General features: G+C 45.5%; 1 protein-coding gene across 2 annotated transcripts; it reads left to right on the top strand.

Moving 5' to 3' along the window:
- Positions 1-16,831: 16,831 nt before the first annotated feature.
- LOC143859630 (uncharacterized) lies at positions 16,832-57,314 on the top strand. 2 transcript variants are annotated; one of them, XM_077370288.1, is made up of 4 exons: positions 16,832-17,285; positions 17,943-18,090; positions 56,594-56,806; positions 56,901-57,020. In XM_077370288.1, exons 1-4 carry the CDS (start codon positions 16,920-16,922, stop codon positions 56,933-56,935), a joined length of 762 nt encoding a protein of 253 aa, XP_077226403.1. In that variant the 5' UTR covers positions 16,832-16,919; the 3' UTR covers positions 56,936-57,020. The 2 variants fall into 2 exon arrangements, with proteins under 2 accessions (XP_077226403.1, XP_077226404.1); XM_077370289.1 differs by lacking the exon at positions 56,901-57,020 and adding an exon at positions 57,298-57,314 and having other exon boundaries at positions 16,834-17,285.
- The last annotated feature ends 14,775 nt before the right edge of the window (positions 57,315-72,089 follow it).

The following is a 72,089-nucleotide window of genomic DNA, read 5'->3' on the forward strand; positions in this document are numbered from 1 at the left end:
GTTGGATCTAGACGATTGTGGATCGGTCTAGTGGGTGGGCCGAATAGTTCAAAGGCCCATCAAGCCCAAGCCCAGTGTCGAATAGTTCGATTGGGTTGGGCTTTGATTCGAGCACAACGGTCGGCCCAGCGGGCCCAGTGCTCCAACGGTCAGTGGGTGCGATCCATTGGGTTGTGTCCCTTCCCAACGGTCAAGGATCTAAGGGGTGCGATCTGTACCATAGATGGATCATCTAACGATTAGATGGGAGGACGGGAATTTAAATATCCCAACAGACTCTCTAGGATTGATCTGGTTCGTTGAATCGCGTATGGGCACGATCTAACGGCCAAAATTCAAACCGATCTGGAAAGACTCTATACAGGGGTGCTTTTCACACTGAAAAGACACCAGAGGCTCTATAAAAGTTGCAGAACCCAACCATTTCAAAGTACAATCGAATTTACCCATTTCTGGATAAATTCTTAAGACTTCTAGTGCATTATACTCTCTTTCTTGCTCCCACCAAAATTCGTTTTACTAAACTATTTTCTTATTGTTTATCTAGTTACTGTTATACTGCAGTAACAGAAATTAGACTGATTCTCTCAGGCTTGTAAGATTCTAAGGGCATTTCGGATTTGACTCCGCTTGTGCATAGCGTCGTCAAATTAGTAGGACATTCCTACTGGCTTCATTGTATCTTAGAGGCAGTTCGCGGATCCCCTTTGCACACTTCTAGTGGGGGCGAAATCTATCTTAAGGAAAGCGATTTCGCGCCTTGAAGCAAACTGGTTACTGCTTTTTCTTTCCAACAGATACAGAATTATTTCTCTAACAAGGAAGTCTGTTCTCCATGGAAGTTAAGACCACACCCAAGTCCGGCTACCCTCCCTTTTTGTTATCTTGACCAGCGCCGATTAGCGGCTCCATTCGCGAAGAATTCTTCCTTTCCTGAGTATTTACACCATCTACAGCTTGCCGTCCATTTGAAATTTAGAAACCCACAATTTGCGCATCTCCAATCCTTCTTATCACTCCACCCCGTGTTAATCGTTTCCCTTCCCTCCCCTGATTAAAACACCTCCCTCCACCAAGAGGCACCACCCTATTCGATCCTCTATTAACCATCAATCTCCTTATCTTAATTGAAATCACCCTGATTGAACAAACCTAACCATTCAATCAGAGATTTTGAATGAGGGCAATTTTTTCCAAGCCGTCTATTTGCAGGCCCTAATGGAATTATTAGGATATTTTTCTTATTCGATCAGAGTAATTTTAGGCTATAAAATTTAAACAGATGCCCCATGAGATAAAGTGCTGAATCATGTTGACTTCATTTTATTCTTACTCGGAGCTTTACTATTGCTTCTCAACAAGTGCCTCTAATATCAGAATTCTAAAATATATTGTATTTATGCCAATGTCTGGAGTCCTATGCTAATCTTCAAACAATGGGTAACATGTAGTTTTGTGGTAATTGTTGTTTAAGGAAGCATGGATGTATAAGCATTGTTTTCATTGCCAATTAATCATTTGCACTCTAGGATTATCAAGCTTATGTATTCCTTTGAAAAGTCATGTTTGAACTGGAAGGTGTCTTTGTTCATCCTTTTCCATGCAGGATGTTTTATGGTCCAGGTGGTCCTGATGCTCTATTTGCAGGAAGGGATGCAAGCCGAGCATTGGCTCTTTTGTCATTTGTGTTAAAGTGTTAAAGTATAAAAGATAAATAACGCCTTGCTGTTGGAGAAGTTGGTTAGTTAACATGGTATCAAAGCCAAAGGTCTCGAGTTCAAACCTCCCAGATAGCAAAAATCCACATGTGATGGTCGGCCCAAAGTGGGACCACATGTGCCACGTGTTTGCCGAGTCGGCCACACGTGCGAGGGAGTGTTAAAATATAAAAGATAAATAACGCCTTTCTCCAACAACATAAGCTATTGGAGAAGTTGGTAAGTTAACATGGTTTCAGAGCCAAAGGTCTCGAGTTCAAACCTCCCGATAGCAAAAGTCCACATGCGATGGTCGGCCCAAAGTGGGACCACATGTGCCACGTGTTTGCCAAGTGGGCCACACGTGCGGGGGAGTGTTAAAGTATAAAAGATAAATAACGCCTTTCTCCAACAGCTTAAGCTATTTGAGAAGTTGGTTAGTTAACAATTTGAACCCAAACACCTTACAGGCTATTTGAGAAGTTGGTTAGTTAACAATTTGAACCCAAAGACCTTACAGGAAGCATTGAAGGTTTGAGTCCCTATGAGCTTGAAACTTTACAGGACTGGGAACTTAAATTTGTGGAGAAGTATGTCAAGGTTGGACAACTTGTTTCTGAAGAAGCAAGGTGTGAAGATACTGTTTGTGGAGAGAAAGCACAAAATACTGATGAACCCAAGGAAGAAACAGAGGATATCATCAAAGACTCTAAAAACCATGAAGTTGCAGCAACAGAAGTTGGGAAGACATGATATGCCTGAATGATTGCAGGGAAGTAGAGCACTTGTATGAATTTCCAGTGGCAAGATTCCTTAAAATTGACTCCGATCGAAAGCAGTGGCATATCTATGTGTATATGGCTGCTACTTTGCTGGTCAACTGTCTATCTATTGATACATGTGGAAAATGCAAAAACAAGCTGTGGAATTGACCAAATCGTTTGTCAATTCCACTTTAGTCTTTATTTTCCAAATGAAATCCCGTTTTTGTAATGTGCAAAATCTTTTTATATTAGTTTTCTTGGAGTTCAATTGCATATTAGTTCCTGCAATCGATAGAACATATTTTTCTATAAATAAATGGGGATTTTAGATACAAATCTCTTTTACTTTGGAGATTCATCGAAGTCCATGTCCTTAAGTTTTTCTATTGACAAGTTTGAGATTAACTAGCTACCTGACATTTCCTGAGTAGTCCTAAGCTCTTCAAGCTGCAACATACCAAACACAAATGATGAATATATATACAAAAAAAAGAAAAAAAGAAGGGTCCAAACACGTCAAGTTCAACGTATCGAATTTTAGGATGACTGAGACTTTAAGAAAATACATTTTCTACTATTCAAGAAGTTCATATATACAAATAAGGCTGGCAACGGGCGGGTCGGGGCCGGATGTTGGGGTCCCCTACTCCTTCCCCTCTGCGGGGAATTTCCCCCCTCCCCTTCCCCTCCCCACTGCGGGGATGGTGGGGAATCCCCATCCCCTCCCCACGGGGAATATCTAATCCCCATCCCCTCCCCTTCCCCACCCCGCATCCTTTGGGGACAATCACTTTACTTTCTCATTTTACTTTGTCAAATGTTAGGTTTAAAACTAAAGATTTGCTAGGGACAATCACTTCAGGCATGTTGCGGCTTGGCTATTGCATGTGAGAGTAGCCACACAACCCACATAGCCTAAGATTTTGTCTTATTCATTTTATTAACTTGGGGACAAAGGTGGTTGCTCTCAGATTCATTTAATTGATCACTAGTCCCTAGCAGATCCCTAATTCGCAATCCCACTTGCCAAAAAGTATTGTACCTGCCACACCATAGGAAGATCCAAACCGTCCATTTGATGGGCACACCATACTACGATAGGCATAGGATGATCCAAACCTTCCACTTGATGGGCACATTGTAGGATGATCCAAACTGTCCATTTGATGGGCCACAACGTAAATAGGTTGTGGCCCAAAAATCATTTCCATAGGATAATCCCAACCCTCTGATCTATAGAGGAATTGCATATTATGGTACCTTCTATAGATCGGAGGGTTGCAATCATCCTATGGAAATGATTTTTGGGCCGCAATCTATTTACGTTATGGCCCTTCAAATGGACGGTTTGGATGATCTATGGTGTGGCCTGTAAAGTACTTTTAAATTATAGCCTATCAAATGGACGGTTTGGACCATCTTATGGCGTATCCCATACATTACTTTTTGAAAAATAATGGACTATACGAGCGCACACCATATAAAATCTCATCACTCATCAGAGAGATGCTGCCTTTATTTGGGGGAGGGAGATTTTCAAAGAATTTAATGTTGCCTTACAGTGATGGTTCGAGGGAGAGATTTTAGGGATTTCTAAGGGTAATATACTAATATAATGAGGGACAATGCCCAATGGATTATGGGTAAAAGAAAACATAAAAAGCTATGTCAGGGACAAAACTGTACTAATGGAAATTATGAAAATTTTGGAAGAATCTTGTAGATATGTTTTGATCCAAGGGGTTTCTAGTAGTTTTCCCCAAAAAAAAAAAAACTTAAAAAAATACAAGAAAAAAATGGCATTAATGCGGGGCGGGGCCAACTCCATCCCCTTCTCCTCCCCTTCCCCGCACCGGGGAATTTTTTAAATCCCCTTCCCCTTCCCCCACTCAAATCGGGGAATCCCCTCCCCAAGCGGGGCGGGGCGGGGCGGATCCCCGCTTTTCCGGGTGAAATTGCCAGCCCTATATACAAAGGGCTTGTGCCTCTGATAATCCACTAGTCCTCGAACACATATTGCAACAATTCACTAGTCTCGGTAAAGTCCTGTTGTGAAAAGGTTTAGCTGAAAAGTAGAGACCTTTTACAATAGGATACCGGGGGTGAATCAGAGCTTCGGCAGCCCTCGGGACGAGTTAATGCATAGTATAGCTTCATTGTGGAGTGTCACGGTTTCTTACAGTAGTAGAAGCTCATCCGATCGAAGGGAAGCTAAACCACTCATTCCAATGCCCAATAACGGATGGAAGGCGATACACCAGTCGGATCCAAGAGACTGAAGCATAGGTGATTCTCCGTCGAGGGGACCCATAGCACCAGGACCGGATTGAATAGAGAATCAGCGAGTTCCGTGGCAATCAAGTCCGTTGAATCCTTCCAAGGTGAAGTACATCAGCCGCTCTGCAGTCAGTCTCATAGAATCACTATAAAATGAGAAAGAAGACATTCTTTTCCACTTTTAGAAGAAAAAATTAAGGGTTTTCTGTCTTATCCTATTACAATGGTAATTTTTTCTTTTATCTTTTTTTCTTATGAAAAAGAGTACAACTTGTGAATTAAATGAAAAATACGAATTCGGCTGTGAGAAAGAGCCCTCGTAAAAACAACTTTGTACTAAATTGCCTAAACATTCTAAGAGGAATGTTAAACTGAGGGGCGCCCTTGCGAAAATGGGCCGAAGGGACCCCCTCATTGGTTTCACTTCACACAAAAATGTGCTAAAGGGCCACTCTTATTGGTTGTACGTCACCATTGTTGCTTGAGTTTAGCATTCCTTACGTTCCGACCTCTGGGTGGAAGAACACAGCCTTGGCCATTGAGCTGGAGGCATGGTTTTAAAATTTGACCGAAATTTTGGATTTCGGCCAACATCGAAACCGAAACTGCTAATGCTCGAAATGGCACCGGATCTAAGTCGAAACTTTGTGTTTTTATAATTTCGTCCGAAATTTTGAGAAATTCAACCCAAAAATCTCAATTTTTTTTAATTATATAGCCATTTTGAAGAAATTTCAACCGTAATTTCGTATTAAATAAAATATTATTGTTAGGCCCAAAATCGGTTAACAGATATGACAGTGACGTAAGAGCCGAGCTGGAGGGCCCGAGGAGCTGAAGTGAAGGAAATAGCGTCCGGATGAGCTGTGTTCTGCACAGAAGCAAACGGGGTCAGAATGACCGACCCGGAGTGTACTCCGGACAGGCCCTTTGACACTCAAGTCAGTATGAGCCGGAGTGAAGAGGGAGTTTTAAGAGTGGTGGGTGAGAATTCAATACCCTGATTTATGAGCTTTGGAAGCCCTTTTATAGAGAAAAATTAAGGTAGTTGGGGAGTTAATGCTCCAAGATAGGTGTCGACCATCTATAGGTCCAAGCTCACCTACTCTGTGGTAATTACCAAACTACCCCTGCTGACGCGGGGTCTGCGGTGGGCCCCCTTCAAGACACGTGTCGGCAGCTAATAGGCTGCTGTTTTTACACCCCATCAGTTGCCCCCAGTTCTCCAAGTTATTATGGTGAATTGGGGAAATGTGGTTGAGTACATCTCTGATTGGTGGTGGTCGAAGCCCGGCCTGTGAGGCGGTCCAGAATTTGGAGCTGTCCAGAAGTTTGGAGCAGTCCGAAATCCGGAGCAGTCCGGAAGTTTGGAGCAGTCCGGAAATTATCAGTCCGGAATTTGGAGCAGTCCGGAAATTTGGGGCAGTCCGGAAATTTGGGGCAGTCCGGAAATTGAAGCAGTCCGAAAATTTGGGGCAGTCCGGAAATTGGAGCAGTCCGGAAACTTGGGGCAGTCCGGAAATTGGAGCAGTCCGGAATTTGAAGCAGTCCGGAATTTGAGGCAGTCAGGAGATTGGAGCAGTCCGGAAACTACCAGTCCGGAGATTGGAGCAGTCTGGAAGTTATCAGGCCGGATTTTCCTAGTCCGGCTTGGGCCAGACTGTTTTTTATCGTTTAGTCATCCAGTCCGGCTTGGGCCGGACTGCTTTTTATCGTTTAGCGAGACGCGTCATATCCAGTCCGGCTAAGCCGGACTATTTTTTGTCGTTTAGCTATCCAGTCCGGCTTTGGCCGGACTGATTTTTGTCGTTTAGCGAGACGCGTCATATCCAGTCCGGCTTGGGCCAGATTGTTTTTTGTCGTTTAGCGAGACGCGTCATATCCAGCCTGGCTTGGGCAGGACTGTTTTTTGTCGTTTTGTGAGACGCGTCATATCCAGTCCGGCCTAGGCCGGACTGCCTTCCTCCGAACGAGCACTTGTACGAATGTCCTTGGTCTTTTAGAGGTACGCGCGTATTTTCGCTTACGCCCTTGCCTCGAAGTTTGTGCCCGCCATTAATAAAAGACACGCGGCACCACTCGGGCGTCCTCGAAATGTGTGCCCTTCATTTAATGCACACCACCTTAGAAAAATCTATAAAGAGGGGGTTTTTACCTTTTCATTTTTCACATTTCACTTCTCCTTCTCCTTCTCCTCCTCTTCTTTTCTTTGCAAGTTCGGCGAAGGCCAGTTCGGCTCGTGTAGTTTTGTGGTTGTGAACGGCGTTGGATTCGGGAGCTTTCAGTGCGATCCGGTAATTTTTCTTGAGCGCGTCTCATTCGTTTCTTTTTCTGCTTTCATGTCTAGTAGCTCTAGTTCTGAGTCCGGTTTGGGAGAATCGTCTTCTAGTAGTTCAGGGTCTAGATCGTCGATTAGGACCGAGGATAGGCCTACCTGGTCACCGGCCCCGAAAATGGCAAGTCCCAACATAAGTGTGAATATTATAAGTAGTGATGAGGAGGTGGAGGACGAAGTAATATTGGACTTGAACACCGTTCCACTTCTGACGGATAGCTACGTCCCACTAGAGGGGAGTGTTGGTAGTGACGTCGGCTAGGCGTCCACAACGTTTCTCCCTGACCGGTCCGTTGAGGTCGTGGCGAGAGCCCGGATGGATGCCAATCCCAAATACAACATACAGGCTCTCAACGAGGAGAATTACCTGGATGAGTCCGCCATGGCAGTGATTAGGGATAAATACTATATTCCATCCAGGTTTGGACTGAGGGAGGCGAAGGAGGGAGATAGGGCCTGTAACGAAAGCTCTGATATTTGGATATATGATGAGTCACTGAGGGCCGGACTCAGATTTCCTCTGCACCTGTTCTTCGCCTCGGTGCTTCAGCACTACGGGCTGGCTCCGGCCCAGGTGGCGCCGAACTCGTGGAGGCTACTGACGGGGTTCGTGTACCTCATTCAGGGCCGGCTTCAGAGGAACTTGTCAGTACCGTTGTTCCGCGCGTGTGTGCAATTGAAGAGGCACAAGGGTGGGGGTTGGATTTACATTAGCCAGCGTCCTGAGGTAAAAATGATCACTGGCATTCCCTCCTCGATACACTTGTGGAGGAACAGGTTCTTCTATGTCGAGGACAGGGAGTCCAGCGAGCCCTGGCCGGTCCCTTTGAAATGGGGAACCCCGGATACAGTCGCGATGAGTCGCAAGCCGTTCCTTGAGGGTGAAGATGCGAGGACGCTTGCTTTACTTCGGGAGGTGCTGGACCGTGAGGGACCTACTGATTGTTCAGACTTCCAAGGGGAAGAGGTTCTGGTTGGGCTGGGACTTAGTACTGCGACCCCGGCACGTACGTGGCTAGTCTTGTTTAAAACTTATCTTTCCTCTTTTCCTTGTTTCTGACTGGTTTTGTTTTCGTCTATCTTTCAGAGATGCAGAAGCAGTCTTTAGTTGATAAAATGAGGAAGGGGGCCTTTGGGACGGTCCGTCAGGGTCAGAAAAGAAAGGCCCTGGAGACAGCGAGTCCGGCCCCAACCCAGGACGCGCCGCCGCCACCCAAACCCAAGAGTTCGGTGAAATTGGTGAGTTCCTCGGGCCGGGGTGCAAGGTCCTCGAAGATGGTGGGAACATCTGCTGGGACCCTTCCTCCCCCGGCGAGGTCCGGAGATAATGTTTTTCGGCCCAATTGGGCCATTCAGAAAAATGACACCGGCCTCGGTGAGAGCCGGGTAGCTGTTGAGATCCAGAGCAAGTGTATTCTCAACAAAGATAAGGAACAGGTTCTCCACGAGCCGCCAGCTACGGCCAAAGAGGCTGTATTTTCTTCACTTTATCAGGTAAGATGGCCAACGAGTACGCTCACTCTCTGTCCGTCTTTTACTTCGTTTACCTGTATTAACACTTGCTCATTTGTATCTTGTAGATTGGAGTGTACTTCAATGATCTTCGGGGGAAGAGTAAGAAGTTCTCTGACGCAATTACGAAGTCGGAGGCGGAGAATGGGAAGTTGATCAAGGAGGCAAAGGACCTTCAGAAAATCATTGAAAAGTCGGCCGAGGAGAACAAGAAGCTTAAAGAAGACTTCGCCGCTCAACTGACCGCACAGAAGGAGAAAGCCACAGAGGCCCTCACCGCTCAGAGAGAGAGAGCCCGAGAGAGGCAGCTTGTGGCCGTTCAGGAAAAGGAGGACGAACTCCTTCTGCTATCCAGTGAGGCCTATAAGGTAGGGTTTTTTGACTGCCTGGGGCAGGTCAAGGACTCCGACCCGGGTATTGATTTGTCCAAGATGGTTCTACCTGACCCACCGACAATTACTGGTGATGAGCCGGCCACAGCGGACGCACTCTTGGCCCCAAGGGCAGATCCAGCGCCGGATGGCGGCAACGAGGGGTCTTGAGCTCTCCTGCTCCCCTTTTTGGTGATTTCTTGATTCCTTTTTGTAATGGCCCCCTGGAGGCCCAACTTTTTGTAACAGCCCGTTGAGGCGTTGTTTTTGTAATGGTCCTCTGAGGCCCCAACATATGAATGGAAAGCAACCTTTTATTGTCTACCTCTGCTCAGCTTTTGTCTCTAGTTTATACTGTTTGGCCATATACCGTGTAGCTATTGCTCCAGGCAGGCGTCATGGGCTTAGGTTAATCCTAATGTGCACGGTTTCTCAGGAGCTTAGTTCTTGCATCTGGGCTGGTTCCGGACCAGGAGTGGGCTCCCAATCTTTGCGGAGACGAGCCGTGGCGAACCAAGCGTCGAGTACCGTAGTTTTAGTGAACTGGGTTTCCGATTTGATGAGTACCCAAGTTTTAACGAACTGGGTTTCCGAAGAGCTTTGGTTTTTGCATCCGGGCTGGTTCCGAACCAGGAGTGGCCTCTCGGTCTTTGCGGAGACGAGCCGTGGCGAACCAAGCGTCGATTACCCTAGTTTTAGTGAACCGGGTTTCCAAGGAGCTTTGGTTTTTGCATCCGGGATGGTTCCGAACCAGGAGTGGGCTCCCGGTCTTTGCGGAGACGAGCCGTGGCGAACCAAGCGTCGAGTACCCTAGTTTTAGTGAACTGGGTTTCCAATTTGATGAGTACCCAAGTTTTAGCGAACTGGGTTTCCGAAGAGCTTCGGTTTTTGCATCCGGGCTGGTTCCGGACCAGGAGTGGGCTCCCAGTCTTTGCGGAGATGAGCCGTGGAGAACCAAGCATCGATTACCCTAGTTTTAGTGAACCGGGTTTCCAAGGAGCTTTGGTTTTTGCATCCGGGCTGCTTCCGGACCAGAAGTGGGCTCCCGCTCTTTGCGGAGACGAGCCGTGGCGAACCAAGCGTCGAGTACCCTAGTTTTAGTGAACTGGGTTTCCGATTTGATGAGTACCCAAGTTTTAGCGAACTGGGTTTCCGAAGAGCTTCGGTTTTTGCATCAGGGCTGGTTCTGGACCAGGAGTGGGCTCCCGATCTTTGCGGAGACGAGCCGTGGCGAACCAAGCGTCGAGTACCCTAGTTTTAGTGAACTTGGTTTCCAATTTGACGAATACGAAGAGATTTGTAAAAGAGCTTCTTTCATTCACATTCAGAATATATTTACAAAGTCATTCTTGTGCCGGTTAGCTCGCTACTAATGGTATTTGCGAAGGTTCTTTGAGTTCCAGGCATGGGGTATTAGCTGTTCCTCGAGTGTTTCCAGCCTATAACTTCCCGGACGAATCACCTCTTTTACTCGGTAGGGCCCCTCCCAGGTTGGGGAGAGTTTCCCGACCTTCTGAGGTTGGGAGACAGCAGCTTCCCTTAAGACCAGATCCCCAACTTGAAACTCTCTGAGACGCATCTTGGAGTCATGATAGCGAGATACTTTCTGCTTGTAGGCGACTCTTATTTGGGATTCTTCTCTCGCCTCCTCCAATAAGTCGAGATTCGCGCGGAGCCCGTCACCGTTGAGCTGTTCGTTGAAGTTGGTGATTCTAGCGGACGGGGTGCCTACATCGACAGGTATTACCGTCTCTGTTCCGAAGGACAGGTTGAATGGTGACTCACCCGTTGGTGTGCGCAGGGTGGTGCGATACGCCCATAGGACGTGATAGAGCTCATCTGCCCATCGGCCAGCTTTTTCGTCCAGTCTTTTCTTTATCCCCTGCAGTAGGATTCGGTTTGTGACTTCTGTCTGCCCGTTGGTCTGTGGGTACGCTACTGAGGTGAACCTCTGCTCAATTTTCAGGTCGGAGCAAAACTTCCGAAAGTTTCGGCAGTCGAACTGTTTACCGTTATCTGTTATCAAGGCGCGAGGAATCCCGAATCTGCAGACCACTGATTTCCAGAAGAAGTTCTGTACATTCTGCTCGGTGATCTGGGCTAGAGGTTCGGCCTCCACCCATTTGGTAAAATAATCAATGGCCACTACTACGAAGGTGCGCTTTCCGGAGGCTGGTGGAAAGGGGCCCAAGATATCCATCCCCCAAATCGCGAAGGGTAGCGGGCTGATGATTGGAGCCATAGATACAGCGGGCTGATGGATGGTGGGGGAGAACTTTTGGCATCTCTCGCACCTCTTGACCAGGGTCAATGCATCTTGTCTCAAGGTCGTCCAGTACAGACCTCTCAGCAAAACTTTGATCGCCAGGGCCTTGCCCCCCAGGTGCTCTCCGCAAATACCTTCGTGTGTCTCTTGCAAGGTGTACGCGGCGTCGCTGGGCCGGAGACACTTTAAGTATGGGAGGGTGTAGGACCTTTTGAACAGGTTCTCGCCATCGAGTGAAAACTGGGCTGCCCTTTGGATAACCTTGCGGGCTTCTTTCTTCGCCTCGGGTAGTTTCCCACTACGCAGGTAGTCGACGATCTCGTCCATCCAGCAGGACTCATGCTCTACCTCCATGACTTCAGCAGCCTTTCTTTCGATACTGGATCTCTGTAGGAACTCCATACATATATTTCCGAGAGTCGTGTATCCGGACGGGGCTAGCTTAGATAGTACATCTGCTTTTGTGTTCTCTGTTCTGGGGATTCTGACGACCTCGAAACTTTTGAACTTGGTGGATAACTGTCGGACCTAGGAGAGGTACTTGATCATACGCTCGTCGCGGGCTTCGTACGTTCCTTGAATATGATTTGTAACCAACTGGGAATCACAGTAGGCTTTCAGCCTTTGGGCCTTGACTTCAACGGCGAGATTCATCCCGGCGAGGAAGGCTTCGTATTCTGCCTCATTATTAGATGCGCGGAATCCGAACCTTAGGGCATAATCTGCGGTGAAGCTGTTTGGTCCGGTGAGAATCAGGCCGGCACCACAGCCACCCTTGTTCGAAGACCCGTCCACGTACACTTCCCAGATGGGCTTAGCAGCTGATAGATCCTGTTCTGCTGGCGTGGGGACGATTTCTGCTTCAGCCTCATCTGCTGCTCGCTCCTCATGAGTGACTGACTTTTCCAGAACTGGGGTTTGAACAACTTCAAACTCGGCAGCCTGTTGGGGGATGGAGCATTCAGCTACGAAATCTGCCAATACCTGAGCCTTGATTGCGGGCCTGGGCATGTACCGGATGTCAAATTCACTCAGTTCCACGGCCCATTTAACGAGTCGCCCCGAGGTATCCGGTTTATGGAGAACTTGCCTAAGCGGCTGGTTAGTTAGGACCTTTATCGTGTGAGCTTGAAAATACGGTTTCAACTTTCTGGCCGACATTACCAGCGCATAAGCCAATTTCTCGACCCGCTGGTACCTTGTTTCAGCATCGTGCAAGACTTTGCTAACGTAGTAGACCGGCTTTTGTTGGCTGTGCTCCTCACGAATTAGGACTGCTGCCAGAGCCAGGGGCTTATAGATAGATACAAGAGTAGCTCCTCACCAGGCTCCAGTTTTGTCAATAGCGGTGGAGAGGACAAATATTGTTTTAACTCCTCGAAGGCGGCCTGGCATTCCTCTGTCCAGGGCACGGTCTTGAGTCCTTTAACTACGTTGAAGAAAGGGAGACACCTCTCTGCAGATTTCGAAACGAAGCGCCCCAGCACGGCTATCATCCCTGTCAATCGCTGCACTTCTCTGATGGTTTTGGGCGGAGTGAGCTCCACCACGGCCTTGATTTTTTCTGGATTGGCCTCTATGCCTCTTTGGCTGACCATAAACCCTAGGAATTTTCCCGAGCTAACGCCGAAGGTGCACTTGGTGGGATTGAGCTTCATCCTGTGCTCTCTCAGGACTTGGAACGTTTCTTCCAGGTCGGAGACATGATCTTGCGTACTCCGGCTTTTGACCAGCATGTCGTCGACATAGACTTCCATGTTGCGGCCGATCTGACTCCGGAAAAGCTTGTTTACAAGCCTCTGGTATGTGGCCCCGGCGTTTTTCAGGCCGAAGGGCATAACACGGTAGCAGTAGGTCCCCTGGTCTGTTACAAAGGAGGTCTTCGGTATATCGGACTCATACATTCTGATCTGATTATATCCGGAGAAGGCGTCCATGAAGCTCAATAACTCGTGACCCGCGGTGGCGTCGATGAGCTGATCGATCTTTGGGAGAGGGTAGCTGTCCTTGGGGCAGGCTTTATTTAGATCGGTGAAGTCGACGCAGGTTCTCCATTTCCCATTTGCCTGTTTCACCAGGACTACATTTGCCAACCAGTCCGGATATTGGATTTCTCGAATGAAGTCAGCTTTTAGGAGCCTCTCTACTTCTTCTTTGATCGCCTGCCGCCTTTCCAGGGCGAAGTGTCTTCTTTTCTGCTTTACCGGCCTGTAGGTTGGGTCAACACCTAGTCTCTGCGTACTGACCTCCGGGTTAATACCGGGCATGTCCGCGGGGGTCCATGCAAAGACATCTGCGTTGTCCTGAAGAAATTGGGTGAGGCAGCGCCGGGTGCCGTCGTCTAGAGAGGAGCCGATCTGAACGACCTTCTCATCATCATCCTCGCATAGGGGGATGGAGATAAGGTCTTCGGCGGGTTGATTTCCCCGAGCTTCGTCCCTCAGGTCGAGTAGCTCAATTGGCAATGACTCCGTCGCATTTTTGCCCTTGAGTGCCATTGCATAACACTCCCTAGATTGCGGCTGGTCCCCCCTTACTTCTCCAACGCCGTTGGGCGTAATAAACTTCATCTTCTGGTGATAAGCAGACGCGACAGCGCGGATCAGGTTCTGGCCAGGCTGTCCTAAAATAGCGTTATAGACCGAAGTGGCCCTCACTACTAGGAAGTTGACCATGGTGAAGGCTTGGCAGGGCACTCTCCGACGAGGACAGGAAGCTCGATTTGTCCCTCAACCTTGACTACCTCTCCCGAGAAGTCGAAGAGATCTGAGTTTGCCGGCCTTAAGCGGTCGTCACCTATCATCATTCTTTCGAAGGCGTGATAGTACAGAATGTCGGCTGAACTCCCATTGTCTACCAGGATTTTCTTCAACTCCCAGTTTGCGACGAGCATGGTTAAGACTAGGGCGTCGTCATGTGGTAATATCAGGCCGTCGAGGTCTGCATCTGAGAAGGAGATCTCATTCTCCGTCTTCATCTTCTTGCCGCATGCGTGCATGACGTTGACTCGGCGTGCGTATGCTTTTCGAGCAGCAGACGAGGTGCCTCCAGCTGCCGGACCGCCCATGATTGTGCCAATGACTCCCCTTGGTTGGGAGTGGGGTACCTCTGGTTGTGGACTAGGCGGTGGAGGAGATTGTCTTCGAGCTGGGGGTGGTTGAGACCGCCGAGGACTTCGGCCCTGGGGACCTTTCTCCTTGGGCTCGTTCCTGTGGGTGTCACCTCGGACATATTTTTTCAAATAGCCCCGGCTGATCAATTGCTCGATCTCCTTCTTCAGCTGCCAGCAGTAGTCCGTGTCGTGGTCGTGGTCCCTGTGGAACCGGCAGATTTTGACTTGTCTCTCCTGTTCCCCTTGGAGATCATTGGGGTCGGCCACTTTATGAACTCTTCTCCGCTGATAGCAGCTAGTATGTGCCTTCGGGAGGTGTTGAGAGGGGTGAAGTTTTCCTCCGTTCTTTGGGGGGACTTGTCTCTTCTAACAACCTTGTCATCCCTACGCGGCTTAGCAGAGTGCTTGTCTTGGTTCATGTCATCAGAGGTTCTCCTCCGATTCGAGTCCAGAGCCGGCAGAGTCTCTTCTACTGAAATATATTCCTCCGCCCCAGCCATTAGGTCTGCTAGGGAGTGTGGATTCCGGCGAGTCACTGCTCGGCGGAAATCATTAGATCTAGCACCTGCGAGAAGTGCGTTTGTAGCGGCCGAGGGGTCTAGATTTGTCACTTGAAGCGCCTCCCTGTTGAATCGGCTGATGAAGGCTTTGGGAGGTTCATTATCCTCCTGCCGCAAGGCCATTAAGGATGCTGTTGTCTTCCTTGGCCTGCGGCTGCTCATGAAATGGCGGACCGAGTCTTCCCCAAAGTCATCGAAGTTGCTGATGGAGTTCGGTCTGATCCTTGAGTACCAGTCCCTTGCTGCACCTGTCAGGGTCGTCGGGAATGCTCTGCAAAGGAAGCCATCTGCGCACCATGGATGAGCATCATTGTTCGGAACGTCTCCAAGTGGTCCACGGGGTCAGTGGTTCCATCATACTGCGGGATAGTTGGCATTTTAAATCCCCTGGGTGCTGGGGCACCCATGACGTCGTCGGTGAATGACGTTCTGCTTGTGAACGCCCTAGAAACGGGCCGGCTTTGATCTTTAGCCAGCTCTTCAATTCTGTGGTCCATCTCTTCTATTCTCTGTAGCATCGGGTCAGCTCTATGGTCTGGGGACCTGTTTCTTTCCACAAATGGGCTCGCCGCGGAGCCGGAGTGGCTTTCCGGACTCATATGACGGGACCGGGATTTCGCCTGTGGTGTGCGCTCTTCGTGAGCTCGGCGCCTTTGCGCGGAGCGGGACCGCGACCTCCGACGGCGGTGCGGCTCAGTCTGTGCATGCCTGGCTGGTGGATGGCGGACTTGTCTGGTGGAGTGGTGAGTTCGGTCCTCATCATGGCGCGACGACTCTCCCCTGTGGATGTCTGACCTTTCTTGCACAGGTCGTGGAGCTTCTGGGGGAGGTTGGGGAGGCGCCTGGAGTAGCTGCTGGTAATGCCCGACGAGAGCTATCATCTGTTGGAAAAGGGCTTGAACTTGATCCGGAGTGGGCATGGAGTTGAGGTGTACCACACGAGGCTGGCTCTGTTCAGCCGTAGCAGAAGCTGCCACCACCAGCGAGGCGAGTTGCTCGCTCCGAGTCCTGCCGGGTAGCACGGCTCGGGTAGTCCGTGCGGTTGGCACCCGCGCACTCTTGCACCCTGCCATTTTTTGTAAAGTGATTGGAACAGCCTTTAGTTCAGGGTCCCACGGATGGCGCCAATCTGTTAGGCCCGAAATCGGTTAACAGATATGACAGTGACGTAAGAGCCAAGCTGGAGGGCCCGAGGAGCTGAAGTGAAGGAAATAGCGTCCGGATGAGCTGTGTTCTGCACAGAAGCAAACGGGGATAGAATGACCGACCCAGAGTGTACTCCGGACAGGCCCTTCGACACTCAAGTCAGTATGAGCCGGAGTGAAGAGGGAGTTTTAAGAGTGGTGGGTGAGAATTCAATACCCTGATTTATGAGCTTTGGAAGCCCTTTTATAGAGAAAAATTGGGGTAGTTGGGGAGTTAATGCTCCAAGACAGGTGTCGACCAGCTATAGGTCCAAGCTCACCTACTCTGTGGTAATTACCAAACTACCCCTGCTGATGCGGGGTCTGCGGTGGGCCCCCTCAAGACACGTGTCGGCAGCTAATAGGCTGCTGTTTTTACACCTCATAAATTATTTTTTTAATGGTCTACCCATTTTGGCCGAAATTTCAGTTTCGGTGAGTTCCAAAAGGCATTTGGAAACCGAAATTTATAACCATGGCTGGAGGCCCAATGCCGGACAAAATTACTCTCTCTCTCTCTCTCTCACTAACTATTGATCTTCCGAATCTTGAACACGTCCTTAATTTTCCGTAAAAAAAAAACTCATTATTTTCTCTTTCTAAGTGAGTAAAATACTCCCTTTTTAACCGATCCGGTACCGGTTCGTGCAATTGACAAGAGTGGACATTCCGCGTAATACCTCATCTTTCAAACTCACCCACGATAACATGCCCCGGATGTGTGATGCGCACACTCGTCTTGATAAGTGACAACGACTAACAAGAGAGTTTCGAAATCTAGACCACCACCACCCCCCACACGAAAAATGGCCCAAGTTGCAGACAACATTTTCCCTCTTCAATGTATTGTTTCACGACTCTCCCTTTCCTTTTAATTCCTCTCCAACCTCCCTCTTATCTCTCTCGATCCTTCTCTCTCTTCCCCATTTCCTCGACCTTCCCTTTTCGATCTCAAAATTTCGTAAACTCCAATCAAACATCATTCAGATTCCTTCTCCGGTATCGTAATTCGAGCGACTATTTCTTTGAAGAATCCTCCGATGAAGATTGCAGATTTGATCGAGCAGTCTCGCTCTTCAACAGTAGAGATTTTTACAAATGCCATGATTTCCTCGAAGCTCTTTGGAACAGAGCGGAAGAGCCGAGGCGAACCCTAATTCACGGGATTTTACAGTGCGCGGTCGGATTACATCATCTCTTTAATCAGGTAGGTTTTTGGACTCCCGAACTCTTACATGCTTTCTCTCGAGATTAGGGTTAGGGTTTTGATCTTGAACAATAATAGAACTCGTTGACTCACTTAGGGTCTTGAAAACCCCTAATTTGATAGAACACCCTTCTATCAGAAGCGAAATAATGAGTTAATTCGAGGAAACTCAGGCCTCCAATTAGTTAATTTGAGGAAACTCGGCCTCCAATATGCTAATTGCACTAAATTTGATTATTCCTTGTTCAAAAGCCATAAGGCATCTACATTATATAGAAATTAGGAAAAACAAACTATGAAAACAGAAATCAGCAGAATAGAAAAAAGGAAATAAGGAAACCCTACTCTAATATGGAAATAACTTAAATAAAGAAGACAATCGAAATTAGGAAAACTAATTCTAACATAATTTCTTTATTGTCTCTATTAGGGTTAGGGATATTTGGTTTTAATTTTTTTTTTCTTTTGTGCTTGGAATCCCTGCTTTCTATCGTTCTTTTATTAAGATAAGGGTTAGGGCTTTGATGTTGGTTTTGAGTCTTTTTAGAACCATGGAGGAGTAATCAGTTGGGTAGGAGCTTGGAAACTTCAAATTTTTCTGTCTTTTATTGAGAGTAGAGGTTTAGGGTTTTGATTTTTGAATTTGAACATTTCTAGAACCACCGAGGAGCAATGATGGAATTGGGAGAGGGCGTCTGTAAGATCCGGAAGATGAATTTCACGGCCGGGCCATTTCATCAATTCGAGCAAGAAATCTCTGCTGCCCTGGATTTTATTTATCAGACTCAACTAGAGCTCGCTGCCTGTAAGTTGAATTCATTTGCAAATTGATGCATTTTTGTGATCATAACTGTTGGTGTACCAGCTTCATTTTTTTTCCATTGTTCATTATGAAACTCTTAAAATATGCAAAAGATACTACAACATTGAATTTGCCACTTCTCGGGCCAAATCTTCTGATACTTGATTTCAAAATTTCTTTCGCGATTACTTTCTCAGTTTCTCCATAAAATTCTTTCATTTCCTGTGGTTTATTCTATTGAACGTTATCAAATGTACCCTAGACAATACATTCCAAATTAAGAAATAATAAAATCTATTCTTGATATGCCCAAAATATTTTTTAACCATTAAAAGAAGATTAAAAACAGAAAAACAAAAAACAATTTTCCCGTAGCATAGATTGTTTCACATATAATGATTCTCTCCTTATATCACCCTTAGCGAGACGCTCAACAATCTTGTTTGCTCTTCGGAGGATGTGAGTAAAGGCCAAGGAATAAGAACAGTACAAATAAAAAATCTCATTTATTCTTGTAGCTAATCTCCACGGCCCAGGGGAGAGGTGCTTCACCTCAAGAGATTACGTTCGACGAGGCCCTTTCCACAAATAGTCTTTAATAGATGTAAGCAGGTAAGGAGGGGCCCAGCTTCCACCCAGTGATTTGAAATGCGGCCAAAGCAAATCCTATTCAACTCGGCATGATGTGGTCGAGTACTCGGTTGACACAACTATGCACTTAGTTGATGTGGTCAAAATCTTGTTGTGTCAAAGGAGTTTTAAATGACTTTGAAGTGCAAAACACGTACGTTTGGACAAGAATATGGCTAAGGTAAAAAAAAAAAGAGTCGACTCGGAGGAGTCCATGATGATGCAGGGGAGTTTTGAAACTATGCTTCCATCTCATTCTAGTCCATTATCCCGATCGTGTTGTCCAAATTAGCACCATCAAAGTTGAACTTGATAGTGCTACGAGGAGAAAGGGTCCATTTCACTTTCTTCTTTTAATGTGCCAGTATCTCAGTAACTTAATCTCATTTCTATTGAACATCCAAAGTGGGGTAGCAAAAGAAATTGTTGGGGTGCGGATGAGTCTCCCAACCACTTTGGCCAGCGGTCTGCATGTGGATGCGTGCCAAAACCGATTGTTGATGGGGCACAAATACGGCTACGCTCCCAGATATCACCACGTGTCATCCATGCACGAGCAGAGCCCAACCATCATGAAGAAGGGTGTTGGAAAACGGCAAAGACCACACATTCATGACACATGTCGCCCTCTCACCACCCAGGCCTCATCATCACAAATTAGGGAAGGAAATGGCCGCCAAAGCCACGCGCGCCGGCGAGGCAGAGGGACGGCCCAATCCTGCAAAGGAAGTTTTTCCCTCCATAATGATGAAAAGGGCCGCACACCTCCCTTTAAAAGGGGAGGGAAAGGAAGAAGAGAGGGACCTTTTTTCTTTTTGCCCCTGAAAGCAGGGAATTCACCCATCCTCCACCCCGCAATACCGGAAAAAGAGGCGAGGCAACAACAGAGGAGGCCAGGAATCCCATCCTGCCCTCCCTGCTAGTCCCCTCCGACTCACTCATTTATGCACCCAGAAATGTCCCCGCGCACCGGCCCTGGTAACCCTGATCAAAACCCCCTCCCTTTCTAGCTGTTCTTTATATTGACTGGTCGAAGGATCTGACTTGGGTGTCGAAGTGGTCGTCCGGGACCCACCCCGGACCCCCCTGACCCCCTTTTGTTTGTGATTGCAGACCCCGCGGAGGCCCTCTACCGACCGCGCGATCGCAGACCCGGATCCAGACGCTATCATATTGGCGCCATCCGTGGGACTCGTCGAGTAACTGAACGCCTTATGGCGATGAGAAACCACACCCAACAGCCAGAAACAGGGGTAATAACCAGGAGTCAGGCCCAGCGCGCACAAGCCAGCTCCTCAAGCTCCCAAGAGCGAAACTCACCGCCTTCGGACCGACCCCGACCCTCCTCTAGCACGCCACAGATGGTCCCCACCATGGAGATGTTCAACGAACTTCGCAACGAACTACTCCAGCGTTTGCCTCTTCCGGCTTCGGAAAGGCCCTGGACGACACAGGACCGGACAGAAGCCTACGACGAAGGCAACGAGGAACAGTCAGGGGAACGACATCCCCGGTGAAAGCGAGCGCCGACTCGCAGAACGCCGTCCCCATCAACAAATAGCCCCTTGCCCCACGCAGCCGGGGGACACCAGCGAGGCAGCGGGAGACAGGTTACTAACAGCCGCGCCCCCCCTGTCCAAGATACCCGTCTCCGGGAACCGCCCTTGGCTCGGGCAGAAGAAGTTGCAACCTCGGCACAACCGCCCAGCTTGGATCCAATAGCGGACCTGCAAAGGCAAATCCGAGAGGTAAAACTAGAAATGAAAAAACCCTACGCCCACGGCATCCTCGATGAGTGGGAAAGGGAAACGGCATCCCCGTTCACCTCAGAGGTCTTAAAGACCCCCGCAGAAGCAGACATAGACCTCTCCCGCTTCGGTCTATATGACGGGAGCACGGACCCCCTCGAGTTCCTCCAGACATTCAAGAGAGTAATGACGCTTCGAGGCGCGTCGGATGGATTCATGTGCAGAGCCTTTGCATCCCTACTAAGAAAAACCGCCAACGACTGGTACATGAGATTGGAGCCCGACTCCATCGCATCCTTCCACGAATTCGGGCGAAAGTTCAGCACAAGGTTCGCCAACAACCGCCTCCGCCATGATCCTGCGGACGCCCTCCTAGCCCTCCGCCAAGGTTGAAACGAGACCCTAAGAGACTTCATGTTGAAGTTCAACGCCGAATTGGCCCAACTCTCCAACATGGACGTCCAGATAGCGGTCGCCACACTAAAGCATGCCACCACCGATCCGAATCTTAAGCTGCACCTCACCCTCAAGCCCCCGCGGGACCTACAGGAGCTTGAATCAAAGGCTGATAAGTTCGTCCGAGCAGAAGAAGCCTGCGCTCGAGAACAGAATCGGCCCGGCCCCGACGAGAGAAAAAGCGACGGCCGAAGGGCCATAAGGCCACGAACCGATGAAAGACAGACGGGCCGTAACCCTGTCCCCGTCTTCGAAAGGCTGGGAACTGCCCCGCTAAAGTTCCCCCTCTCCCACGTTCTATCAGCTATTAGGGATCAGGGTCTCCTGACCCCCCCCAAGAAAATGGCCACAGATCCAAAGAAGAGGTCCGCCAGGAAATTCTGCGAATTCCACGGGGACCACGGCCACGAAACTGACCACTGCTTCCACCTCCGCCTCCAGCTGGAAAGGCTGGCCGAAGAAGGACACCTAAACCAGTACCTCAGGAGTCCCGACAAAAGCCCATGCGAGGCCCAGCGCCCGCTCGACGAACCCAGAGGTAGGCATCGGTCACCAAACCGCCGCCGGTCCATAAGCCGACACCGATCCCCCAGTAGGCATCACTCACGAAGCCGACGCCGATCCCGCAGCAGACACGACACGAGCCGCCACCAGCGCCCCCGAAAAGGCGAGCCCCCCGAACAGCCACAGGCTCGCGAGCAACCGCCTACCATCATAGGAAAAATCAATATCATGGCAGGCGGGCCCGCGGCGGGAGGGCCGACAACAGCCGGTCGGCGGGCATACGCGGAACGGGTATTCTCCATGGATATACCTTCCAAGAAGGCCCGAACAAATCCGCCCCATGAAAACCAGATCATCACTTTTTCCAACAGACCTCGACGGGCTACAAGTCCCGCATGACGATGCACTGGTCATCAGGCTAGTCGTCGCCAACTTCGATATAGGAAAAATCTTGGTGGACACAGGAAGCTCCGTCAATGTGCTACACCTCGAAACTTTCGAAGAAATGAAACTGGGCAGGGAAAGGCTGGGACCCGCGGAATACTCCATCTACGGTTTCTCCGGGGCATCCGTACAGGTAGACGGCAAGATCGACTTGCCCGTGACTTTCGGGGCGTACCCCTTGCAGAAAACCATCCTGACCACCTTCCTGGTCGTAGACATACCGTTCACCTACAGCGCCATTATTGGGCGCCCTGCTCTCAGAGACTTGGGAGCCGTAGTCTCCACCCCCCATCTCAAGATGAAATTCCCCACTCCGGACGGAGTAGGAGAGGTCAGGGGACAGCATATGATAGCACGCCAGTGCTACGCGGCAAGCCTGAGAGGAACCAACGCCCCAGCCGAAAACTTCACAATCGGCAGTGAAGACCCTCGGCAGCGGGCTCGCGCAATCAGAGGAGAGCCCGCCGAGGAGCTAGACTCCATCCCCCTGACCAAAGATCAGCCGGAGAGACAAGTCCGGATAAGTTCCATGTTAACAGGTCCCCTGCGAGACCAGATGATCAACTTCCTCAGAATAAACAAAGACATGTTCGCATGGTCCGCCAAGGACATGCCCGGGATACCCAAGGAAATGGCCGTCCACAAGTTGAATGTGAACCCCGCCCTTAAACCCGTCCGGTAGAAAAAGAGGAACTTCGCAGTAGAGCGCCAAACTCACATAAAGGCCGAAGTGGAAAAACTGCTACAAGCCGGATTCGTCAGGGAAATCCGGTATCCCGAGTGGCTGTCAAACGTCGTGATGGTCAAGAAAGCTGGCGGAGGATGGCGGGCCTGTATAGACTTCACCGACCTCAACCGGGCCTGCCCAAAAGACCCCTATCCCCTCCCGCGCATAGACCAACTCATCGACGCCACCTCCGGACACGAACTTCTCACCTTCTTAGACGCGTTCTCAGGCTACAATCAGGTCAAAATGCACGAGCCAGACATCCCGAAAACAGCGTTTATCACCGATCAGGGCGTCTACTGCTACACTGTCATGCCCTTCGGGCTAAAAAACGCAGGCGCCACCTACCAGCGGCTCGTGAATAAGCTATTCCAAACGCAAATTGGAAGGAGCGTAGAGGTGTATGTCGACGATATGCTGGTAAAAAGCCTGGAATCCGCCAGACACATCTCCGACCTTCAGGAAACTTTCGACACCTTACGACGAGCCCGAATGAAGCTGAACCTTGCGAAATGCGCCTTTGGGGTAACTTCCGGAAAGTTCTTGGGGTTCATGGTCAGCCAAAGAGGAATCGAGGCCAACCCAGAAAAAATCCAGGCCATCCTAGACATGGAACCCCCGACGACAGCAGTAGAAGTACAGAGGCTCGCAGGACGGATCACGGCCCTCGGCCGATTCATGCCCAAATCAGCAGAGAAGTGCCAACCCTTCTTCAAACAATTAAAAAACATACGGGAATTCGAATGGTCCCCGGCCTGCCAAGAGGCCTTCGACTCTCTGAAGCAATACCTCCAGACACCGCCCGTACTCGCCAAACCCGAGCCGGGGGAAGAGCTATTTTTATATCTGGCCGTCAGCCCCACGGCAGTAAGTGCGGTGTTGGCCAAACAAAGCGACAAAAAGGAACACCCTGTGTACTACGTGAGCAAGACTCTCCACGGTGCAGAAATCCGATACTCGAACATAGAGAAATTCGCCCTCGCAGTCGTCAGTGCCGCTCGAAAGCTCCGCCCCTACTTCCAGGCCCACCCCATAGTCCTGCTAACCGACTAGCCCCTCAGGAAGATTCTCCAAAAACCAGAGACCTTGGGTAGGATGGTAAGTTGGGCCGTCGAGCTGGGCGAGTTCGACATACAAGTCCGCCCAAGGCCGGCTATCAAATCTCAAGCCCTCGCTGACTTTATAGTGGAATTCACGGCCCCGGCCGAAGAACCAGCAAAAATGGGGAGCGGCGGGGGCCCCACTGCGCACACGGTTTGCGACGACGGGATGCAGGACTCCTCGGAACAGAACAGCGAGACCCCTTGGATCCTGCACGTTGACGGCTCCGCCGGCAATAAAGGACACGGAGCGGGAGTGGTCCTCCACGGCCCAGAAGAGTTCACACTGGAATATGCCCTCAGGTTGGATTTCAAAGCCTCAAATAACGAGGCCGAATACGAAGCCTTACTAGCAGGACTAAGTCTAGCCGCGGAGCTCGGCGCGGGCAAGTTGAAAGTCTATAGCGACTCACAGCTTGTCGTTAACCAAGTAAACGGAATATACGAAGCCAAGGGCTTCAGAATGAAAAAATACCTCCACAAGGTAAAAGAGAAACTGCAGGGGATGGGAGAGGTAGAGATCCTCCAGGTGCCGCGAGACATGAACAACCGAGCGGATGCATTATCAAGAATGGCCGCCGAAGAGACCCATGACTTCGGCACCGTGCTCACAGAAATCCTGCCCCACCCCAGCATCGACGAGATACAAGTTCTGGAGATTCCACCGGGGCCAAACTGGATGGACCCCATCATACGATACCTGAAAGACGGTATACTACCCGCAGATAAGCTGGAAGCCCGGCGCCTAACCGCAAGAGCCGCCCATTACGTGGTCCACGGGCCCAGGCTCTACAAACGGTCATACACATGGCCGTACCTCCGATGCCTGGTACCCTCCGAATCAGACTACGCGCTACGAGAAGTACATGAAGGGATCTGCGGAGACCATGGAGGCGGCAGGACCCTAGCCCAGAAAATCGTAAGGCACGGCTACTTCTGGCCCACGGTCCTTAGGGACGCCAAGGAATTCGTCAAAAAATGCAGCCCATGCCAAAGGTACGCAACCACCCCCCACCAACCGGCTACACCGTACACCGCGATAGCAGGATCCCTGCCTTTCGCCATGTGGGGCATGGATCTACTCGGACCATTCCCCAAGGCCCCCGGGGGGCATACAATGTTATACGTCGCCATCGACTACTTCACCAAGTGGGTTGAGGTCAAAGCCGTGGTGAAACCCAATTCCAAAGCGACGGAGAAGTTCTTCTATCACGACGTCGTTTGCCGTTTCGGCATTCCAAAGACCCTTGTAACAGACAACGGTCCCCAGTTCGCAAGCGCCGAATTTGGCAGATTCTGTGATAGCCTAAGCATCGAACACCGTTTCGCCTCCGTAGCACACCCGCAGGCCAACGGGCATGTCGAGGTAACCAACAGGATTTTGCTACAAAGTCTCAAGAAGAGATTGGGAGAAGCCGGAAAAAACTGGCTGGACGCACTCCCTAGCGTCCTCTGGGCCTATCGAACAACACCACGGACCGCAACTGGAGAATCCCCTTTTAGCTTAACCTCTGGGACCGAAGCGGTCATTCCGCTAGAAATTGGCCTCCCCAGCTTTCACACCGCGAATTACGACGAGCAGGGAAATTCCGAACTCCTCCGGAACAACCTCGATCTCGTGCTCGAGAAAAGAGAGCAAGCCCTCTTCCGAACCGCCTCCTACCAGCAAAAGGTGGCACGATACTACAACGCCCGGGTAAAAAAGCGTTCGGTAAAACCCGGAGATCTGGTGCTACGGCGTGCGGAGGTATCAGACCCCCGCAACACGGGTAAGCTCGCACGCAAATGGGAAGGACCGTACAAAGTCGTTCGAGCACTTCGACCCGGGGCCTACCAACTAGAACGCCTCGATGGGACCCCGGTCCCTCGCAGTTGGAGCATGGACAACCTCCGAAAGTTCTATCAGTAAAACGACAGGGTAAGTTCCGTGTCTTTCTTTTAAAAATATGACAAGTGTTTTGGTTTCCTTTTTTTGTGTTCTAGAAGCAAAGATGTATTGTTGTCAACAAATTAATGGAAAAGCACTTCTACAAAAGCAGCGTACATCTCCACTTTCCGGCCCACGATAAATGAGGGACCCGAAAGAAAACAGGGAGTGAGACAGAGGTAACATCGGGGCCGATCCCCCCGAGAATACCCTAAAACGCTCCCCATGAAAAAAAAAAGACCTCCCCCTTTAAGGGCAGGCGGGACCCATTAACCCCGAACTGATCATTCGAGGGGAAGATAGTCCTCCCATAAACAGACGCCCTACGGGGTGCACTAAGAATACCCTCACCAACAAAATTCGCAAAAGCCTGAGGACCAACAGCAAGAACTCGAAAACCTCGCGGCGCATCGTATATATGCAGAGATGTCAATACGGTTACATACCAAACAAAAAAATAGGTAGTTCAAAAGTTATTATAGACCAAATAACCAGGAACATTAAAAGAAAAGAGCAAGCCCCCCGAGGCATTCACAACATCACTGGGCCCCCTCGGAAGTCTCGGCAACTACGCGATCCACCGGGGTGGCCACCTCCTCTCCTACCGGCTCCACCACTTCCGCCGGTACCGGCAAAGGATCAACCTCAGACTCATGCATCAGTTTATCGAGAGGGAAGGAAGGATCGACCTCTTGAACGCGCCCCGGCATTCAGCAAACGCATCAATCTCAATATCCACGCTGAACGTAGCCGCAGCCTTAAAAAACTCCACAGAGTCGCGCCATTCCTCCCGTGCCTTCTCCAATTCTCGGGCATGAGTTCGCCGAGCCAGCACCAATTTGTCTGACGCACGGCTCCTCCCCTCCACATTTACCCGGAGATCTTCCCGGAGTTGAGCAACAGTGTCATCAAAGGTCGCTCTCTCCGCCCGGGCTCTGTCCAATTCCTCGCATAACTGCCGGTTTAGCTCCCCCGCAGCACTTATCTCAGCCTCATCCTCAAGAAGGCACTGCACCATCCTCCTGGCATAACTTTGGGACTGCAAAAGGCAAGTTATCAGAAAACTTCCAACATGCAATCTCGAAAACAGCGAGGAGAGAAAAATACCATCAGAAAACCGGCCACCCGTTACTTACGCAGGAAGTTGATTGAAAATACTGAGCCCCCAGGGCCCTACGATCGTAGCCCTTCAGCTCAGCCTCGTCACAAGGAAGGGCAGTTGTCACCCCTAGCTCCACCCCAACCCGGGGATTCGCAAGAATGCTGTCCTCAACACCAATCCTCCAGCCAGGCTTAAACAGTTCCCCTCGCACCTGGAAACTCTGCGGGGGAAGCTCCGCCCGCTCCAGAAGAAGCTTGGTCATTACCGCCCCCTCCATCCGACTTGGCACGTCCTCCGCAAAGATTGAAGGACACGCCACGCGGCCGGCGACCCTCTTGGCAGGATGCTCAGACCCCGGGGGTGAGGAACTGACCGGCCCCTTCTCTCCAACCGCTCGACCAGAGGGGCTGGAAGGTATAGATGTTGCGAGCCTCGCTTGCGACCGACCCATCCTGGCCGCGGCCATAAAGTCAGAAGGAATTTTCTTACGTCTCGACAAGCCCCTTGTCACCGCCGCAACCTCCTTCCCCTTACCAACGTCACCAGAAGAAGACATCTCTCCTGCCAAAAACAAGAAAATAACAATCGCTCAAAGCAAAGGAAAACCAAAAAAAAAAAAAAAAAAGAGAGAGGAAGAGGGGAGGGGCTCACCACGATAGCTGGCTGAACTCTCCCCCGTTCCCTCGCCCGTGCAACGGACCCTCCTCTCCACAGCTCCCACCAAGCCAAACTTCTTCAGGCTCCTCTCCCACCTAAACTCGGAGACGTCAATAGCCTCCCCAGAGGCGAGCTTCCCCAAGTCAAACTTGCTGTAGTCAGACTCGTCGGGAAGGGACTTCCTCCGCCACTCAACGGAGCGCCTCCAAGAACGAGGAAAAGCCCAGCCAGCGTCCGATGGAGGGGTAACAAACACATACTCCTCCTTCCGCTTCTTGATGGACGAAGGCAAGTTCGCTGCAATCTTCACCTGACGACGCTAGGTCAGATAAAGCCAGCTGTCCTCCCCCTTCACCAACGGACTGAGGGCAACGCAGGCCCGGAGCAGCGGAAGGGTGGGCTGAACCTTATGAAGACCCGCTTTGGCCACAAAGGCCAGGAGTGTGCGCCAACTATTAGGCGCCAGTTGGGAAGGAGCCACTTGGTAAAACTCGAGGGCCTCTATTATAATGTCTAAGAGCGGAAACCTAACCCCCGCCCGGAAAGCTTCCACGTAGAAAGCTACCTCTTCCTCCGTGGTACCCTCACACACCCCTTCTACAAAGGAGGGGACTCTAATCCCATAATCGTCGGGGATATGGAACTCCCTCCTAATTTTCTCCGCCGCCCCTTTTTCCAAAGTATTCCTGAAACACGCCACCCGGCCGGGACGAATAACGGCGCCAGGCCGAATGTCCCCAATCTCCGCCCCACGAGCATAAGAAACTCGAGCCGGAGATTCCGAAGCAGCGGCCCCCACCGACGACCCGGAGGCCCCGGAACTATCCCTCATCTCCGTGGGCTGCCGCACATCTTCAGCGACGCCGCCCCCACCCTCTGCAGACAACCGCCTCCTCTTTCTCACCGGAGCCCTCTCCACCACCTCTACCGACACGGAAGAGGGGCTCTGAGGCACAGTCGCAACAGACATCGTAAGCTATGAAACAAAGACACAGAACTCACCGAACGAAGCGTGGACGACAAGCAACACGTAGAAGAATCGCCGCGGAGAAAAACCCGTTCTAATCGAGGAAGACGAAGGAATAAAGTAAAAAATGAAATCCCCAAAAAGGGTTTAAAAAAGGCTAGGGTTTGTACACCTGTCGTTCGATCTCCCGCCCTTTCTAAGTCGATGGGACGCGCACACGTGGCGCCGATTGAGAAACCCAAGGGAACCGCCATAAGTCGAAGCGCCATACGGAAAGGACGCCTCTACCCCTACCCACGACATAACTTCCCCAGCAAGCCATCCATACACCTCCACCAGATGGAAAAAACTGCGTTCATAAAGAAAGGGCCCGGACCCCGTCACAAGGGCCCGGCATACACCTCCACAAGATGGAAAAAAACCACGTTCGATGGCAAAGAGCTCGGAACCCGTCATAAAGGTACGACTAGATACCCCATACAAAATACCACCGGGCCGAAAATATCGAACGTAGCGACAAGGGCTCAGAAACGCGCGAGAAAGCAAGCATGCAAAAGAAAAGCAAACACGTAAGGAGAAAACACACATCAGAAACAGGAAAAAGAAAGGCGCCATTCATAAACCACTTCCTCCTGGACCAAAGGCCTACAAAAAGGGGGAGTAAGGACAATAGGCACGCAGGCCCGAAGCCCCCAAGACCCCTAAGACAAAAAAAGAAAGCGCAAAGACAAGAGGCTTCCTCCAAAAATTCCGAAATCCCACCGCAATCAGCTCAGAGGGACTGGCCGCTGAAAGAGTTTTCCGCATCAGAAAGCTCCCTATCACTCTGTTCCCCGTCCGAAGAGCTTCCCCAACGCCGATTCCCAGCAAAACGGGCCTGGTCATTCAACCAACGCACCCGGTTCCTCAACAGATCGTTCTCTGCGCGCAAAGCAGCAATCTCCCGATCCATGTCCCTCATCCGGCTAAAAACCTCCATTCCCCTACGATGGACGCAGGAAAAGAAGGAACGGTTGCGGTGAATAAACGCTTCATGAGACTCCCTCTCGTGCGGGGGAGGAGGATGATCCATGTCCCCCTCCGGAACCCCTCGCTGAGGCCCCAGCCCGCCAGAGTTTGCCTCGGGGTTATTCGGACGACTCCCGTCGCGATCAGACCTACGATCGCCGCTCACAAAGAGACCCTGGAAAGGCGACGACATCTCGGACAAGCCTGAAGAAAGGCCGGAAGAAATCAAAAAGGCAAAGAAGAAACAAAGGGCGATCTTCCTGACTTCAGGAAAGCTCACCCCTTATAGAACCCTTATAGGAAACCCCGGTGTGGAAAAATGAAGCACTTACTACCCGCGTGTTCGTTTCCTACTGAATAACCAAGCGGCGCCTCGGGAAGGAGCCGCTGGACGGAGCAGAATATCCGCTCGCACCCCAATGCTCCCATAAACGCCTTCACCACATTATCCTTTAACTATGCCAACGGGCCCGCTCCCCGAGGCCAATCAATGGACTAAAGGTCATATCACGATAACATACAAAGACGGCGCTATCACCGAAGCACGCCACGCGTCGCCCCCAGATCTACATAAAGCCTAACCTTCATAAAGGAAGTAGAGGGTAAAGGGCAAGATCATACGAATTCGACACGCTTCGCTATCCTGACCCCACGCAGGTTCGCGCCCGGAAGGGTCGGAGCATCGCAAATCCTTGCAAACACAGAGATTCTCCATCACAAGCCAAGAACAACATTAAGAGATACGGCCCAAATACACATAAACTACCCATTGACATCCTCCTGGCCCATAGGCCTACAAAAATAAAGGGAAACCAAAAAAACAGCACAGGGCACGCAGGCCTCAGAAATCCCCGCCAGAGAAGGGGATAGACACGCAGGAAACATAGAAAGCCAAAGCTTAATCGGAGAACGACTCCTCTCCAGAGGAGTTCCCCTCCTCCTCCCAAGAGGTCTCCAGCAGGGGGTCCACCTCATATTCCAACAGCTGCTCGTTGAGAAGATGAACTTTCTTCTGTAGAACCTCGTTCTCCCGCTTCAAGTCCTCGATCTCCTGACCCATCTTCGAAACACGTCCACACAGTTCCGTTCCCTGACGATAGGCTCGAGAGAAAAACGACCACTCCCGGGCAACGCGGGACCTGGACAATCTGTCCTTCCTAGGCAGGGAAGAAAGGCGAAGGGGGGGAAGCCCGACGAAGCGCCCGGGCCCCTCTTAGCCTTCTTCCGACGAGCCACGAGATCCTCCCCCGGATCGGAGGACAAGTCAGGGTCGCTCGACGACTCCTGGAGGAAACAGGCCTTGCCCCTAACTCGTGAAGAAGAGCCAGATATGTTGCTGAAGAATATACAAAAAGAACCCCTACCGCAAAGGAAAGAAGAAGAGCGACGAAGAGCCACAAAAAGGCACCAGGGTAATTCCCCTCTTTTAAACTCGGGAAAGAAATCCTGGTGCCTCGAGACAACGCAGCCTTCCTAACGACGCTGCCGCTTCCCAAGGACAGCCGCCGGATAAAACGGCACGTCTCCTCGCACCCCGGAGCCCTCGTAAATATCCTCATCATGACTTTGCTCGAACAAAACGTTACTCCCTTGGCCCATTCAATGGACCAAAGGAGTAAGGGGGAGTTATGATGGGGCACAAATACGGCTACGCTCCCAGATATCGCCACGTGTCATCCATGCACGAGCAGAGCCCAACCATCATGAAGAAGGGTGTTGGAAAACGGCAAAGACCACACATTCATGACACATGTCGCCCTCTCACCACCCAGGCCCCATCATCACAAATTAGGGAAGGAAATGGCCGCCAAAGCCACGCGCGCCGGCGAGGCAGAGGGACGGCCCAATCCTGCAAAGGAAGTTTTTCCCTCCATAATGATGAAAAGGGCCGCACACCTCCCTTTAAAAGGGGAGGGAAAGGAAGAAGAGAGGGACCTTTTTTCTTTTTGCCCCTGAAAGCAGGGAATTCACCCATCCTCCACCCCGCAATACCGGAAAAAGAGGCGAGGCAACAACAGAGGAGGCCAGGAATCCCATCCTGCCCTCCCTGCTAGTCCCCTCCGACTCACTCATTTATGCACCCAGAAATGTCCCCGCGCACCGGCCCTGGTAACCCTGATCAAAACCCCCTCCCTTTCTAGCTGTTCTTTATATTGACTGGTCGAAGGATCTGACTTGGGTGTCGAAGTGGTCGTCCGGGACCCACCCCGGACCCCCCTGACCCCCTTTTGTTTGTGATTGCAGACCCCGCGGAGGCCCTCTACCGACCGCGCGATCGCAGACCCGGATCCAGACGCCATCAATTGTGATTCAATGAGTTTAGCCGATTTGGACTTGAAGCCCTAAATCAACTCTGTGGTCACTCACAATCCAGGTTTGTGTGCCGCTGGTTTGGGCATTTATCCAAATCAGGTGATTACGAAGGCCTGAGTTTCCCTATAGGGCCCTCTAGAGTATAGGCCCCTCTGGAGTACGACGGTTGATGTGATCCAGCCTTGGGGGCAGGAATCTTCCTCATGGGTGCCACTCCTAAGCTAGAACCGCGATTCCATGCTCCTTAGGACAGAAAGCGCTCTCATGACGCTCCTAAAGGGATGGAAATCGCTCCCATGGCGCTCCCAACCTTCTCCTATTACTCCACAATTCCCACCATCACCAATTTTCTTGCATCATACTCCTCCAACTCTTCAAATAACTTCATTGGAGCAAGCACAAATGTGTCTTAAGAAGGCACGAGGAAAGAGTGCACGAAAATGAAGATGGTTATAAATTACTACTTTTTGATGTACTTAAATTTTGAACGATATATACAAAGATCGTTAGAAATTACTATTTTTTAATATACTTGAATTTTGAAGAAAACATATAAAGAAAATATTACATAAATGCTCCCATGGCGTTCCCAACCTTAAGACTCTTCTAAACCCCCACGCTCCCCCGCCCCGCTCTCGCCTCTGCCCTCGCACTTGCACTTGCTTCATGCTTGTAAGGATCCATCATTGATGAGCACATTCTATTTTGGGTCAGTTTTCATTTTTTTTTTATAGTTTCTATTTTGAGCATCTAGGCTAGTTTTTATTTTGAGCAAATTTTCTTGTCTGAGTTTGTTTCTATTTTGGGAGGCGAGATATGGGGGTTGTCCAAATCAACTAGGACCCACACTGTTTCACCATTGGCTTACTTATATCTTTGACCATGGCCCAACTATCACCTACCACTTATCACCTACCACTTAAGTCATTTAAGTTAATGACTCAAAGTAAAATTTACATCCTATTAGCCATAGGTTGGGCCCACTCACTTAACACTTAAGTCAATATAAATCCCATTGGTAGCCTAATGCGGGCCCACTCAATCTCCCTCAAATCACTATAAAAGGTGGATAGCCCTAAGAGGAGAACTTGAAATTTGCATCAAGCACCCCCTTGAGCACTCGCCCAAGCAAGGTAGTCGTCATATGTTTTTTCCTCCTCTTTTGCTCCTTCATCTCTCTCTCACCCTCTCTCTGATCTAGGACTGGGAAGAGAAATAGAAGAAAGGGGATAAAGGAGAAGAAGAAGAGAGAAATAGAAGAAATAGGAGAAGAAGAGGAGAAGAATAGGGGAATAAGAAGAAGAGAGAAGAAGAATAAGTAGAGAAGAAGAGACGAAATTAGGGAGAAGTAGAAGAAAAATAGGAGAAGAGGAGAAGAGAGGGAAGAATAGGAGAAGAGAAGTAGAAGAAGAGAGAGAAGAATGGGGAGAAGCTCTCAATCAATTCAATTAATCATCAGAGTTCACAATAAAGCTGTAAAGAGGCCTATAAATAGGCAATTAATAACTTAAGAGATCAAAACCTATTAAAATAAGAATTCCTAAAAGACTAAACTTCATAATTCTAAATAACATGAAAAATAAAAGCCTAAAAACTAAATAACATAGAAAATAAATGCCTAGAAATCCTAATGGGCAAATATGTTATTTATTGGCCGACGATCTACATCATTCTCCCCCGCTTGAAAAGAACTCGCCCTCGAGTTCTAATCTGCCAGGATAAAATATGTAGACAAGCCATGCAAGTAGTATGAGTCATAATCTGTCGGCGACACTCCTGATGTGCGATGCTCGTAATCTGAAATGTCGACGGAGTGAGAGGGAAGAAATCACCCATGTAGAATCATAAATACGAGAACCTCTCCTGACAAGTAATGAAGCTGGGAAAATGGTAACGTACTCCTTCTGGATTGGTGGGATTGGCATAACAGCTATGGGCAGTACCAATCCATGACCAGCCTCAATAAGGTCATCATTTACTGGTATCACATCTGGATTAATGGAATCAACAACAAAGTCATCTGCTAGAATTGTATCTGACATGGTGATATCAGGCGGGCAATCCTCCTGATCAATCTGCTTAACAAGCACCTCTGTGTCAGCACAAATCTCGACAGTCTTCTCAACCGGCTCAAAGATAGTGCAATCCTTAGCAATATGCTCTTGATCATCCGTCTCAGGTAATGGCTCTTCAGTCAGGTCACCCGCCTATGGCTCATGGCGGTGCTCGGTCAACTATGTCAAAGAATCAGCTTCACATGGCTCAGTCACAATATCTGCCTCTACTGCGGAGTGTCAAGATTTCTCTCTAGATGCTCTGCGACTGGTGTTGGGGAAAGCTCTGAATCGTCATGCTCGTCGACGTCGGCCTCAGCAATCACTGGACTCTCTGGCTCTATATCAGACGTCTCTGATTCAGTATCTACCATCATGGACTCAGTATCTGACATAATCATGGGCTCAACCTCTATAATGATCTCATCCACAATATCATCTGTCGGACCAAGACCAATAGCATCATCTATGTTTGGCTTGTCAATAGTGTTAGCAAATTCCTTTGCTTCCTTCAATTTCTGCCTCTAGTGCACGACGGGCTGCAACATTTCATTCAAGGCGAGTGTGATACCCGGCCTCACCGTAAGAAATTGTATTCCTCATTGGGTGTCATTATTCAAACTAGGCATACAATTTTAAAGGTTGAATGGGGGTGCAGGTATCAAAATTTAACTCAAGTTTTATTAGGACTTTTAGGTGTGTCGTTATCAAAAGAGACTTTATTAGTATTTGAAATTTTTGGGGAAGGTTTCTAAATTTTAGAATTTAGATTGACTTCTCTGTGTCTGACGACAAAGCTATTTTGGAAGCCACCCTATTTTGGACGTTTGAAATTTGGGAAGGAGTCCCATTAAATATGGGAACTTATATTTTATTAGTAAATTAAATTAATAATATTTGGAATTCCAATTGGAGATTGAAAGAGATTTTCCATGCCCTAACCTTTTGGGAGGGTGTACGGTGAAAGTTACTTTAGACTATTAAAATCATATGGTACTGCCCTTATGGAACAATCACCAAGCCTTTGGGATTTGTTAGTGTGATTTGGAATTTGAGAAACTTTAGGAGTTATGGACATTTTGGGTGGAGAACTTTTAGAGACCCAAAATGGTACTCTCTTATCTTGTGGATTCGTTAACTAGATGTAGAGATTTTAGGAAATCTTTACGGGGATACTTCGGCGTGAGATTGGTTTAAGAGATCTTTAGGAATATTAAAATATTTGGGAAGCTAACGAAATTGGGTAGGATGAAGTGATTTTGGAGTCGGCTTTGAATAGGTTGATGAAAAGAGGACTTTTAGGAAACTCTTAAGCTCTATCAAATCATCTTAGAGAGGGATTTTTGGAGGTCTACCATGGGTTTAGGAAACTATAGGGAGTTTCCTTTAAGATGGATGGTTGGGATTAGGATTAGTTGCTATGATTTGATCATAAAAAGGAGAATTTTTACTTACGCGTACATAAGATCTGATGGGTGATCAAGAAGGAAGAATTTACAAATTCAGAAGGGCTGCAATGAATGGAGGAAATCAAGAAATCTTTTCCCATAGTTTAAATTTTGGTCATCACATGGGTTCCAAATCTACTTGGGTTCAATAAGAGGCATGAAACCTGAAGAGAGGGATGTTCCAATTTTACTTTTAATTGGAAGCTATAAATCATTTTTGTATGCTGTGAGGAAGATTTATCCGGTCAAAGAGGGTCGAGCAAGGAAAGGGTCCCATCTAAGCTTGAAATGGGAGAATAAGAAAGAAGAAGGGAATCAGAGTGCGATCCGATCGTTGGCATATATAGTGGGCGTCAGAATCATCGGTTCGAGCTAAGAACCTATTTTGATGTAGTTTTAATGATCAATTATCTAATTTGTTCAAAGTTGTGAAGAGCCGGGTAAAATATGTAAACTCGCGGACCCGGAAGAAAAACCCAATCTAACGGTTTCGGAAGCCCGAACAGATTGGGTCGGGCTCCCAAACGTGTGGGGTTTAGAAAAACTTGAGAGCTCAGATTTTTGGAAGAATCTTAGAGACGCCCGAGGGTCTCTCGAAGGGAGTGTTTGGACGCCCGAATAACCTTGGTCAGGAGCCCGAACCCACTGGGAATTGTGAATCTTGTTTTGAGTTTCGGATTTCAGATTCTTTGATTCGGTCCATTTCTTTAGACCTTTTAAATGATAAATATGATTTGTTTGGGTCAGGTAATTAATCCTTATGGAGAATTTGAGGAAAACACATCCGATATTGAGGTACGTAATAACGTATTACTTTGGGTGAATTGTTAGCCCAATTTGATTCGATCTTTTGCACCTTTGACTAGTAGAATTGTGTACCTTTGCTTTGCCTTACATTATCTCAGCAACTAATTGGGTCTAGCATGCCTATTTTGTAATCTATGGACCCTTATAACTTCTGTACTTGTCACTGCTTTGTTTATTGTACTGTCATTACTTTGCTTACTTTATTTGTAATATGAACCTTTGAACCCCTTTTGTGGAAATCTTTGATCAGCTGTGATCCGTACCTTTTGGACCTTTGGATACTATTTTTTGGACTTTTGTTTCGCCATCTGGACTTCTGCATAATATCTGCCAAGAATCTCTTTACTGTTATCTGGACCTTTGGAACTATCTGCTATTGACTTTGGATTTACCTTCTGTTTCTGGGCACTTTGGGGGAGGCTTGGATTATTTTTGGACCCTGCCATATGGGGGTAAATCAATTGGCAACTCTGGACCCACCGTGGGGGTAGTACACTGGAACTTCTGGCTCGTCAGTGGGATAAAACACTGGCCCTATCGACTTGTATCTGAACTTTAAGGAACTAGTTCCAACCAAGGAAGCAGGATTCGTTCTCACAGGTAGGGAATCGCGATTCCCCGATTCGCGAATCAGATTCGGGATTCAGTTCGATTCCCCAAAATAGGGGAATCCAGAATCATTTTCATCGGAAACGCGAATCCCTATTTGGGAATCGCAATTTCTTTTCCACCGGAATCGCGATTCTTCATTTATGGATTCGCATTTCATTGATAATATAATTCGCGGATTCACATTACCCAAAACCGCGAATCCCATTCCTTGAAATCCATTTCCCCTGCGATTCCCCGGATAGAAACCCACCCCCCCTCTTGAACGGTTTCTGTGTGAATGGTTAACTGCTTGAGAGGTTTCCGGGCTTGAGAATGGTTTAGGGGAGTGATATCTACGCCCATTTTGATCACCCCACACCCATCGTCAGTGGCAATGGGTGAGAAAAATTCAGTGGCTTTGATTGCAAAGGGGGCTAATGTACATGATGTGAGAAAAATTCAGTGGCTTTGATTGCAAAGTACACTTGCAATGGGTGTCCCCGACAACTCTCCAGCAAATCCCCAGCGAATCTCCGGCGACTCCCCGACGATTCCCCTGCGAAATTTCGAATCTTGCTCCCAACCATCCCCGGGGCTTTCGAATCCCGAATCGAATCCCGTTTTTTATTCCCGCCCTGGCAACCTTGGTTCCAACACCGTGGGTAGTCGGTGTGAGTAATAACGTGCCTTCTGGATCAGGACGATGATCTCAAAGTGGACGCATTCTGGACTTTGTATTTTGGACACCCTTTTTGGCTTTGATTTCTGTTTTGATCCTAGCTTTGACTTCTGTTTTGATACTAGCTTTGATTACTGTGTAGTTTCGATTGCACCTCGATTCAGTATTCTATTTTGATATGCTCTTTTGATTATCACTATACCCACTCTTTCTGTTTGAGACTTCAATATTCAATTCTGACCTTTCTGTTTGACCCTTATTGAGCCTTGGCATGCTTAGACCTACACTTAGAGTAGTGCTTTATTATGGACTGAGCTTTTCAGCTGACTGTGGTTTATAACATTTTCAGATTTAGATCCTCGTGAGGCAAACGAGGAAGTCGAGGCTTTACCTTGGAGATCTTTTAGTTTGATTTGATCAGTTAGATAGTGAGTATTATGTGAACCTTGTAAAAGACGTCGCTAAATTTCTTTAAGCTTAGCTTATTTTATGCTTGGATCTGATATTATTCTGTTAGCCTTGTATACTTGTAGAGCTCGCTTTACAGGTATACGGCGCTGTCATGTCCTACGCCTAGGGTGGGGTTTGGGGCGTGACAACAACGAAGGCTTTATGTTCGCGGCGAGCTGCCTCTCTTCGCGTATTTTTTTTCTGCCTGGACCGATAAAGAGGCATTGGGGCATAAGCTCGCAGAAAATCATAACGGACATCCTCCCATTGACTGTATGGAGGGTCGCCTAAGTTACGACGCTATGTCACCATGTGTGTTCAAAATGACTGAGCTTGTCCTCTTACAGTTTTTCTGAGTCGGTAGATGGGCGCGTGGTCATCATAGTCATAGTACACATAATAGGCATCTAAATCATAGATCCATCGTAGACATGCATCCTCATAATAGCTATAGTGAGTCTGGCCTTCAAATAACTATCGTCGTACCCGTCAAAATATGGAACATATGGTGGAGCCATTGGGATCGGCGTCGAAAAAATAAAATCAACCGTCTGATTTGTCTGTCATGTCGAATGGAAGACATTGCTTTTCGCTGATCTCAGATTGGACTGTTAGATGGCTCGGATTTGCGATCGGACCAAAACGGACGGACGGCCAAAGTTAGTCGTTGTAGTGCTTGCACTAGTTGTTGACTGCTGAAAGTAGGTTAGATATACTCGAAAAGTTGTCATGAAAAACTTTCGTGTTGATGGCGAAACCCAATTTTGAGCAGAAACGGCTCGAGTGAGGAGAGAGAAAATGAGATGGGGTAGAGAAAAAAAGTAGAGAGAGAATGAAGAGAGAGATAGAAACTCTGATTTGTTTTTTCTTTTTTTATAATTTTTCTGATTTTTTAATATACCCAAAGGGAAAGGATGGGGTGTACTGGAAAGGAGAGGGGGTGTATAAGATATTAGATAACTTACCTCACGTGTTTCTTTAATATTTTGTGGCCCACCATCAATCGGATGAAAGAAAGAAACCAATATGTGACTTTACTTTCTCAAGTTACAGTGTAACTTGTCTAGTGAACAAGGAAATAGAAACTGGTTTATGGGACTTACTTACTTTTAAGTTGACCTGTTAGCACAGGTAACAGCTAAAGTAAGTTGCCTTTCTCTGCAAGAAAGCTACAGATACGTTATGAAACAAACCTATTCAACAAGGCAATTTGCCTTTTCAATAGGACCAAAGAAAGAAAGACTCAAGCTTCTCTCTTACGAAAAGGAATTGCCGGAGAAGAAAGCGGACAGGGTTTGATGGAGAGGAGATTGAACACCGAAAAGAGAGGATCCGGATGATTACGGCTAAAAATCTGCAGGGCTTTAGGCTGGGTTTATGTTGCAAAACTGATTGAATTGGGTTTCTTGGGACTGTTTTGGATGAGAAAGGACTGGGTTTCTAATGGCTGTTGTGTGTAGCTTCAATTCAACTTCAGGGTGCAAGGGGCTGGTTGTCAATTCAATTTCAGGTTGATTGGTGGTGAAGGGGGAAAAAATAAGGGATTATGGATGAGGCTGGGGTTTCTATAAGTTGTGTAGGGGTGGGGTGGCTCTGTGAAGAAAGATGGGACCTAGATGGGCTGATTATAAAATTGAAAGGATGGTGTTGGCTTAGATTCAAGGGAGGGATTAAGGCTATTTGGGTCTCGGGACTGGTTCTGGACTAAAATAAAAGATGAAGATTGTTGGGTTATCGGCTGAGATTCAGGACGAAATATGGGCTTGGGAAAGATGATGGCGTACCTTGAAAGGGATCTCGGGACTGGTCTTCTGCCACTTGGGAATTTCTGGGTTGTTTAGGGACTGGTTTTAGTGTATCGAGAGGTGGCTGTGAGTGGGTAGTTTGGGGCTTTCACGAAGTGAGTGCTAGGGTTTCTAGAGGGGATTCGAAGTAAAAAAAAAAATTGGGGTTTTCGGGACTGGTTCGCAGCTGATATCAGGGCTATTTCTTTCGTCAAAACAAGCAGCAACAATAGCTTTTACTGTAGCAAATCTGAAGCTTCGTGCGGCAAACTTTAATGGTGTTGATGTGGAGGTTGAAGATGATCTTGGAACCTTTGCTCTGATACCAAATTTGATGTAGGACCGGGAAGAGAAATAAAAGAAAGGGGATAAAAGGAGAAGAAGAAGAGAGAAATAGAAGAAAGGGGAGAAGAAGAGAAGAAGAATAGGGGAAGAAGAAGAAGAGAAGAAGAATAGGGGAAGAAGAAGAAGAGAGAAGAAGAATAAGTAGAGAAGAACAGACGAAATTAGGGAGAAGTAGAAGAAGAATAGGAGAAGAGGAGAAGAGGAGAAGAGAGGGAAGAATAAGAGAAGAGAAGTAGAAGAAGAGAGGGAAGAATGGGGAGAACCTCTCAATCAATTCAATTAATCATCACAGTTCACAATAAAGCTGTAAAGAGGCCTATAAATAGGCAATTAACAACCTAGAAGATAGAAACCTACTAAAATAAGAATTCCTTAAAAGACTAAACTTCATAATTCTCAATAAGATGGAAAATAAAAGCCTAAAAACTAAATAACATGGAAAATAAATGCCTAGAAATCGTAATGGGCAAATATCCCACTTATTGGCCTACGATCTGCATCACTTTCTCTTTTGAATGGTTGCAAATTTCATTCGAGAAAAAGGGAAGACCGAGATGGTCAACCGGAGAGTACAAATCAAAGAAAGAAAGAAGAGAATATAAAAGCTACAAGATAAAGATAGAGATCAAGGGGGAAGGAACTCAAACAACTCTAGCTCCTGCTTCCCCACCCCATCCCTCGCAAGTCTATCCGCTACACCATTAGCAGACTTTCTGGTATGCTTAAAAATGATAGACGACCCTTACCTGTCTTGGATCTCGTCGAAGAACTTGGCAAATTTCCATGGAGGTATATTCTCGATCCACTAAGCCACCTAATGACATTCGAGGAGTCTCCCTCAATTATGACCTTATCCATCCAATCTTTTTCCAAATACTTTATTCCCTAGTGGACGACCCTAACCTCCGCCTCACTTGTGTCTGCAATCCCAAGGGGCCCAGAAAAGGACCAGATGACAACACCACTAGAGTCTCTTAGAACACCACTCATGCCTGCTAGTCCAGGGCTCCAGGGTTCCCCATGCTAGAACCATCAAAGTTTAGCTTTAGCATCCCATCTACAGGAGCCTCCCACTCTTGGACAGTCATAGGGCGCCTTTCTATACTAGAGCACACCTCCCTCCAACCCTACGAAAGGTCGAAGGCAGAAACGAACCTAAAGGAGGGGAGGATTCTCACCCGTGCAATAGTCGCTTCAATCACTTTCATGAATAAGAAATGAAGAGACCTGGCGACACCTTCAAAGACCCTAGAATTTCTTTCTTTCCAAAGCACCCATACGGTAGCTAATAGGGAAATGTTCCACAAAACGTTTCCTTTACTCTTCCAAGGAACCAACGACCACTCTTCCAGAAGATCTACAAGCCTGGATGGAAATACTTAAGACATTCCAAACCTGGACAGAATACCACTCCAAACCTCCCTAGCTACCTTTCAATGAATGAAAATATGGTCAATCGATTCCCCATCTTCTATACAAAGAGGGCAATGATCCACTAGCCACATCCCTCACTTCCGAAGAAAATTAATCGCCTGGATCCAACCGTGGCAAGTAGCCCAGCTGAAAGTGCAAACTCTAGGAGGAGCTTGGATCCTCCACACTTTAGCTTCAATGGAGAGCACAGGGCACGACACAAGATGGTTGTAGAATTATGTGACAGAGAAAACCCCAGAAGATTCCTAGATCCATATCCTTTTATCCACCCAAGACAACTCGATGTAACATTCATCTAGCAAGTGAAGAAGCCTTGCCACCACATCAAGTTCCCTCTCAAAGAAGTTTCTTCTAAAGCTTGGCTTCCAAATCACCCTATCCCCACTTCTTACGAAACAATCTTTCACTAAGGCCTCCTTATGAATTGCAACTTCAGACAAGTCAGGGAAAAGGTCTCTAAAGGGATAGGGGAACACCAAGCCTCCCAGCGCCCCCTCCCCCCCCACCCCAAACTCAACTCAACTAAACAAAGCCTTTGTCCCAACTAGTTGGGGTCGGCTAAATGGATCCTTTAGAAAAATTTCATGAAGAATGTGAAAGGAATTTCTCCGGCTCTAATCCTGGCTCTAGTTGGGTTCTTCTACGTGGATCATTTTCTTCCATTCTATCCTATCCAGGGTCATGTTCTCTGTTATGTCCCTAGCTATCAAGTCTTTCCTCACTGTTTCTACCCAAGTTGTTTTCGACTTGCCCCTACCTCTTTTTACTCCATCAATTTGGCATGAGTCACCTCTTCTCACCGGAGCATCCAAAGGCCTGCGTTGGATATGTCCAAACCATCTTAAGCGGTGCTCTCTCGTACAGCATGGCTGGCCTCACAACTGTCTTATAAAACTTTCCCTTCAACTTGGTAGGGATTTTACGATCGGACAGAACTCCTGAGGCAAGCAAGCTTCCACTTCAACCAAACTGCTCTTATTCTATGGTTAACATCCTTAAAGAGAAAAAAAAAACCCTTATGCGATCGCATGAATAGACCCTGAAATTGATACCTTGATTGAACCGATGTCGAATTCTCAGGACATCACGCCAAACCGTCGACCCTTGCTTCCTAAACCTATCTTCTGGTTCCCAATTGCCATGAGATGCTCCATATTTACTAGCGATCACTTTAGCCCAAAATTATTAATTCTCTTCCCCAAATTTCCATAGCTACTTACCCAAAAGCGCAAAATTGAACTCTTTGATCCTCCTGATTCCAACACCCCACCTTTAATGGTCTTGCAAACATCTTCCCATTCCATTAAAGGAATACCTTTCTTCTCATCATGACCCCCGCTCCCCCCGCCTCAAAAATAAAAATAAAAATCTATGCTGAATCTGTTCAATCCTATTAACTATGCTCATAAGACATTTAAACAAAGAAAGTTGGTAGATGGGGATATTAGCTAGCACCGCCTTGATGAGAGTGACTCTACCACCCCCCGAGACACCAAATTCCCTTTTCCAATTATCTGATCTTTGCTCAAGAGGGTTTCTTAGGTCTACCCACCCCAAGAGGCAAACCCAAATAAGTGGAAGGGAGATGATCCAACCTACATCCCATAATTCCAGCTACTCCATTTGCCATCGAAGGATCACAGTTCAAGAAAAAGATACTAGACTTATGAAAGTTCGATCTTTGCCTTGTAATCAATTCATAACAGTTGAGAATAGCCTTTAAATTCAAAATCTGCGGAATGAGGGGAGCAAAACAAGAGAATATCATCTGCAAATTGCAAATGAGACACTTCAACACCATTCTGTCCAATTCTGAACCCTTCAATCGGCCCGACATTTCTACCCTTTTCCAATAGACGGCTCAAGGTCTCTGCTACAATCACAAAAAGAAAGGGGATTACGGATCTCTTTGACGCATCCCCTTGGAGGATTTAAACAGCCGTTTAGGCGATCCGTTGATGATAATAGAGAATGAATCTGAAGAAAGGCAACTTGTGATCCATCCTCTCCAATGGGATCCAAAGCCCATTCTCCCAAGTAAGTAGTCTAGGCAAGACCACTCCACCTGGTCATAAGCTTTTTCCATGTCAAGTTTGCACAAGATCCCACCAACTCCCGTTTTCTACCTGGCCATAAGCTTCTCCTCTCTACTTAAGGAGTTTCCCTTGTTTGGTAGAAACAATTTCAAACGAGGAGAGATAAATAAAGGAAAGGCCAAGATTGGTAGTTGGGCCACAATAAAAGACAAGTTGAAAGGTAAAAATACCTGCCAGTAGGGGCATTGTTTCGTGAGGGAATCCCAAAAGAGTTCCATCATTTGACAGTTCATAATGCATTGGTTGAAGATGAAGAGCAGGCTACAGCTCGATTCATCATTGGTCTGCGATTTCAGATCTATGAGTCGGTTTCTCTTCATACTCTCCGCCCTATTGATGATGCCTTCCGAGTGGCCCTGAAGGCCGAGAATATCGCCCATCGTATTCTGCGAAGGGACACTAATATAGGCTACTCTTTTTTTTTTTTTTTCGTGAGGTAATCCCAAAAGAGTTCCATCATTTGACAGTTCATAATGCATTGGTTGAAGATGAAGAGCAGGCTACAGCTCGATTCATCATTGGTCTGCGATTTCAGATCTATGAGTCGGTTTCTCTTCATACCCTCCGCCCTATTGATGATGCCTTCCGAGTGGCCCTGAAGGCCGAGAATATCGCCCATCGTATTCTGCGAAGGGACACTAATAGAGGCTCCTCTTTTTTTTTTTTGGATGGGCAATTTGGGGTTAGGCGGACCCCGACCAGATGTATTAGAAAAAAGAAGATTACATTCTGATATAAGTGGCTCCCGAAGAGTCCTCTATCAAGATGGAAGATAGCTCAATCGGGATGGAATGGATAGGGATAGAATCTCCTTTACAAGCACATGAAAATTTTGAAAGGAAGTCTGCGGCTCTTTTGCCTTCTCGCCAAATGTGGGAGATCTTCCACGATTCAAAATGGTCTAGCAAATATTGAATTTTTTCTAGAGACTGCAACTTCTTCCAAGGGCAAGGCTGGAATTTTTGGATTACCTTAACCGCTAGGAGAGAATCAAATTCAATCAAGAGGTTAGAGATATTCAAATTGCGTGCCATCAATACTCCTTTGTGGATGCTTCAATCTCAAGGTTCTGAATTGTGCTAGGCTGGCAGTCAATGGAGAAGAGGGCGAGGATGCTACCTTTGCTGTTATGGAGATGTCCACCAATGCACGCTTTATCATTGAGGGACACGTCGGTATTTAACTTCACGCTAGAGGCGGCCAGAGGTTGCCAATGGCAGCTCTTAGGTACTTTGATTGTTGGGAAGATGAGCAAATTCATGTTTTCTGCTATGAGTCTGTTTTCATCAGTTGGGTTGTGGTCTAGCCGGAGGAAGAGAATGCGCTCCCTAGCGGCCCTAATGATTTTTTTTTTTGTATGAATTGTTTGTGGGTTTTTGCTCCCCATGAACTTTGTTGTTTCTTTCGATCCAAATGAAGTAGATTGAAGCCGTGAGGAGGATTCAAGCAAGACACGACGCTTGGCCTTTGAATTTGAATTTGGCTCTAATCCATGCTTCTTCATCTTTGAGAGATTTCATTTGTTTTCTTCTATGGGAGATACGCCACAGGATTGATCTCCAAATCCTGGCTGAGTAGCTACAAGAGAAGAAGAGATGATTTATGGATTCATTTTCCACATTGCAGAGAGGGCATGATCTATCTCTCGCTGAGCCAAGGAAGTGAAGCCTGTCACGAGTGGGGAGTCTGCCTTGGATAGCTTGCCAGGAAGTGATGGTGAATTTGGGGATATGCGCAAGAACCAGATTGAGGGAGCCCAATCGGCGCTCCGGTTATGGTCTCTAATTGCATCCCAAGTGCTCTGAATAGTATAGATCCCATCTGTATTAGGTTTCCAAATGAGTGAGGAGAGCCGAGTCAATTAAATCTTTGAGTTCAGAGAGGTGATGTTCCACTTGGTTCATGTCCCACCAGTTATTCATCATAGCATCAGAGATTGTTGCGTTTTGGGGAATAAAGGTGGGGAGGGATCCCAGGGATGTGAGCGTAGAGAGAGGGCCATTTGGATGCCAAGGATCAGATCAGAAAAGAAGTTTGGATTGACTTCCAACAATGTAGCAGATGTGGGGGAGAGCAAGGGTTCTTGATTTGATTATGCTACGAGCAGCCCAGGAAGGATTGTAGAGCATGGAGAGATTCCAGATGCTTCTATTTCGGATGTACTTTTTCTTGAAACAGTTTACCCAGGGGATATTTTCTTCATTGAGAATATGCCAGAGTTGCTTAAGCTGAGAGGCTTTGTTAAGGTCGGAGAGTCTTCTGATGCCAGGTCCTCCTTCCTTTTTTGGTTGCATATGGTGTCCCAAGAGATGCTGTGGTTGGTTTTCTCCAGCTTGCACCCCGACCATATAGTCTCTGGAGATTTTCTCAATTTTGTCTAAAACATTTGAAGGATGTGGAAAGCAGCAGACCTAAGTAGACTTGGAAAGCACTAAGGACAGTTCTCACCATTTCTACTCTGCCAGCTCTAGTAAGTGCCTGTTAGACCATGTGGAGATCTGATTTCTGACCTTGTCGAGAATGGGTTGGCAGTCTCTTGAGGTAAGTCTGGTGGTGATTAATGGAAGGCCAAGGTATTTGGTTGGGAGGACGCCTTCACCAATCTTCAGGATGTTGCATATAATTCCCCATTTCTCCCAGTGCTTTTGGGAACTCCCGAGAAGAAAACTTCACCTTTGGACGGGTTGAACTCCAGGCCAGAACAGAATTTAAAGTCTCAGACATTTTATGATTCCTTCTGCTGTTTTAGCATCTGGGTTGGCGAATATCATGACATCATCCGCGAAGAGGGTGTGGGAGATTGTTAAGTCTCTTTGAGAAAAGGGGGAGGAAAGCAGACCTTGAGAGATATAAGAGTTTAGGAGGCAGGAAAGCATTTCCATCATGAAACAGAAGAGGAGAGGGGTTAGGGGGATCCTTGTCTCAAGCCATTGGTGCTGGAGAAGAGACCATGGGGACTGCCATTAATGAGAACCGAGAAAGTAGGGGAGGATACACATTGATGGATCCACTTGCACCAGTTCTCAGGAAATCCAATCTTCTTGAGGAAAATGATCAGAGAGGAATGATTTACACTATCAAAAGCTTTTTTAGGTCCATCTTGATGTACATTGCTCTCCTGGATTTCTTCTTATGAAAGTTGTGGCAAAGGCCGTGAACTAGGCGGTTGTTATCTTAGATGTTTCTACCTTTAAAGAAAGCTGATTGGTAGGGGCTAGTTAACTTACCCATGAAAGGTTTGAGCCTATTTGCCATGAGCTTGGTAATAACTTTCTACAGGAAGTTACACAGGGAAATGGGTCTGTATTTATCTGAAGAGCTAGCTTCTGGGCTTTTGAGGATGAGGGCTATGAGAGTTGTGTTCAGCTCTGGGAGGATTTTTCCTTTGGCAAAGAAGGATTGGGTGGCCTCGATGATATCTTCCTTTATCAAGTACCAAATTTTTTTGAAACAAATCTCCATTAAAGCCATCTGGGCCTGGGGCTTTGTTGCCATCGGCCTTGCTTATGACATCCCAAATCTCCTCAGCCGAGAAATCTTTGGTGAGAGCATCGGCATCCTGGGGTTGAAGCAACCTTTTAGGATTCGGGATGAGAGATTGATTTATGAGTTTTTCTTCAGGGTCTGCATTTAGCAAATCTTGGAAGAAGGCTTACCATAGTGTTAGCAATAGCCTCAGGGTCATTAGTGATTGTTCCTTCTCTAGTGGTGGTCCCCTGGATGTTATTGCTGTTTCTATGGGCCATCATAGCTGAGTGAAAATAGGATGTATTTGAGTCCCCAAGGTTGAGCTATTGGACTCGATTTTTTTCTGGAGAAAATTTCTTCTTTTCTGGCAATTTTGACATAGGCATCTTAAAGAGTATTTTCCTCATCCCTTAATCTCTGCTTCATGGGTCGGGCTGCAATTGAGGTTTGGATTTCTGCTAGTTGTTGCCTTAGGAGAGGAGCAAAGATGTCTATCCTTCCGAAGACCCCATGATTCCAGCTCTTCAGGCATTTTTTGACCTCTCTTAGATTTTGGCTGACTCTGAACAGAGGTGTGCCTTTCACTTGGATTTGTCAAGCTCTTTCAACTACTTCATAGATTGAGCTGTCTTCAAGCCACATGGACTGAAATCTGAAAGGTTTCTTCCTAGCATTTGTGGACAGGGTCCTCTAGCTCGGTCGCTAGCATGGTTTTAAATTTCGGCCGAAATCCGAAATTGCGGTCTGAAATTTTGGATTTTGGTTGAAACCGAAACCGAAATTTCACGAAATTCAAAATTTCGGTTTTAACAAATTACCATGAAATTTGGGAAATTTGGGCTGAAATTTCAGAAAATTTGATTTTTTTTTAAAATAGTATTCTTCCCAAATTTTGGCTGAAATTTGGGAAAGAATAAAATAATACTTTTTTTATTACCGGATTTTGGCCGAAATTTCGGTTTCGGCCAAGGCAAAAATTGTTACCGAAACCGAAATTTAAAACAATGGCCGCTAGTGACCCTGTGACAAGTCTGCCAAACTCCACTCTTACTATTAAGAGCAAAGTTGTGAAAGTCCCAGTCGGTGAGACAAGCGCAGGGCGTGCTCTTCTAGGACCCAAACCACCCAATCTCTTCGATCCGAGAGTCACGAAGGAAAGAGACTAGAAACACGTACTTGAATGCATAAGGCTATGAGTCAATCTACGCAGAGTGAATCGGTCCCTAAGGAACCCCCGAAAGCGTGAACCAATTCACTGGTTGTCTGATTGTCTACTTAGGGTGTTCAATCCTTATACCAACAACCATTAAAAAAAAAACCTTATACCAACACAGCAGAACCAGTAGAACGTGATGATAAGACTAAATGTGAAGAATAACATGCTTCACATGGTAAGAATGTTTGAGGGAGAGTATGATCAGACTATCCTGGATGGGGATCATGTAGGGGCCGTTTGTGTGATTCGTCTTGATATATTACCCCCTCAAACCCCGAACACGTATGAATGTTTGAGAAGAGGAGCGGTGGAGAAGCAGGGACCAGTCCATGACAAGAGCAACCAACATTATACCATGTTTAGGGTGAAGAAATATACTCGTGCACAGCCCAAAAGTAAGGTCACTGATAAGATTTGTAAATGACATCAAAGTGATGCTATGCTGAGAGAAAACCAGTGACATATCCCTATATCCAGCAAGGTAGGTCGTGAAGAATTGAGTGCATAGAAAACTAAAGAAAACAGTGAAGAAAGCTGGTGCATGATTTGTAACTAGCACTGTTAGGCCTAAAATCGGTAACAGATACGGCAGTGACGTAAGAGCTGATCTGGCGGGCCCAATGAGCTGGACTGAAGGAACTGAAGTCCTGCCCAAGAGCGCACGTAGTCAGAAGACCAACTTGGAGTCGTTGCTCCGGACCCCCCTTCGACACTCAAGTCAGTATGAGCAGAAGTGCAGAGCCAAACTTTAAGAGTGGCAGCTTAGAAGTTATTACCCTTTGCTTTGAGCCTTGAGAGGCCTTTTATAGAGGGAGGCCTAGGGTGGTTGAATTACCTACCCCAGGACAGGTGTCGGCGCTTCTGTGGGTTTAGGTTTACCTACTCTCAGGTAATTACTGGATTACCCCTGGGCCAGTGTTAAATTCGTGGTGGACCCCTTAAGGGCCACGTGTCGATAGCTAATTGGTCGTTGCTTTTGGCCACATGTCGATAGCTAATTGGTCGTTGCTTTTCATACCCTATCAAGCACTATTACCAGCGTGGAGAAGGAAAGAAGGGATTCAAGAAGACAAGAAGGATTGAGAGGATTGTTGGTTATGCACAGTCCTGTTTCTTGCTTTTTGACTAGGGACTGTAGAAACTGCAGGGAAGGCAGCATGGAGTGAAGGGGAGATAGAGAAGGAAAGAAAGAAGACAGAGAAAATAGAGGAGGGGAAATGATAGAGGGGAAAGAGAAGAGGAGGTCACTGTTGCAGTTGTGGACTACACAGTCACAAAACTGATTTGAGTGGGCCTCTATTAGGTTTATAAAAGTATTAAAGTCTTAAGTGTTAAATGATTGGGCTCAACCTATTGGCCAATAGGATATAAGCTTCACTTAAGTCATTAGGTTAAATGACTTAAGGGGTAAGTGATGGGTGGGCCATGGTCAAAGATATAAGTGTGAGATGATGGTAAGGTGGTGTGGGCCCTGGTTGATGTGGACAACCCCCAAATCTAGGCTCCCAAAATAGAAACTCAAAATAGAAAGTGTTCTCAAAATAAAAAGCAGCCTAGATGCTCAGAATAAAAACTATAAAAAAATAGAAACTGTCCTAAAATAGTAGATGCTCATTAAGGTTGGATCACATCAACAGTTGTACTTCCGAGGGATCCCATAGGGAAACTTAGGCCTTCGTACTCGCTTTATTTGGACGAATGACCAAACCAGCGGCCAACAAACATGATTTGTGAGCGATCATACAGTTGCTTTGGTACTTCAGGTCAAAATTGGCCTAACTCATTGAACCACAATCAGTTCTGGCATGCCCCCATACGCCCACCGTCTGCCGAAGTGGTTGGGATGCATATCCATATGCCAACAATTTCTTCTGCTACTCCACACTGGACGTTCAACGCAAACAGAAGTGGGAAGAAAGTGAAATGGAGGCATTTTCAGGGATCACATGAGTGAGCAAATTCTCTGTTTCTCAAGTCCGATCGGGTGAATGGACTACAATGAGGTGTATGCATAGTTTCAAAACTCCCCTGCCTCATCATGGACACCCTTGAGTCGACTCCCTTTTACCTAAGCTCCATTCTTGGTGGGAACCCAAAGGTTCGTGGGTTTATCTCAAAGAATCTTTGGAGCTTAATTGGTTAATCTTTACATAAAATAGCACAAGCAAACCCAATTTTAGATTAAGTGTTCGAAAAGTTAAACAATTCGTGTTAGTGTTACTTAAGTCAACCTTTGAGATAATTCATACAAAATTCAGTTCAATCATAATTTGCAATAAGGACTTACACCAAAGATAACCTATAGATAATTATGGGAAGCAATAAGTAATAGGTATGAATAAAATCCGAAAATAAAAAAAGTGCAAACTGTAAGGCCCAAATAACAAACATCAATCTAAAGGAGAATAGTCTCAAGAGTAAGGCTAAGGTAAGCGAGCTAGTCAATGGTATCATTGGCGAAATCAAGTCTAATGAGGTAGAAACGGTGTAGGTTAGATCTCACCCAAAGAAGTCAGCACATCAACTTCAAAACTCGTATGTTGGAGGTCCAAGATGGTGGAGGAGAAGCTCGGAAGCCCCGAACAGTCTCCGCGCAGCAGCATTCAATAGTAAATGATGTCCGGGGTGGAAAATACAATGAGAACTGCAGCCCAAACGGAAAGAAACTGGTATGAGATGAAAAATCTTGGACAAGGTGGTGCAAATTGAGAGGAAATCAATGAAATGTCTCGACAAACAGCAGGGTGCCTCTATGGAATAAGGAAAATACCGCATGGACTGAGAAAGGGTAAGAAAATATGAGAAAGATGCGAAAATGAGACTATTATGATGAATAGTCCCTAAACCACTCTCTAATAGCCCCAAAAGTCTACAGGGACACCAAAGAGAGGTGGAGGTGAACAAGAAAGAAAGAGTGAGCTGGGCTGGAGAAGAATAGAGTGGACAAAGGTTTTAAATTTCGATTTCGGTCGGCATGAAAATGGAAATATTTTGCTTTCGGTGGAAATCTTGTAAAATCAAGGAAATGTATGAAAACATATGCAAATGATGAAATTTTAAATATGAAACTTTGTGAAATGCTAGAATAAGCACAAATACATACTTAGAAACCATCACATAACCAAGAAAGCTATCCATAATGGCTTAATCACATCGGACACCCAGTAACATGCGTAGTCGCACATTTCTGGAACAGTAAAGTCAATAAAGAAGTAGAGTGTAATGAAGTATAAGCAAGTAATGAAGTATAAGTAAGTACACTGAATAGTCTCCCCTCGAAGGACCCCAACTCTATGTCAAGACCACATAGAGTTACGAGGTATTATTGGTCCCATGCTGATTTGACATCTCCTACATAAGATATAATTTTTTGTTGCCTACCAAATATCATTCTTACATTAATGAATTGAAAGGAAATGCAAATAATATCATCTTTTCATTTTTTTGTCGTTCTGACCATTTCGGTCGAATTTTGGGAATTTCGGTCAAATTTTGGAAATTTTGGTCAAGATTAAGGAGGTATTACACCTTTACATTGGCCACCTCGATCGTGGGATCTTTTCTCTATCAATAAAATCTTTTATCATTAAGAAATGTCATAATTGACTCAGGTCATTTGTTTCATGTCCAACAGCTCATCCAAACATATAAACGTGTGAAAGGCGTCATCCTACCTTTTGATAAATCAAGGCGGCTTATCACCTTCTTGTGATTAGCCTCATCTCACTCTTGCTATGCGAGTAGTAAAGCCACCTATGAATGTTTAATTTATCACATGATCAGCTAGCATCTAGTTTTACAATATGCATTATCACTAGCAGGAAATACTGAACAATTACAATATCGCATGGATAAAGAAAAGGGGTGGCCCAGTGCACGAGGCTCCCACCATTGCGGGGCCTGGAGAGGGCTAGATGTACACAGCCTTACCCCTACTTTGCAGAGAGGCTGTTTCCGTGACTCGAACCCGTGACCACTAGGTCACAATGGAGCAACCTTACCGTTGCGCCAAGGCTCGTATGGATAAAGAAAAATACACAAATATTATCTACACGAACAAAAATCCATGTAAAATGACTGAAAGGCCACACTGATGTCCAATAAATATATGCTCACCGATAAATAAAATGAGAAATGCCAGTATATTACAGAATGAATTTTTTAATGATATAAAAAAAAAACTTCTATAGAAAAAGAAGGCAAACAGCGCTCACAAACCGAGCGGGTCACAAGCGGGGAAATATCACAGAATGAGTGAAGTACCTTTAAGACCATCCTAATGAAATCGACAGAAATTTAATTGCTCCTGAAATTTGTGAGAAAATTAGGAATATAATGTTTTCAGTAATATTTGTACTTTACAGTCACAAGTCACAACAGCACAGATTTTGCAAAAACAGTCTTTTATTATTGTATCCCGTGCCATTTAGCTACACAATCTTGCCTAAGTTCATAATTGATGTTTTGCTACATATCTCATTATGGGCCTAGCTGAGTTCCTAGGATTTTAGGTGATTGTCTAAGGTTTTTAGCCTTGTCCCATAATGACCACCGAGTGCACCAGTGACCACCTGTAAATTGGTCAGAAATAACAAGTCCTAGGTTGTGCAAAACCATTTCTTCTCTTCCCAGAGAGGGAAACAATACAAGATTTTCACTTTTCATCCATCTAAGCTCCAATTGCAAATCAATTGGAGTGAATTTTCATTGACGGCGCACAACCAACATGAGGATTTTTTCAAACTTTATACAGAATCATGAATTACTGGACATCCCACTCAACGGAGCAAAGTTCACTTGGTCCAACAAGCAGGCTCATCTTGGAATTTCCAGGGCTTTTTAGAATTGCTTCGAATCCATAAGCGACTGTTGCTGACTACTTGGTGAGAGAGGGTCAGGGTGGAATAGGGTTCTGGGATATTCGCTTGCGTCGAGACTTCAAGGATGATGAAATTCAAGAGTTCCAGAGACTACTTCTTTCCCTGGAATCGGCATATTGCTCGCAACATAAGGAGGATGAAAGAATTTGGATCCCTCTTCGAGTGGGGACTTCTGCGCCAAGTCTTTCTTCTCTTGGTTAAATGAGGGGCATCTTTCTCCGGTAAGGCGTATTTGGAAATCGTTGGCTCCACCAAGGGTAGTAGCCTTTGGATGGACACTGATACACAAGAGGATCAATACATGTGATCGCCTAAAAAAAAGGCACTTCAGTATGGCTAGTATGTGTGCTCTTAGTCGTCAAAATGAAGAAACCCTGAACCATCTAATGCTGCACTACGCTTTCGCTTATCATATCTGGACAAAAGCAATCAGAGCTTTTGGGGTCTCTTGGGTCTGCCCTCAGTCGATCTGCTCCCTCCTTTCTGGATGGCGCTCAAGGCCCTTTGGAGAAATGGGTAGATATCTTTGGGCAACAACTCCATATGCCATAGTATGGAATATCTGGAAAGAACGCAATAGACGCATCTTCCAGGAGAAAAATAGAACTGTGGCTTGTGTTGCCTCGGATATCAAAATTGAAATGATTTCATGGACAAAGGTCAAGAAACAAACCCCTTATGTAATGGGTGACCTTATAAGGAACTAGTGGTCAATAATATGGGATAGAACTATTCGTTCCAAGCCTAAACCAAAATGGTCATGCCCACCATTAGGCTAGTTGGCGGGCTGAAACTGAATTTCGATGGCAGCGCTTTGGGCAATCCTGGAAGAGCGGGGATTGGAGGAGTCATTAGGAACTCTTCTGGCTCAGTTGTTATGTCATATTTGGGACCTTGTAGAATATGTGACTCTAATGAGGCTGAGGTTAGAGCATTACTCTTTGGTCTACAATGGGCATCTGAACACGACCGGCGTCCCCTTATAGTGGAAGGGGATTCCTCAAATGTAGTGGCTTGGGCTTCTGAGTCATCAAAGGGTCCCTGGAGATTGCAGGAGCTAGTAGCGTAAATACTGGATCTAATGCGAGTACTTAATCCGTGGCTTGAACATTGGAGGCGATCGGCAAATGAGATGGCTGACACTCTGGCTAAAGCGGGAGTAGAACAGGAGGAGCATGAAATATTTTCGTATTTGTAATGTGAGTATTCCATTATGAAAAGGATAGTTCTATCCTTTCTTCTGGAAGTATGCTTTGCCTTTTTTGTAAACCATCGGATATGTCCGGTGTCTTATATCTAATATTTGTAAATGCAGGCTGGGACCCCTGGTCCCGATTGCGCTTCAAATATTAATGAAATTTGTCATCTTTAAAAAAAAAAAAAAAATTCATTGATGGCTTTGTACTTTTTCCTTTTTGAGGATCGTTTTTCTTTAATTTCTACAATATCAGAATATGAGAATGTATTAGTATTCCGTGCCATTTAGCTACACAATCTTACCTAAGTTCATAATTGATGTTTTGCTACATATCTCATTATGGGCCTAGATGGGTTCCTAGGATTTTAGGTGATTGTGTAAGGTTTTTAGCCTTATCCCATAATGACCACCGAGTGCACAAGTGACCACTAGTAAATTGGTCAGAAATAACTGGTCCTAGGTTGCACAAAACCATTTCTTCTCTTCCCAAAGAGGGAAACAATCCAAGATTTTCACTTTTCATCCATCTAAGCTCCAATTGCAAATTAATTGGAGTGAATTTTCATTGATGCCTTTGTTCTTTTTTCCTGTTTTTTTTTTGAAAGATGACATTTTCCATAAATATTGAAATAGCATTCGGGACCAGTAGTCCCAGCCTGCTTTTACAAATATTAACTGGAAACCGGGCATACAAGGACTATTATAGGAAAAAAAGAGGAACATTTGTTCTTCCAAAAACAGATGTACACTACCCTTCCCTGAGGATCAAGACTAATTACAAATATGATACTACTTCGAAATCCTCCCTGTTAGCTCCCGCCTTAGCTAGAGTGTCAACCACCTCATTCGTTGAACGCCTTCGGTGTTTAAGTCTCGGGTTAACTACCCGCATCAGATCCAGTATTTCTGTAACTGGGCTTGAAATCTCCAAGGACTCTTTGATGTTTCAGAAGCCCAGGCTACGACGTTTGAGGAGTCACCTTCCACTATGAGGGGACGTTGATCGTGTTCAAAGGCCCACCGCAGTCCAAAAAGTAAGGCCTTGATCTCCGCCTCATTAGAGTCACATATACCGCATGGTCCCGAATACGTCATAGTAAACATCCCAGAGGAATTTCTAATGACAACTCCAACCCCGGCCTTTCCAGAATTACCCAGGGAACAACCATCAAAGTTTTGTTTCAACCACCCCGTTCGGGGACTCATCCATTTAGGTTTGGGCTTGGACGTGATGGTTCTATCTCATATCACAGACCACCAGTTCCTTATCAGATCCCCATCCCGTAAGGGGTTTGTTTCTTTGATTTTATCCAGGAGACCAGTTCCACTTTGATATCAGAGGCGACACGGGCAGCAATTCTACTCTTTGCCTAAAAGATCTGTCTATTGCGCTCCTTCTAGATGTTCCATACTATGGCGTAGGGGGTTGTTGCCCTGAGGTATCTAACCATCTCACCGAAAGGCCCTGACCGCAAACCAAGGAGAAGAGAGCTAATAGATTCAAGGCAAGCTCAAGAAATCCCAAAAGCTCCAAATGTTGTTGTCCATAAAAAGTATGCGAATGGACAATGCAACATGAGATGATCCAAAGTCTCCTTATCTCGATGGCAGAGGACGCACATGCTCACTAGGCTGAAGTGTCTTTTTTCTTTTTGAGGATTATTTTTCTTTAATTTCTACAATATCTTCGAACAAGAAAACATTTTTCTATGACAGTCAAAGTTAGTATATCCACATTTAGAATTTCATGGACTTCTTAATTTAACATTTAGTAGTTAGTAGTAAGACTTATTAAAAAGTAGTAATACTGATTTCTATTTAATTGCATCGGCTAACAAAAGCGATGTGATCTAACCTCCACTCCGATAGAGTTAGTCGCACTAGAAACAAAAATGTTCACAAATGGCTGATTCCGGGTCGTCATTCATGTTGACGTTAGATCATCTTGAAAAATGAACCGTGCGTCAAAAAATGTCAAAGTTGATATTTATTATAGCTATTCGCTGCTCCTATTTGTATGCTTGTACTGTTGTATGAGAACTAAATATCGGGAAAAGAAAAGAAAAAGTATTTGGTGAAAGACTATACTAAACATTCTTCTTTTCTTCTAGGCTTGCCTTTTGGTGGGTCACTTGTGAGTGGGGAAAAGTGTCACATAGGCTTTTTGATATCTTGTTTGGGATGTGGTTTTCTCCTTTATTCTCAAAGAAGCATTCTTTTTCTGTTCAATCTGAGCACCCAATAACTTGTGCTGTGTGATGTTGTAGGACTTCTGACCTCTTGATCTCTCTTGTTGGCATGGCTTGCTTTCATTCATTTGTATATGTATTTTTAGGTACCCAAATACAGTTTAATGTATATTCTATGTTATTATATCCTGCTGTACTCATATATATGTACCAAAAATCCTCTCTGTTTTCATGTCAAATTTACATTACCTGGATTACCATAGTGTTGCCTCTGGTTTTCGTAGGTACTGAGGATTTCTGCCTCCAGATGGATGGATCAGAGAGATCATACCAACTACTGGGTAGCTTCGCCGCTGGACAACATTTATACTCTTTAGAGAGCGGCATGGATGACGTTCTCTACATAGTTTTTAGCCCTGAGGGTCTGTACAGCTTAGATAAACCTCCCAGGGTCAAGATTCCTACTCTTAATGCAACAGAAGAACATCTTAAGGCTTGTGAGTATAACTAACCTAAACGAATTATATTTTGATCATTCCATGTTCTGATGAAGGTGAAAAATATTCTGAATCAGTTCTTATGTTTTCTTAGGGTGGTTCACACTGCTCGTAAATACTGTAATTTAGCCACAAATTCAAAATCTCTGGACTCTGGGTTTTTCTTGTATTTTATGATGGGAGAGAGTGTTTCCACTTTCCATCCACTTCTCCACACAGCTCTTGCTCCAACTTGCCTTCAATGGTCAAAACCAGTCATTTGGTGGTTTCAATTTGAAAAACTTTTATTGATTAATTGATCCTAACCATCCAATGGGTGACCTATAAATTGACAATTAAATCCATATGCACTGTTCTCATTAACTTGGGTATCCAGCAGTCCAAGTTTTCAAGGCAACCCAACCTTGCCAACCACAAAAGCTTGCTTACGAATGGATTTGGTTATAACCATTGTTCTAAATCAAGAGCTGATTCAATTTCTCACATAACAGAAACAGGTAATGGGACACACGTCAAGTGTCAGATAATGCCTACCAAGTGCCAGATAATGGGACACACGTCGACGAGAGGGTGTCAAATGGAAAGGGTGAGCCGTCTCACCACAGGATAAGCACTGTTGGTGGGGGGGACACACGTTCTGTTTCAATATGATTGCGGGGACATCTGGCAAAAATCAAGAAATGTATGTACGGAGGATGGAACATGTATCCTCAACGGGAACCTTCTGGTGCTACACTAATGAGGAAAAATAAGTGAGGATTGAATCGATCGGGATACCGGCCGTGGAGATTGTGGTCGGTGACGAGTGTAACGCCACTAACCCTCGTGGTGTGCCATGTTCTCGCTGCTTCGAAAAATGTACCACCAGCTGTTATCCTCTTGTCAGTAGTATGGATCATGTTAACCAGTTTGCACCCATGCTGATTGAAGATGGGAGACCGGGTAAGGAAGGTGAATACAAACGTAGGACTTTTGTGGTCAGTCGGTGGAAAGTAAATACCGGTCACCACAAGAGTTGATATAGAAACCGGCACTATTCCTCTGGGTCATTTTCTGGTTTCTTCTCCAAACGACGATATTACATGCTTATAGAAAAGCCGTGCGCAGAAATGTGATCTCGTGCCGCTAACTCGATGCTCAGAAAGCGGAGAAGATCTTCCGAGTCACCGAAAAAAGAGGATATTGCACATGCGTTTCTGAAATTGAAATGGAGTAAGGCTAACAAGTCTGATGCCTCACGGGACGAGGCTACCGTCCAAAGAACCACTAGTGGAGGAACGATGGCGGGTGATGGGAATAATATCATTTCTGAGGGTGGGTGCTGAAAGTTGTGAAGGGAAACTTGCAAGAAAAGGGGTCGCTACAAGGAACAGGAACTGTGGAGATCCCAAAGGAGAGGGTAGAGATCGTTAAAGAAGTTGCAGTACAAAGGGTCGATGAGAATTTTAAGGGAGCCCACTTCAAGGGAGTTTCGGATGAGGCTGAAAGGACAGAAGACAAACCTGATGAAGATCGAGAGGTGAGTAGTGGGGAGTTGGAAGCCTTGAAGTCTAGAGACTAAACAATACTCGCTGGAAGTGGAGGTTCGTGAAAAATTCGAGAAGCTCTTTCTCTATCAGATGAATCGGATAACACGATTGTGGATTCTACCATACCGGAAAGGGAACAAATGGGAACAATGGGTAAGGAGCTGGGAATTAGTTACGAAGAAAACGAAGCTGCAACATGGAACATTCTGATGATATTGATCACAGGGAAGCAAATAAAAGGTTTGTGAGGAAGCAAGTAAAAAAGGGGCACCAGGAGGTGCGGGCCTTAAACGGAGGTGTACTGGGAACAAGGGTGGGGGTTTTTCTCATGTGCTATTATGAAGATTTCTGTCTGGAATATCAGGTGCTTGGGGGCGGAGAAGAAACAGCATTCTATTAAAGATTTGGTTCGGGGCAGAAATCTTGATCTAATAGCTGTTATTGAATAAAAAATCATTGGTGTAACAGAGTCAACAATCAATAACTTATGCGGGAGAAATCACAGACAATGGGTAGCTAAAGAAGCGGTTGGAACGGCATGGGGTATTATCGTAATCTGGAAAGACGGTTGCTTTATAATGGAGGAGGTATGCATAAAACGTTTTTCAATTTCAATCATGTTCAAATCTGCTGATTGGAATGAAAAATGGAAGATAACTATTGTATATGGACCGGCTAGAGCACGTGAGAGAAGAGGGTTGTGGTCGGAACTAAAGGACATTACGGAACAATGGCAGGGACCGTGGATTGTCGGGGGCGACTTCAATACGATCAGGTACCCGTCGGAAAAAAATAACCATTGAAGGATTACTGCCAGTATGAGAAACCTGTCAAATTTCATACAAGAAACTATGTTGACCGATCTTCCATTAGAAGGAGCTCGATTCTCATGGTCGAATAACCAGGATAATCTGATGAGGACTAGGATTGATCGTATTCTCGTCTCCAAAGAATGTGAATGGCAGTTTCCCTTTATTTATCAGAGGGTTTTGCTGAAACCAACGTCAGACCATAACTCTATTCTTATGAAATATCCGTTTACTCTGGTGGTCCGAGACCTTTCCGTTTCGATTTGGATCTTTGCAAGCAAACGGGGTTCGATGACAGAGTTTATTCGTGGTGGAATGAAATAAGGGTGGAAGGCTAGGGAAAGGGTTTGGCAGAGGGAGGAGGAGAAACTAAGGAGAAGGAGAAAAGAAGAGGTTCTACATTCACTACACACCTTAGAAATCAAAGAAGAGGTTGAAGAAATGCTACTACACACCTTAGAAATCAAAGAAGAGGTTGAACAAATGCTAACCAGTGATAAATTGGAAAGAGTACAGCTGATGGAGGAACATGGAGAAATTATGACGAGGGAGGAGATCATATGGCGTCAGAGATCCCACGCTCTTTGGTTAAAAGAGGGGGATCATAACTCAATTTTTTCACCGCATGGAGAATGTACGTAGAAGAATTAATTCGATCAACTGTCTCAAGGAGGGAGATGTACTGGTGGAAGAAAGTGAGCAGATAAAAAATTTCCTTATCGGCTTTTACTCCAATCTATATGAACATGAATATTCCTGGAGGCCCAAGCTGAACGGTTTAGAATTTCTCTCAATCTCCACAGCTCAGGCTACGTATCTGGAACGGGTATTTACGGAAGATGAAGTGGAGAGAGAGATATTCTCTATGGCGAAGGACAAAGCTCCCAGTCGTGACAAATTCCCTATGGCTTTCTATCAGAACTACTGGGGAGTGATGAAAGATGAGTTTATGGCGGAACCATGAATTTCACGAGCGTGGAATCCTGAACAAGGAAGCTAATACTACGTTCATTACCCTTCTTCCAAAAAAGGAAGGGGTGCTTGGCGTTAAGAACTTCCGCCCGATTAGCCTTATCCATGGGGTATCCAAAATTATATCCAACATGCTATCCAGAAGGCTTAAAGCTATTATGGGGGATCTGATTTTGCAATTTCAAGGTGCTTTCGTAGACAAAAGGCAAATATTAGATGGGGTACTAATTGCGAATGAAGTAATCGACTTTGTAAAGAGGAAAGGACTGAGAGGTTTGCTCTTCAAGATTGATATCGTGAAGGCATACGATCATGTGGATTGGGACTTTCTTGACTTCATCCAACAAAAAATGGGGCTCGGGCTACGATGGCGAAGTTGGGTAAGAGCTTGTATCTCATCAACATCCTCTATTCTATTGAATGGCACTGCTGAAGGGTTTTTTGGTAGCACTTGAAGTCTATGGCAGGGGACCTACTTTCTCCGTATTTGTTCAATATTGTCGTGGAGGCGCTGAGTCAAATGATTACGAAAGTTGAAGCTAAAGGATTCATTAAAGGCTTGAGGCCTAGTGTTAACAACCGGACGGTAAGCCACTTGCAATTCGTTGATGATACACTTGTGATGATTGAGGAAGATAAAACCTAGGAAGCAGGTTTCTTCCCTGGGAGCCTTCGATTCCTATTTCGATTCCCGCTTTCGATTCCCGCTCTGGCAACCTTGATCAGGATTCTTGATCAGGATTCTTCCCCGGGAGCCTTCGATTCCCGCTTTCGATTCCGATTCCCGCTCTGGCAACCTTGGATAAAACGACTGTTGTTAATGTCAAGAGAATTTTCCGATGGTTCGAGATAGTTTCGGGTCTGAAAATCAACCTGTGTAGAAGTTTCATCGCTGGGATTAATGTGGATCGTCAGCAACTGAAGCTCTACGCGGATATCTTGGGATTTGAGGAAGGTGAAATACCAATGTCATATATGGGTTTACCACTCGGGTTTGGGGTTCCAAAGGCTGCTCAATGGGATCCGGTGGTGGAAAGGTTAGAGCATAAATTAGCTACATGAAAGAAGAAATATATCTCATTTGGAGGGAGAATAACTTTGATCAAAGCGGCACTCGCGAACATGCTGGTATATTTTATGTCATTGTTTAAAGCATCTGCTCGTAGAATCGAAAAAATTCAGTGGGATTTTCTATGGGAAGGTGATGGTATAAAAACAACAACCAAACACCTAATGAATTGGTAAAGGGTGACAAAATTAAAGAAACATGGTGGACTGGGGATTGGGAAAACAAATTGAGGAATAAATCATTCTTCGGTAAATGGCTGTGGCGTTATGGAGATGAAAAGGAGGCGTTTTGGCATAGCATTATTGGAGACAAATACGGGAGGGAAGTAGGGGATTGGAACGCCCGGAAACCTAAAGTCGGAAAGGGGTCGGGAGCCTGGAGATCAATCTACTCATTGATGGTGGAATTCCAAAAATTCGTAAGGTTTAGAGTCGGTAAAGGTAATGATGTTCGTCTCTGGATGGACTTGTGGATAGGGGAAAAACCATTGTATGAAACTTTCCCCAATCTATTTAGAATTGCAGTAAATGGAGAATCTAAGGTATCGGACAATTTCATTAGGCGCGGGTCGGATGGACGGATCTTTTGGGACATAAGATCTCCTGGAAACTTGAAGGACGAGGAAATTGTGACCTTTGTTTCGATGCTGGAGGATCTGAATTCACATTATTGTTCGCCTTTTGAAGCTGATGAGCGTGTGTGGACACCGTAAACTCAAGTTGAAATTTTCATTAAATCTTTCTTTTCCTTGTTGAATAAGGAAACATAAAAAGGCATCTCGGAGGGCATGCATGTAGAAAACCGCGGCTCCGCTTAGGGTTGCGGCTTTTGCCTGGACCGTGGCCCATAAAAAGATAAACACTGGTGACCGATTACAAAGGAGGGGCTTTGAAATGGCTGGTTGGTGTGTGCTGTGTAGAGAATCATGAGACACTGGATCACTTACTCTTGCACTGCCCTTTTACTTTCAAAATATGGACGGGTGCGATGAAGTATTTTGGAGTACCATGGGTTGTTCCAAAAAACAGTTCGTAGGATATTACTAAACCGTACAAGAGGTTTATTTGGTGAAACTGGCCATGATTTCTGGAAAATTCTTCCACACATCATCATTTGGAACGTTTGGAAGGATAGGAACAATCGCATCTTCGGCGAGAAAGGAAAAAGCGGCTGGCATTCCAACGGATGTCAAGGTGGACCTGATCAGCTGGGCAAAAGGTGAAAGAGGTATAAATTACGGACTGGGAGAAATCCTGCGTAATTGGTACCCTATAACACGGGAGAGGAAGCTTGTGAATAAACCTACTCCGAAATGGAAGGCTCCACTGGAGGGATGGATAAAGTTGATGGGAGTTTATTGGGAAATCCCGAAAAAGCAGGGATTGGAGGTCTAATCCGGGATGCAACAGGAAGAACGATAATTACCTTGGGCCCGGTGGGTAACTGTGGGTAACTGCGATGCAAATGAGGCGGAAGTGAGGGCCATGCTGTTTGGTCTCAAATGGTAGAAAGATTATCTGTCAAATCCTCTAATCATAGAAGGGGACTCAACTAATGCTATTGCTTGGGCGCTGGAGAAGTCAAAGGGTCCATGGAGGCTCTAGAATATCATTGCTGAAGTAAGAGACTTGGTTAGAGAAGTACGCCCCAAGATAGAGCATAGAACGCGCTCCGCAAATGAAGAGGTGGATAAATTGGCAAAAAGTGGTATTTGTTGGGTGCTTGTTGGCCCATGTGACATCCGTGAAGAGGGTTATTGGAATAACCTAAAAACTAGGTTATTTTGTGGGTGAATATACAGAACTCTCTCATTTTGTGGTTTTTTCTTCAATGAAGCAAGGGTTCTTTTTGCCATGAAAGAGGAGGGTTCTATTTTCTGTTTTCTTTTTTCTTTTTTCTTTTTTCTTTTTTTAGCCAAGGGGTATTTGTTGCGACGAAGGAGACAGTCGGGGCAATTTTCTTTTTCTCTCGACCACTAAAATTGGTTGGTTTGGATATCAGCACTCCACCCTTTTTAATAATCTCCCCAAACCCTCTCTGCACATATATATAATGGTAATGATACCCCTACCCCTACCCCTACCCCTACCCCTACCCCTACGCCTACTCTCTCTACATATATAATGCTAATAATCTCCCCAAACTCTCTCTGGAACCATTTTCTTTTTCTCGCGAGGAAGAAGACAGTCGGGGCAATTTTTGGCTGTCCAAGTTACAATTATGTTGACATCCATGTTCAACTAAAATATACGTTATAGCATATTAGGATTGGATGATTGGCATGATTCTTGGGCCATTCTTTTGTTACAAGAGGAGGACATAGAACCTTGCCTCTAACCCAAAATATATAGAAGAAGAAAAAAATAAAATAAAATATAAACCCTTTGCCCCTTTAACTCAAAAAGATCCAAAGCAAGGCCTATCAATTGAAGGTTAAGATCAATATGGTGGGACCCAATATGACATAGCATTGTATTGCAATGAGGTCGCGACCATTCTGAAGTTTTCCTCATGAATTATGAAAAAGGGTCAATTTATAAGACAGACTTATCAGAGAAAAAAATGGGTAGATGAAATAGTGATCTCAAGATAGCGGGATATTTATCATATTACCTACCTCGGATTTGCTAGGGACCATCGCGGAAAGGCATTTTGCTGCTGGGTGTTGCGTCAGAGAGCAGCCACATAGGCTCACTTTTCAGCAGATTTTGTCCTGTTCATATAATTCATTTGAGGTGGCTGCTCTCTCATGCAACAGCCACCCACGAAATGCCTTTCTGTGATGGTCCCTAGCAAATCCCTACCGACATATAACAGAAAATATAGAAAAATCGTAAGAAGATTGTGGTTGCTACGCTCTTTCCTACGAGGCAGTATTTCAGCCCCACCTGTTCCAGCTGAATGTTATTGGATTCCTTAATTCGATTTCCAACAACAATAAATGCCCATTGTTGTTGACACACTTTGATTGGTTGATCCTAGCCCTTGATTCATGAAGCTTCATGTGGAGTTCCTCAAGAAAAAAGCTAAATTCTTGATTTTTGAAGGCCTTTGCCCTATGCGTGAGATATCGGTTTTGGACTAAGACCCAGGGGCGGAGCCTGCAATTAACACTTGGGGTTCGGACGAATTTACACTTTGCCTTTGCCTGCATTGGTCGGGGGGGGGGGGGGGGGTGGGGGTGTGTCCTCCACGCCTGCTATGACCCTGTAGCTACCTATCTGGTCATCTCGTGATGGTGTACAAGTTCGACTTGGCACAGGAGGCCAAGCATTCTGGGCTGGAAGGACACGAGTTAAATGAACGGAGGTGCTGCGTGATTGAACAGAGGTGCTGCGTGCTGACTACAAGAAGCAAAGTTTCATGGACTCGAAAAACTACTTATAGAATGCCGACTATTCATTAAGTTTAGTGATGGGAAGAAAAGTTGATTGAGCTTTGTAAGACCAACCTATGTGGCCACCTGGTCACCTCATGATGGTGTACAAGATCGACTTGACACAGGAGGCCAAGCATTCTGGGCTGGAGGGTGGCGAACTAGGGATATGAGTTTATTGTCTTTGTCCCTTCATGGTTCACTTCAAGATAATCTCAAATTTCCCTAGCGGTTCAATAGGTGGAGACCCTATGAAATTCTTCAGGAGAAAGGGCACAAAACAAGACATTAATTGCCTCAGATCCCTGCATTGAACCACTCATGACTTGCTTGACCTTTGAGGACTCTTGTAGAATTCAGATCCCAGATTTATGTATTGCAAGGCTGGATGAGATGATCTGTATTAGATACATAGATGATTTATACCATACTAAGGGAGTATGCACTCAAGTGAATATACGGTGGTAGTGTTGCATTTCTATTAATTGATTGATGGGATTAATTAATTAATAGAATAAAGGAAAGTGGAGTTTTGATGCAGGAGCACCCCCTGGAATCTCTACATTGGCCCTTCCATGCTCGTAGTATAGTAGTTTTAGCATTTTATGCAATTAGCCTAGTAGTAGGTTGGTGAATTTGATCATTTTACATGTCTTTTGTGTCTTTTGGTTAAAGTATGGGTAGTTTGGTTATTTTAGCATCACTCATGGTATTTTGGTCATTTGATAGTAGTTAGGGGCTACTTTGTAATTGGCTATAAATAGCCATTCCCTCTCATTTGTAAATGGTTGTTGAGTTCGAAATTGAGTAGAGATTCTTTTTTTTTGGAGAGGTTTGGGAGAGTTCTCTCTTCTCATCTATCTTTGTTTTCTTTCTTGTGAAATTGGAAACAAGATTAGGTTTTTTCTAATCTTTTCTCCTTTTTCTTCACTTTATATCTTGTTTCATGCAAGATTTATCCCTGATTTTAGATTTCTTGCATCCCTTTGCAATAACCGACACTTTCCTTTGAAGATCCGATCCTTTCCCAAAGATCGATGAAGGCGCTTCGCGGCCACCTACATCAAATGGTATCAGAGCTCCAATCGCCGAAATTTCTCAATTTCAGCCGATCTTGGAATAAATTTGCAGAGATCTGATGCAATTTGTGGAGAACATCTGGTAAAATCAAAGAAAGTGTGTAGATCGGTCATATTACTCTGTTCTTGGTGGAAAAGTTGAGGAATTTTTCAAGATCTCTTGCAGATAAGTAATCTCATCAACTTAATTTTCGTTGATCTGAGCAATTGAAGCCTCACGAGATCCAGATCGTTCTTCACTTGAGAACATCTTCTTCCTAGTTTCACGAGAATAGTTCCTGCTCAAAAGATTCTATTTTCGTTCATTTTGAGCCTAGGATTGAAACTCAGAGACATTGATTGAACAAATAAAAAAATTAAAAAAATCATGCTTCAGGTTTAAAACAACCAATCATGCTGTGCACACGGTTAGGATGGAGTAGGAGTATGCTCTTTCACATGCACAAAAATACTTGTGTTGTTGAAAGCAATTGCTAAGGCCTACATGTTGTTTGATGATTTGTTTCAAAGGTACTAGATCATTGCACGACTTGAGCAGCTGCACTTGAATAAATGAAAAGCTATTGGAAGCCGAACCAGTGCTGCTCTGAAATTCTACCCAAATAGAACTCTGAACTCCAACTGAAATCATCCAAGGCCAATTCAATTCAATGTTGAAACCAGCTGATATTACTGTTGTTTGCCCAGTACTTGTTAGAACTTAAAGCGAATTTATCACTCACAGTTCTACGCAGTATAAAGAAAATAACATGGCTGCAAATACATCATACTACAATCAGCTCATTTCACAACTTTTGGAGGGTGAGAAGAGACTAAGTACTGAAATACAAGGTTTTAGGCGACAATCATTGCACCACAAGTCCCTTCCCATAAGAAAGCATGCTTTTCAAGAAGGGGAGTGGGATAGGTATATGGAGGATGAATGTGAGCATGACTCTTTCTATCAAGCAGCCCCTAGTTTCTCTTTGGGCGTGTATGGCGATAGATGGATGGAGATCCCTGAGCTTTATTGGGGAATGGAGGCCGTGGAAATAGTAGAGTGGGTTCATGAAGTGGAGGAAGAGTTTGATTCCAAGAGAGTACCTCCTAAGGATCAAGTGCCTAAGGTTGTGGCAAGATTTAGAGACCGAGTCAAGACTTGGTGGCGATCATTGAATTACCGGCGACGGGAATTAGATGAACTTCCAATTCGGACTTGGGAAGAATTGAAAAAAGAGGTGGCACGACAATTTCTTCCATATGGATATCACTATATGTTGAAATCAAGGCCGAGAGTTGCTAGTCTTTCACCTCCACCTACATCTCAACCACTGTCATCTAGGGTACTTTCTTACTCTTCTTTGATTTTTGCACCTTCCACTTGCTATATAAATGATCATTACATCCAAGGCCGCCATGAGCTAATACATAAGCAAGATATTAAAGAGATTTGTGATGAAAATGAAGAGGAAAATGAGCATAACAGTCATTCACAAATTGAAAGCCAAGAGGAGGCCGAAGAGGTCATTGTTTTGGAACCGGGTGATGAAGGCATTGAACTAGATGATGTTGGGAGTGAGATAAATGAGCTAGAGGTGGATACTACTCATGAAAAAGCGGTCATTGATAAAGAGGACAGCATAGTTCAGCAACTTCGCATGGAACAAAAGGAGAATGTCCAAGTTGTTTCCCTGATTGACATTGATGATGGGTATAACAGTCATGATGAATTTGATGATGAGATTACTGTTAACATGGACAGTTATACTTTTTATTATGAAGATGGGGATGCAAATGAAGAATATGAGGTTGATATGGCCATGTTTCTCTTTGCTGTAAACGAATATGAGGTTGATTCTTTTATGTTCGACAGTATCCAGACAGGTGGCATTGAGGTTAAACATACGGATGACGTTGAAAAGAACAGGAATATACAAAAGAATGAGTTCAGCTATGATACAAAAGGGGTTAGAGCAGCTTTAGTTGAAGCCTTTGAGATGTTGTCCAAGGTAGATGAAACACTTCAAGATGAATTTTATGAAGTGTATCCGGCAACCCTACTACATGGACTGATCTATATGCATAACATTCGCCATGATGATGCCTTTTACCACTACTATTACAGCCATACTACTAAAGTGCAGAGAGATTTATGGATTTGCGACTACTATGAGTTGCATACCATGAAGAGAGCATGGGCCATATTCATCTTTGATCCGGGTGGAGTCCGACAATGATGAGGCCGGTGGGGAACTCGAGGACGAGTTCTTTCAAGAAGGGGAGTTTGATGCAGGAGCATCCCCTGGAATCTCTACATTGGCCCTTCCATGCTCGTAGTATAGTAGTTTTAGCATTTGATGCATTAGCCTAGTGGTAGGTTGGTGAATTTGATCATTTTACATGTCTTTTGTGTCTTTTGGTTCAAGTAGGGGTAGTTTGGTTATTTTAGCATCACTCATGGTATTTTTATCATTTGATATTAGTTAGGGGCATTAGGGTCATTTTACTTTGTAATTGGCTATAAATAGCCATTCCCTCTCATTTGTAAGTGGTTGTTGAGTTTGAAATTGAGTAGAGATTCTTTTTTTTTTTGGAGAGGTTTGGGAGAGTTCTCTCTTCTCATCTATCTTTGTTTTCTTTCTTGTGAAATTGGAAACAAGATTAGGTTTTTTCTAATCTTTTCTTCTTTTTCTTCACTTTATATCTTGTTTCATGCAAGATTTATCCCTGATTTTAGATTTCTTGCATCCCTTTGCAATAATCGACACTTTCCTTTGAAGATCCGATCCTTTCCCAAAGATCGATGAAGGCGCTTCGCGGCCACCTACATCAAATGGTATCAGAGCTCAAATCGCCGAAATTTCTCAATTTCAGCCGATCTTGGAATAAATTTGCAGAGATCTGATGCAATTTGTGGAGAACATCTGGTAAAATCAAAGAAAGTGTGTAGATCGGTCATATTACTCTGTTCTTGGTGGAAAAGTTGAGGAATTTTTCAAGATCTGTTGCAGATAAGTAATCTCATCATCTTAAGTTTTGTTAATCTGAGCAATTGAAGCCTCACGAGATCCAGATCGTTCTTCAATTGAGAACATCTTCTTCCTAGTTTCACGAGAATAGTTCCTGCTCAAAAGATTCTATTTTCGTTCATTTTGAGCCTAGGATTGAAACTCAGAGCCATTGATTGAACAAAAGAATAAAAAAATAAAAAATCATGCTTCAGGTTTAAAACAACCAATCATGCTGTGCACACGGTTAGGATGGAGTAGGAGTATGCTCTTTCACATGCACACAAATACTTGTGTTGTTGAAAGCAATTGCTAAGGCCTACATGCTGTTTGATGATTTGTTTCAAAGGTACTAGATCATTGCACGACTTGAGCAGCTGCACTTGAATAAATGAAAAGCTATTGGAAGCCGAACCAGTGCTGCTCTGAAATTGTACCCAAATAGAACTCTGAACTCCAACTGAAATCATCCAAGGCCAATTCAATTCAATGTTGAAACCAGCTGATATTACTGTTGTTTGCCCAGTACTTGTTAGAACTTAAAGCGACTTTATCACTCACACTTCTACGCAGTATAAAGAAAATAAAATGGCTGCAAATATATCATACTACAATCAGCTCATTTCACAACTTTTGGAGGGGGAGAAGAGACTAAGTACTGAAATACAAGGTTTTAGGCGACAATCATTGCACCACAAGTCCCTTCCCATAAGTAAGCATGCTTTTCAAGAAGGGGAGTGGGATAGGTATATGGAGGATGAATGTGAGCATGACTCTTTCTATCAAGCAGCCCCTAGTTTCTCTTTGGGCGTGTATGGCGATAGATGGATGGAGATCCCTGAGCTTTATTGGGGAATGGAGGCCGTGGAAATAGTATAGTGGGTTCATGAAGTGGAGGAAGAGTTTGATTCCAAGAGAGTACCTCCTAAGGATCAAGTGCCTAAGGTTGTGGCAAGATTTAGAGACCGAGTCAAGACTTGGTGGCGATCATTGAATTACCGGCGACGGGAATTAGATGAACTTCCAATTCGGACTTGGGAAGAATTGAAAAAAGAGGTGGCACGACAATTTCTTCCTTATGGATATCACTATATGTTGAAATCAAGGCCGAGAGTTGCTAGTCTTTCACCTCCACCTACATCTCAACCACTGTCATCTAGGGTACTTTCTTACTCTTCTTTGATTTTTGCACCTTCCACTTGCTATATAAATGATCATTACATCCAAGGCCGCCATGAGCTAATACATAAGCAAGATATTAAAGAGATTTGTGATGAAAATGAAGAGGAAAATGAGCATAACAGTCATTCACAAATTGAAAGCCAAGAGGAGGCCGAAGAAGTCATTGTTTTGGAACCGGGTGATGAAGGCATTGAACTCGATGATGTTGGGAGTGAGATAAATGAGCTAGAGGTGGATACTACTCATGAAAAAGCGGTCATTGATAAAGAGGACAGCATAGTTCAGCAACTTCGCATGGAACAAAAGGAGAATGTCCAAGTTGTTTCCCTGATGGACATTGATGATGGGTATAACAGTCAGGATGAATTTGATGATGAGATTACTGTTAACATGGACAGTTATACTTTTTATTATGAAGATGGGGTGCAACATATGACGGGCTTAGTTGCTCGTCCGGAAGTGAAGAAAGCGATGAAGAAGTCCCCCACATATATCTCATGGGAATTCAAGAGGACAATTCACCTAAGGAGGTAAGTTCTCTTTCTCCTCTTAATGTTGTAAATAATGACAAAGATGAAAATATTTCCTTTACTTATGATGATCTATATGATGCTTGTGAGAAATTTCAAGAAGCACACATTCTTGAATTTTCAAAAACATCAAACTTATGAAGGAAATAGAAAAGTTAAATCTTGAACTTGAAAAATCTAAGAAAGAATGCAATGCTCTCACTTGTTTAGTAAATGAAAACAAAGTCCTCTTAGATAAAGTCAAAAATCTTGAAGTTTTGAACCAAGACTTTCTAAAAGAAAATCAAGAAATCTACTTAAACATTGAAAGACTATACTTGGAAAATAAAGAATCGAAAGGAGAAAATGAAAAACTCTCTTTAAAGTTTAATTGTGGGAAGACAAAACTAGATGAGATACTTGATATGAAAATCTCTTATGATAAGTATGGTCTTGGGTACCAACCTCATCAAAAGAAATTTTCATATAAGAAAGATACCCACAAATCATACATTTCATTCATAAAAGCTAGCACGACACATTCAAAAGCAAGTTATCATGTTAGGTCTAAAGTCACCCTTACTTGCTACTAATGCGGTAAACTTGGACATATAAAATGCAATTGCAAAGTTAGATAATCAAGTAGATATATATGGTTAACTGTAAGCCCAAGGGTTCCCCATGGGTTCATTCAATCATCTTGTTTTGATGATTAACAAACGCAAATCGATTAGTCGTTTATGAACTGATCATTTGCCTAGAGTGTTGTGCTTTAGACAGGTCTTACACAAGTCAAATCATACTAGCACACACCTTGTTGGCCTATGCTTGAAGATGAACCAACCAATGGACAAAGGAGCTATAGCATACTTGGAAAAACCACACCTTGGAGGATCTACCAAGGAGAAGCTCAACAATCATCTCAAAGCATTGAACATACAGAGAAGATCATGAAGGCCAAAGCTGGAGGATCAAGAACCAATGCAAAGGACCAAGGAGCTTGTAAACAACTTGAAGATGTCAAGCATGGAAGCTAAACCATAGAAGATCCCAGCTCAAGAGAAGAGTTCATGAGAGTGATAGAAATGGTAGAATATATTCCTATCTCTCTTGCATTTTCTCTTGCAAAGGCACATTGTTTAAACCCCTAAAACTAGTGAAAAATAATATTTTCCAAAGAGACTACAACACACCCTCAGAGCCTAATTGGATTAGTGAATGACCATGTTGTGTTCCATAATTGTGGAACCCTCACGAATTCCATTTAACATGATAAAATTGAGTTCCAAAAGCCCAAAACAAAACAACACTAAAAACAGGAATAACCTGCTGTTCATAGGCTTCTCGGAACTCTGAGAGTTCCCTCGGAACTTCGAGAAATGTTCCAGGGAGTATAATCTATACTCTGGACATCTTCTCGGAACTCAGAGAGATTTTCTCAGAACTCCGAGAAATGGTCCAGGTAGTAAAATTTTTACTTTGGCCGTTTTCTCGGAACTCCGAGATCTTTTCTCTGAAATCCGATAATTGTTCTCGGAGTTCCGAGAACACTATGAACTCAAAAAATTTAGCCGTTGCGGCTACAATGGTTAGTGGACTTTTTGACCCGAAAATTACCAGTTTGCCCCTGAAACGGTAATATTGAGTTGGGAACCTATATATATGTTGTATGGTTTCAAAACATTAAGGGAGAACATTTCTAACTCTAATTAAACCTAGAAACACACTTGCAATTATTTTTTGGGTTAATTTCTCTCACCAACCAAACTCA

This window comes from Tasmannia lanceolata, unplaced genomic scaffold (genome assembly GCF_043159265.1).
Source record: "Tasmannia lanceolata isolate RefF3 unplaced genomic scaffold, GAP_Taslan_0.1 ptg000035l, whole genome shotgun sequence".
Lineage (NCBI taxonomy): Eukaryota > Viridiplantae > Streptophyta > Magnoliopsida > Canellales > Winteraceae > Tasmannia > Tasmannia lanceolata.

Excerpts from the sequence above, each read along its gene's own strand:
- LOC143859630 (XM_077370288.1), top strand. The coding sequence starts at position 16,920 with ATGTATTGTTTCACGACTCTCCCTTTCCTTTTAATTCCTCTCCAACCT. Across the intron at positions 18,091-56,593 it reads TCAACTAGAGCTCGCTGCCT|GTACTGAGGATTTCTGCCTC; the intron begins GTAAGTTGAATT and ends TGGTTTTCGTAG. Across the intron at positions 56,807-56,900 it reads AGAAGAACATCTTAAGGCTT|GGTGGTTCACACTGCTCGTA; the intron begins GTGAGTATAACT and ends ATGTTTTCTTAG.